Source organism: Saccostrea echinata, unplaced genomic scaffold, assembly GCF_033153115.1.
Source record: "Saccostrea echinata isolate AGI-Se365-2 ecotype Australia unplaced genomic scaffold, CSIRO_AGI_Sech_v1 ptg000033l, whole genome shotgun sequence".
In the NCBI taxonomy this organism is placed as follows: Eukaryota; Metazoa; Mollusca; class Bivalvia; order Ostreida; family Ostreidae; genus Saccostrea; species Saccostrea echinata.
Window position 1 is genome coordinate 20,342,881 of NW_026889782.1, and position 66,539 is coordinate 20,409,419.

Sequence of the window (66,539 nt, forward strand, 5' to 3'; positions counted from 1 at the left end):
AATTTAGAGTTAACAATTAAGTGACGAAACAATTTAAAACGCCTAATTATTTTTATCGGTATCTCAACACATTTGCACTTAGTAGATTTTCAATAAAGATCGACATGTAATTATATCAGTCAAAGAAAACATAGCAATTGTGGCGAAAAGAGGCTAAAGTCAAGATAACAAAGTCCTGAAATGCATTGCTACATAATTGTATATCCGGGAACACAAATTTAAACAGATTCACAGAACTGCTTTATATTGTCATTATGTAGGTTTATGTACCAACGATGTAATTTACATTTATCTATCGATAACGTTCTTTGAACAGTATTCTTATTAAAAATGTTAAAAATGCAGGATTAACTTGAAATTTTGTAAATAATGAAGATCGTGTGAAGGTTTTAATATTTCATAAGATTACTCTCATGAATTGCTTTGTGGTTATTTTATCTTAACTATTCCGAATTAATGTTTTTCCATAAATTTAAAGATATTTACATATGTATTTCTGAGAATTGCCATTTGATGAGAAATTTCGGTCATTTCGTGTATTGACCTTGCTAGTACTCTTTCAGTGTTTACATGATAAATTATTGGATTAGAAGGTAACATATTTAACTAAAAAAATATGTAAAAAATGTTGTACTTGAATCTCATCTGTTCAAAAAATTTTTATATGCTTCAAAGGTGAAAATTTCCGGCTAAATGCTGTAGTCCTTTATTTTTACATTCGCACTATACATCCATATTCATGTATGTATCTCAAGCGCACAAAGATTCAAAGTTGTCACCATGATAAACATAACAGTTTTTTCCTCCAAAACTAAGTCAAAATTTGATAGATAAGAAATGTTGTTTTGTTAACCGTTAGGTTACAGATTTATTTAATGAATTCATTTTTTTTGTTGAAAAATTCAGTATCAAAATTATCAATTATATTATTGATATCTTAAAATCTATTATATGGAAAGAAAGCATTTCTGTTTGGAAACCCTAAAGAAAAAAAATAGGAGTAATGTTACATGTACAATAATTCATTGTCACATACGTAGAAAAATTACAATTTGTCAATATACAGACACATTAATGGTTTAAAGTAAGGAAAAATGTGTCATTCATATTTACGAAATAAAATATCTACATAGTGAACACTATGTTTTATTTGTATTGGTTTTTATAGATGTTTTATAGAAAGAAAAATGTGATTTTTTCTTTACAACTAAGGAATTAAATGTGAAGATGAGGAACAATGACCATGCTTAAAGTGCACTAAAACTCTTAAAAATCCGCTTTACATGTAAATGTATTATTTCAATAATATATCCTTAAAAATTCAGTAATTCATCAATGTTTAATGAAAAAATAGCGAAAGCGCAGCTCTCTGTATTAGTATTCCAGTATAATGAAACAAATAATAGGGCACAAACTATTTTTTGTATATTATTTTATAAATCTTTTGCGCAATAACATTTTAAGATTACCCTACTGCAATGTAAGATCATTGATGTAAGAAACGATCATCAATCGCTCGTCTTAAAACACTGATTTAAGGCTACAAATTAAAAACAAGTAGAATTAAAAATGATGTTGACACTCTGCTTAATTAGAGATCACCCAGCTGGTGTGCACAAAGACAGATCATGTACTGACATACTACTACATCTTAGTTAAATGGAACTTAAATGGAGTTCGATGGTCTAAATTTTTGAGACAACCTATTAGCCCTACTGCCTCATGCAAAGCAGCAAATGCAGGATAGACCAGAGCAGCAGAACTCGGCGCACAAATTGTACTTACATGTTACACCTAAGGGAAAAAAGCCTATAGAGCCAACACTGCTAATGCTGAAACAATCAAACTTGAAGAAAATCCTTTGGAAGCAACGGAGATCTTCACATACTTGGATAGTGAATGGAGGAAAAGAGGTAAAAGAACAGAAGTAGCATTTAAACAGTTTTAAAAAAAGGTGTTGGGAACCAACATTCAAATCCAAAATAAATACTGGCAACGGTTATGTCAAGACAATCTTATATATGGTGCAGAAAATTGGAGTACTACTATGTCCAACGTGAAGAAACATATAAATAACATTTTTCTCCAAATTTAACATAAATATCTGTAACTACATTTGATTTTCATTTAGTAACCGAGGTACCCATCTAACCCATCTAACATACATGTATACTAGAGTTAACGAAAGCTCACAGATTCAACCCTTTCATTGAAAATTCCCAAACCCTGCTTAAATTCCCAACTTCTCGAATAGCTAAAGAACGGTATTTACGTATGACATCCAGTTTCTCTGACTTTCGTTTATCATAATTTCTTTTGGTCCACCGAGCCTTTTTTCGAACGGATAACCAGTCCAGTCATCCCTAAACCATATTTTCAGGGTATAAGCTAGTTTCTGAGAACTATTTCTGACGTTTCATCTCCTGTATACATTCTCTCCTGTATGGCCAAGACTTGTACCCCTCTCAAACAAAATACTGAATAATAATTGGTGTTCCGCAATATTGAACGGCATGAAAATTTAAAGGAAAGGGTTTTTGCAGATAACGGCATATAATTAACATTTATGATATCAAATTACTGCATTTTCACAATATGAACCCCAAATACTATTTTTATTGATGTAATATCTGTCACAGAATATTACCGTATAATCTGGTTATAAACAAAACGTCGCTGATAATGCTATTTAAGAAAAACGTAGCGAAGGAAGTTTGCTGCTAAGCATATGGAAATGAAAGTGGCAGGATTAATATTTTTTCAAATATAGTATAGGTACTTTTTTCCGCGTGGTTTTAATTTACACTATATGAAAGCGATCAAAAGTTTTCGTGAAAATTTGTCTCACCGTACACAAAGTCCATTTAAGGCATATAGAGGCAATCTAAGAAATCCGCTTATAGGCTTTTTAAACCGCAACACATTACAGAAGAAAATGCAGCGAAAACAACCGGTTTTCTCTTTAAACTCCAATATGCTTACAAAGGAATTGACGCGGTTAATATAAGTAATATTCTTAATCACAAAAGGGGTGCAGTCTTGTATTCCACCATATTTCAAGTTGAAGACTACACCTTGTATTTCCTACAAATATACATCGACTATTGCTTCCAAATCTTTTAATTACAAGAAAACTTTACAGGGCCTGGATATCGAATATCTGAAACATAATCCTCCTTCGTGTTCATGTTCTTCTTCACCCTATAACTATAGTCCTGCTGGACACGTTGCTCACTGGTGACGAAAATATAGTTAATTATGTGGACCTAAGATCACTAATTTTAAAAGGTCCTAAATATAAGGAACCCCATCCTTTAACTGGCGTCGTAATTTCATACATTTTTAATTCTACAAGTGACAATCCAACTTATACCCATAGCTCCCCTTCTAAGAAGGAAATTCTTCAAAATCATACGTTAGTTTTGAATATTTTTAATATTTCCAACAACCAAAATGAATTTGAATTACCATATCGATATTGGATTGGATATTGGATTCCGAAACTTCATAAAAATCCTTACAAACAAAGATACATAGAGGGTTCTAGAAAATGCTCTATCAAGCCTCTTTCTTTACTCCTCTTCATCTTAAACTTGCACTGTAGCAGGGAGGCATCTGATAAGACATGTTTTTTTTTTTCTTGATGATGTTTCAAATATTGGTCCCTTCCCATTGCGTATTTTATATTCCTGTATTTTCATCTTTATTTCTTTTCAGTCAAAACAATTGATTTTTTTTAATTTTTTGATTACATTTAGGTATGATATAAAACTGTGATTTAATGAAAATAAGTACTTGTATATCGCCTTGACAAAAATTTGGTTCAAACGTATTTTAATTTTGAAAGAGATACGTAAATTTAGTTTATTAATCTATTTCACCAATCGCATGCCTTCATTTGACATTTTTTTTTACAAAACAAAACAAAACAAAACAAAACAAAACAAAACAAAAACAAAAAAAAAAAAAAAAAATTCCCAACGAGAAACAGATTTGATGTTCCCTTGAAAAGAATGAAAAGATATCTTTAAAAAAATTAAAAATTTGAAATGAAGTTCGAATATATTTACGCATCAAATGTTCTCCCCTTTTATTCAAAAAATAGATTGAAAATAAGATCAAGAAAAAAATGTCCAAATATTAATATAAAAATAAACAGATGGATTGTTATTAAAAATATTTGTGTAAGTTTTCTTTTTCTTTGTAGAATAATGTTTCTGTTAATTGATTTTCTTGCATCTACTTTACATGTCATGCTTTTTTAGTGTTGTTTATTGATGGGAAAGACCATCTTTTTATGTTTAATGGTAGCTTATTTCCAAGTATTCAATTTAACATTAAAAACAGAAAAAAATAAATAGGACACGTTGCATCTTATTTTTTTTTTATTATTATTTTTTTATTTTTGTAATGTAAGAAGAACATTAAGAACAAACAAAGTTACACAATACACGAACATTGACACCCAGTTTGGAATGTCTTACCTTGATATTTACGTTCTTGTAAAAGGAAAAAAAATCGTGATGCTATCAGATTTGGGAATTTAAAAACCATTTAATTTTCAATCTAGTTGTAGATGATTTAGGCGATTTTTTTTTTATATAAAGATGAGTCAATATAAATCGTAAAAAACCGCTTATGTATAGATGGAACTTAAGTGTCATGGTATGCTTGATAAAATAAGCATTCATTTTACAAGGAAACTCTGTAAATGTGTTACATGCAAGTAATCTAAATAGCATCAATTTTTTTTTCTGATTGAGAAATTGTATTGATTTCTTTAAAACCTCAAATAATGTATAGCGTGAAGGACGACACTTATTACGCCCGATAGACGATATACAAAAGGTTGTTTAAGCTCTTGTTTAAAAAGATAAAATTTCTTGAATTTAGTGGAAAGAGACCACTTCTGTAATCATTTAATCGTATATGACCGGAATCAAGTGTTATTCAATATTCTTTTAACCCGAAAGGAACAGCTTTATCCGTTTTAAAAAGCTTAAATAATGCTTATCTAGCAAACATATGAATATTTTGAAATTAAATAGAAAATATGAAAATGGTTTATATGCTTCTATAATTTATCATCTGATAAATATAGGTCAATTCACTGATAAATAAAACCCCAAGTGACATTCTTAATTGTGTGCATTTTAATTCTTAACATGGAAAATCAAGGGCAGATTTACCACATGTTCCGAGAATCTGTGTAAAAAATAGGTCATGTCATGGTTTAAAATCTTAACTGTTATTGTTTGTTTCCATAACTCTTCCAAATCTATGAAATGGTAAATACCCAGCGACAAAATATATTCCCTTTAACTGTGTATTGCAGAACCATGTCGAGGAACTGCAATATGTTGTTTTCTCTTCTTAGGCCATTATATCTAATTTATCTTATTTCGAAGAATACCCTCCGATTTAATTTATTCATGTGTAATGTAAAGATCCCTCGCAAATAGTGCATTACTGCGTTAAAGAATACGCCCTGCAAATCTATTTATACGTGCAAAAAGGGAAATTTTTCACATTCTGTTCCACCGCCTGCGTTTTATTGTTTATAATTCTTAGTAATCGTATATTTGCTAGTTCCAGTAAATATATATTTAGCATATGTATTATTCTCCAAAACCTCGTGTACCAGTACCTTGTAGACTACTGACGAGCCTACTGAGTTTCACAAGTGTATACTTGTTTTGTTTTCTTCACTTTTTTTTATTTATCACACGATGGGTAAGCATTAAGGGAAGTTTCATCTCACAACAACGGTTCAAGATGACGATTCATTTCTCATAAAATTGATATCAGTTGTTTAAAGTGTGTAACAGTTAATTATAGCGAACTTCTAGGGATCTGCCAATTTACTTCGCTCTATCCGTAATTCGCTATATCCGTATAACGATTTTCTTAAACTATATTCATAACGAATTCGCAATGAGGATTTTTTTTTCCATCGAATTCTGACTTCCACAAAGGAATATAGGAAAGTTATAAAATACAAAAGAACGAGTGCACTTATGGGCCAAGATAAAATGTGAAAAAATGAAGAATCAAATTAAGCATAATTTTTCATCTCAAATCATTAATTGATATCTGAACCCTAAGATTCAACAAATTGTATCGCTGAAATTCATGAATATACAAAGAGCAAAGCCATACAACGTGATAGGGGTCAGCCGAAATTCGCGATTTTCTATAGTAAATCGAGGACGGCCATTCATTTCAAAGCTTTTGTTTACTGTCAGCCTAACGTTGTACAAACTTGTGCGAATGACAAAAAACGCATTATACATTTATAAATCTTGTGTGAAAGTAAGGAATTTGTACAAGATTAGGCTTGTACTTAAAATATTAAAAATGCATGAAAAGTTCAATGTTTTTCCAACACTGGCCACAGCAAGCGAGAGCTATTGACCTGCATTGGCCTATGTTGAACTCACCTGTGGAATAAGTTATTTAAAATACCGGTAGTCACGTGAGTTCTCCCCAGGTAAACATTCCTCAAAGGTGCTCACTGTAAAACATAGCCACTTAATTTTTTATCATTATATCAAAGTCGTGCCGCTATAAGAGATGTTTGTACATGTTGTATGTATTTGGTTTTAGGAACACGGGAGGGTAAGGAGAGTGTCGTTAAAATGTCATCATACATAAAAGTGTCAAACATTTGTAACATTCATGCAAGACAATGGTACACTTTTTTCATTCTAAAATTTAAAGGAACTAATGTTAATGCTTATTGTATTATTTCAACTGCAAGCGTGCAAACTTCTTAGTTTGATCACTTTGGCTACAGACATCTATCTATACAACTTCATTCGATTTTTTCACAGGCAAAAAAACCCAAGAAGTATATCATTCGGCAAACGCACCTGTCGATGATCCACCATTAGATTGTTTAAGTGTCGATTTAAATGTCTCCTACCCTTGATTCAAATAAACGAAACTCAAAATAGGTTCGGTACGACTTTTCCGGATTTGGGGTATCTATAGGCATTTAAAAATCTTCATTTGTTTCAAATCCATGCTGATTTAGATGATGTTTAACGTGATTTTAATTAGAAATATCCACTTGTGTTTAACTATTACCAAAAGAGAACGATTTGGTAATATATTCTGAAATAAAACGGCACTGAAAAGGGCTCATTAAGCATTGCTTAAGTGCACTTGTTCTTTCTGATGAAATTCAAATTTTTTCGGTTGATATGAATTTCAGATATAAATACTTACAAAATTATCGTCAGTTCAATATTTCAGAAATTTTGGTCTTTGAAAATTCGCTATGATTGTTTGATTGTATAATGTTTTACGTCCCGTTCGAGAAGTTTTCACTCATATAGAGACGTAAAAGTTGGCATAAAAGATGTAATTTTCGTTAGTTTAAACTTCTAGGGGACACAAAATCAGTTTGCTATAACCGTAAATTCGCTTTGTCTGAGTCTGTTATATCCGTAAGATTTTACAAGGAATTGTTCGTAATTTCGCAAGGGATTGAAAACGACTTCCCAATACCCGTAAATTCACTATATCCGTGTTCGTACTACACGAGTTTTACTGTAATAATTTCAAAATTGAAAATCATATTTGGCCTGTAGTAAATAAAGAAGAATTCATGGATAAAATAATTACATTAACATGAAAATACTCGACCAGTTAAGGAACATCTTTTCCTCTGTATAAATGGGACAAGATTGGAACGTATTCCAAAAAAATTCGTAAAAATATGCCGAAGTAATACAATGCTATTGAAAATTTCTTTACAATTCTAATTCAGTTTCATGCCTTTTCTCAAATCTATCAATTTATGGTCATTATTCTACGACAAAAGATATTGAGTTGGTTATTTATAATGCGAGAAGGACAAAGCTTAATGGTTCGTAGAATTGCAAAAATAACTCTTTGTTATGTTAAAAAAATCCTATTCACATATTTAATCATACAAAAATACCTCTTATGTTATTCATTCGTGAAATTCATGTGCAAATAGTGCACTTTTTAAAACATTATTTACCCCCTTCTTGCAATTTCTGGTAGATATATACTTGCTTATTCTAGGCAATGAATATAAAAGATTTTTTAACTCTAAGTGTACCAGAACTTTATACACTTCTGACCAGAAGGCACCTAACAATATGTTGCATCTTATTTCGTGGATTTAGATGTGTATTCCATGATTTGGCAAAATTGAAGGTGAGTAATTTACAATGCTTCAAGATTAAGTCTTATTTTTCATTATTAAGTTTGTATATTATCAGCTTTTTAAAGTGGGTAAAACATTACAATGTTGAAGTGATATTAACTACCATTTTTTTGTTTTTAATACATGAAAGAACCAGTAGTTATTGTGAGGGAAGTGAAGTACAAAGTTCTTTATGTTTTTCAGTCCCTCCCTAAAACTAATCAAATTATTCAAGTTTCACATTATATGGATATCTTGGTTAAAATTGCTTTTAGGTACATATTATATTTTTATTCGTTTAAATTAAAAAATCATATGACCTTCTAACTTTTCAAATGTTTTTTTTTTTTTTTTTTTTTTTTAACCGAGGCCATCATCCAAAAAAATTGATTTAAATGCTTCATCCTTGTTTTAGTAATTAGAATGCTTCTAAATATAAGCTAAAGCTTAGACTTTTCAATGATATGACATCGTATTTTTTATATGAATATTTTTTTGATAGAAGCGGTTTTAATCAAGAGTTAAATCCCGTTGGTCGTCATATTGGAAGTCAACATGTCAAGATTCTTTCATTATTCAATTAATTTACACCTGTAATATATCTACTAGGCAGGCTATTCACAGATTCCTTGATGTTACAGGGATCTCAACAACCTCGTTTATAGTCAGCATTTCGTAAATTCTATGACCCTGTTAGCAAATATAGCATATCACTGGGTCGTATGTTGGCTGACGTGTTTTAAACCAATAGTTAGTCCTTGTTTTTATACTAATATCCTGTCAACCTGATCAATACATAGAGCTCTTGGCGGGTGTGACCGTGACCGATCAAAAGGGGATACTATACTCCTCCCATGCACTTGATCCCACCTCTGAAATTTCCTGGGTCGGGTTTAAAGACTTATTTCTTAGCTTGTATTGTTTTTGGATCTTTCTTTTTTAGTTCGATCTCTGTTCGTTTTCTTTACCTTTTTTCACTGTTTGTGATGAATATTCGTTTTGTAAAGCATTATATATTTAATTCATAATTTTCATATTCAAGATATTTTTATCGTTTATATTTATATCATAAATGCTTAAAATTGGTTGCTCAGAGAGGAAATTTCACTTGTTTGACCTCCGGGATGGCGGCCAAGGAGAATAAGTCGGAGGGAAAATCGGTCCTAGTTTGCTGTTTGGTGATAAAGAAATCCGTGCAAAAAGAGCGTGTGACTATAACTTCATAAAAATATGAATGTAGAATTTAAGTTTTTTGAAAAAAAAGAAATTAAAAAAAATATCAGTTTAGCCTAATAAATGTTCTGTTAGAACACAATTCTGTATATCAACACTTAAGAAGATCGAAATGGGTCACAAATTTTACAATTTTAGAAGAAATTCATCGCTTTTTATAATCATTAAAGATATTACATTCGAGATCAATAGAATTTTCAATACAAATCGAATACACATCGAATACACCTTATAAACTTCTGCATGTACCATCTGTCATGAATTATTAATAAAAAGGCTTGGTGCTCATATAAACATATGCAAATAGTTTATCTTGATATTTAGAAAGAAATTGCAGAAGTTAAAGGTATTCCTCTGGTTGATCAAACCAAACTTGAATCCATGTACAAAGTGGTCTGGATTTTCACAAATTTGAAAAGAAAAATTATGGTTCATTATTAACAAAACACAATTTGCCGGCTTAATTTCTAGAGTGTCGCCCGCGTGACGCAGTGGTTAAAGAGTTCGCTGTAGACTAGCGGAGTAAGAAGTTGATCTTTAAGTCGCGGGTTCGAATGCCACTTTGGGGCGCTGAGACCGGCCCTTCGGATGAGACCGTATAAACTGAGGTTCCGTGTTGCAGTAGGTGCTGGCACGAAAAAGATCCCTCACTGCTCAAAGGCCCAAAGTGCCGAGTATAGGTCAAAATTTGCAGCTGTCCACCAGCAAGTGAAAAATTCTCGAGAGGGACGTTAAACAATAAACAAACAAACAAACAATATCCAGGGTAAAAAAAAAGATTTCCAAAAATCATTTTATATGCAATATTTTTCATAATTTTTGCTACAACCTGGAGGGGATATAAATTTTAAATTTCTTGCAGGAGATTACATTTAATTGTCAGTAGAATCCTAAAATTGTTTACTAGCTACATTCAGCTGTCTAAGGGCTGAGAGGAAATTAATGCCTGAAGACAAAAACACAGATTTCACCCTTTTGAAGTATTTTTCAAACATCACAATTATACTGTCTTCCTTAGACCAAAAATCCGAAACCAGAATTTATAAAAAAAAAATCTCAATTTTTATTGCTGGGTTTATAAGCTGCACTCTACACTTTTGATCCAAATAATGTAAAATTTTTATAATAATATCAGTTTTTTTTCTAAGTAGTGATAGAGAAAAAATCAAATTACCTATTTTTTTCATGCAATGGCAACAACTTAAGGCCAAAGAACAGCAGATGTGACAGGAATCATAATGGATGTATTTTTTTTTTTTACAAAGGACAAAAACGGAGTAACAGTATGTCGACTGTGTAACTTAAGGGTTTTATTACTTGCTGTTTGCACCATTACACGTACCTTTGACCTACTTATGTTTTGCTTAAACTCAAAAATACATTGTATATCAATCCAATTGATTTTTTATGTCAATGAATCCCTTCATTTCTGTTGTATTGGATGAAAATATATTCTGATAATTTAATGAGATGTGATGCAAACATACAAGATGCCAACTGCATGTTCAAGAGATATGCTACTTTCTAATCTCTTTCAGAAGCCAGGGCTGAACACTAAAGATGGTGAGTGCAAATTTATTTTTTTTTACTTTTGAAAGAAATTCATGCGATGAAAAAGAAGTGTATTATATATGAAATCAAGTTTTGATCAACCATAAAAGGTCCTTACTAATGTTTATTTATATCTAAACAAGATGTCTTTTAAAGATTTTTATCATTGCCCATCGAACATTTTATTCGAAAATTATTAGTCTGTTGAGCAATATGTGTCAAATCTGGATTCATTCATTATGCCTCTCATTTAAAATTAATGTACGCTTGATTGAATCAACATCTTTATCTGTAAAATTTTGAAACTAATGCCGCATTGCAAAATTCATTAGTAAGCAGTTTATGCTAAAAAATTATTGTTTCATGCAATATCTAAAAGAAATGAATGGAACTCTGATTGATGTAGCTTGGGTTTGAAGGGGTAGTAGCAGAAAGTTCTAAAACTTGTGCCTTGCAAAGATGTTAAAATATAACATTAGCTTGATTTCATACAATAAACCAATTTTTATTAGTGTACTAGCAATATTTTCGATATTTAAAAACTTAATTTTTTTTTTACAAATATTTCTATGCCTCCATAATTTATAGAATGATGAATACACGTAGAATTTTTGTAATAGTTACAAGCTGATGTCAAAGTGAGGAATTATAGTATTTTGAGTAGGTATTAGTTCTTTCAAGAATCCTAACACAAAAAGTCACACCATATATTTGACATAATTTAATACACTTAATATCTCATCTTTTGAATGATAATTTCAAAATGATAATATAAGTATTTTACAATTTATTTCTTTAAAGAGTGCAACAGACAACAAATTGCCAAAACCATTTGATAATCTAGCAGTTGAAGGTGAGGTTGCATCAGAAAGATATGGTGGAAAAGGTAAATACATAAAGTACATAAAGTTTAATCTGTATTTCGGTAGTGTTGGATGTCTTCCAATTCCCCCCCCCCCCGTCTTTGTCTCTCCCTCTCCATACATATATTCTTTGAACAAGGTATTCAATTTGAAAATTTTTACTTAGTGGTAAATTATACTTTTAATTTTTTTTTACATAAAAAGAATCCCTTACTCCAGGGACACGAGTCGTCAATTGACCAGGCTATGGCAAGATTAAACTGACTGCAGTGGAGGGCAACTACATAGGTACAATTTTACGTGTAGACTTCGAGGAAAATGCAAAACCAGTGCTTTGTACGTTCAAGAGTGAGAATAACCAAGAAAAGAGAGCTGTCCGTGCTCCAAGTGAAGGCGTTGAAGGTATATGTATTGTATTTTTTTCTTGGTGAATAATAGGTTTGGAATGTGAACTTTCTATAAGTTTTTTCTTACTTTTAAATGTATCAAATTATTATGTCTACGATAAAGAAAAAGATTATTTCTCAACGCTGCTGTTTAGTTTTTTCTATTCTATTTATACTTATTTTTTCAGCATTTAAAACGAGATTCCATATCCAAGAATGCAGAGAAGAAAAGGATGTTAACTTTGTAGAGGTTTATTGGGACAATGGAAAGAAGGAATATTGTATTATAGGACCAAACACTTTTGAACTTCAATTATATGAAGGCAATTATATGTATTCTTGTTTATTTAAGCATAGAAACTTTAAAATAATGTTTATTTAACTATGCGCTACGTGTTTTAATGATATCTACGTCAGAGAAATTATACGAATCTACTTAATACTGAAATAAATGGTGACATCACCAAAATTGAAATACCCTTTACTTATCTAAAGTCGCCTTATCCTAACCCTGGCGCAGTTATTAGAGCTTTTGATTTAGAGTCTTGGATTAAGGAGTTGATTCCTACGTCGCTTGTTCGATTCTCATTACAAGACGTTGAGACCGGTCCTTCGGATGAGACCGGATAAACCGAGGTCCCGTGTAGCAGTAGATGCTGGCAAAAAAGTTCCCTCACTGTTCAATGTCCCTGAGAGTCCAGTAATGGCCATTATAGGTCTAAATTTGCAGTTCTCCACCGGCAAGTGTTGGCGTCTGAATATGAGTGAAAAATTCTCCAAAGGAACGCTGAACAAGCAAACAAAATTATTGAAATGTTCCTGATATCTGCTTTCTTTGGTTATATATGTGTTTAAAAGGCGTATTTGCGATTAAAGAAACAATATTGCTGCAAAAATTACACCTTTTTTATACTCGTGTTGTACATTAAATGTGAGCGACTTGGTATGAACATCATGCTGACTGCTTTATGACCTTTGTTGATCTTAGACTGGAATTGTTTCTCGGAATATACGTATTTGTGTAGATACAATTGATTTCTTTTCCCAAATGCACAACTTATTTATGCAAATATATATAATCCTAGTACCGGTAATCAGAGAAGACGGTATCAAGTGTGATGGCTGTAAAATTATCCCTTGAACGGAATCCGCTGGACTTGTGTCACATGTAACTCCGCAAATTTGTGTACCTCGTGCTATATGGCGGACAAAGAAAACAGAAATCACTTATATAAAAGACTAATTACCAAAGGATTGAACGGGTATGTAGAACTCATTAATCTATCTCTGAAACTGTCTATATTATGTTTTGACTGCTTTGTATATAATTCATATAAAGTATAAAAATATACCTTTTTTCAGTCTCCATATGCCAAGCCGCTCACATAGTGAAAAAAATGGTAAAAGAAAAGAAGTTAGAGGAATCATAATTGGAAGCAAGGTTGATTTACTCAAGGAGAGCGAGCAAGGTAATAATTTTTTTTTGTTTGTTAACATATAGCAAATTTACATGTGAAGTAATTCTCGTTGCTTGATGAAAGCTTGATCATATTAACAGAATCTGTCAGTAACATTATGTTCGGGTTACTTTATTCCAGTATTTCAAGAACTTACGATGTACATGTACCCTGAAAACACCCAATTGTATTTGTTATATATAAATTTAGAATAAGGAGTCATGTATGAAAAATGATGCAGAGATATCTTCTTATCTTTGTCACATATATCTTAAAACGTGACATAACATAATATAAGCATTGGTCATATTTTGGCTTCAAAGGAATCATTTGTTTCTTAACCCTAAATCATTTTGCATACTTTGTTCATTTAGCAGCATGTTCTACATACCTTTTTCAAATCTACTTTTTAAATACTTTTATAAATGAAGATGAAGACCAATCTGATAAATGAATTTCATCATAAGTTAATTGTGTGATGTTTTTATAAAGGCACAGTGGTGGGGTTTGTGAAAGGAAATGTATCTAGTATCTGTATATTTCGAGATGCAAAGAATCACAATAAGGAGATAGATTTTAAGAGTCATTCTCTGTAAGCATCAAAATGGGCTGGAAATAGACTCTCACCGATTTTGTTTAAACTAGGTGACATGATTACACTATAAGCCCATTTAAAAAAAATAGTATTGCAAATGATCAATTGACATGGTTTCCATGGCAACGGGTCACCTAGTTTTGCACATATGTGGGAAATAACAACAAAGGTCATTTCACCCCATTAATATTTATTTGATGAATTTAAATGACTTTTATTAATTTTTATCTTTAAAATTATTTGTGAATTGTATTTTCTAAACAAGAAAACTGCAAAAAAAAGTTTTGGACCTGCCAAGAAATGCAAAGTAATGTCAAAAAATGCTATTAAAAAGGTGGGGAAAACATAACAGTGTACCTAAAAAACGCAGGCACTGGTGGAATATTTTGATGCTCCTTATTTTACCCTAAACAATTATTAAGAACATATCAAAAAATTGGAGTGGTAATATTTGATTTAAGAAAATAAATCAATTGTAAAGTTTGTAAAAATCTCTGAAATTACATACTTTTTCACCAAGAGTTGTTTCCCTTTTCGGAAATCTTCAGCCAAATTTCAAGAAAATGAAAGTGAAAGTAGAGAGCAGAACATGATTCAGGGGAGTTAATTCTGACTGTTTTGGATATTTTCAGTCATTTTAAACCTACTTTGTATAGTATTTCGTATTACTGGAATTCAAATGTTTGGTCAAGCCTTGCTGTGCCTGAGAAATATATGTGTTTGGTCGTGAAAAGCCTGAAATGGATTTCACCTTGTTGAAATTCCAAGTGTGATACGTACCGATGCTCTGCATGAACAATAGAAGCATTGGAAACAAAATATTTATAAGAAAGCAACAGCAGTTACATGGATTCCAGAGCTACAATTATGTTGCGTTTGGTGATAAGGCCGTGAAAGATACCTGGCAGTAATAAAATCGCTAGGCAAGTATCAAAGTACAAAAACCTCTAAAAATTATTTACATTTGTCAATATTTACTCTTAACTCATGCATGTTTGTGAATTATAAGTAAATCAATTAATAACAGTGTATGAATATCTATAAGAAAGAAACATCAAAGTATCCAAAAAACATCAATGACATTTGAATTCAATTATTAAAAAAATAAATTAATAATCGTCAAGTTTTCAAACTGCATATAATAATAAATATCTGTTGTTGAAAATTATGTTATCCATACAGCATATATGACAAAATCTACATTGGTTTTAAAGTTACATCAAATTTCAATGTGTGTTTGCATAAAGGGGGGGGGGGTAACAATATATAGTTACTGTCTTGCATTCATTCAATCATTAACTGTTTTTACATGTTGATCCAGGTAGAATGTAAACACATGTAAAACCAACCATCACATTGTTAAACAAAACACAACATTGCAGGTTTTGTATTTTTCAGTGTGTCCAGGGCTTAATTTTGTTTGTTTGGATTATTTTTGGAGGGATGGGGGTAGTGTCATTTGCTATTTCATTTAAGAACTAATTATATAAAATTAGAAAAACTTTGAAATTTGTTTTATAATCTTTAATTACATTATATAATTGCAACTACGTAAGAAAGTTTAAAATATAGAAAGAAATTTTCATTATTAAAACAGTACTACTTCACACTTAATAGAATTCTGTAATTAATGAGATATCCTTATAAAATTTGATATAAGGAATCAAAATATAAATTTTTGTATCTCAGCAATGCAAAGGCTGAAATGTTCATTTTAACTTCAAATGTTTAAAATATGGAGAAGAAAGGGGGATGATTGAAGCTATATTTTTATGCAATCAAATTGATGCATGCAGTTGGCAATGTTTGCTGCGACTGTTGCCCCTGACTTTGTTTTGGGAGAACAGAAGAGATCTCACTGCATATTATTTTTATATGAGGGGGTGGGGTTGGGGGATTTAATCATATCTCATGCAATATTTGCATTTAATGGCTCTTGTTTTTTTTTTTTTTCTTCTTTTTTTAAAAGTGTTTATGTATGTAAATGCTAATTGATCCATATGTTTTGGGTTTTTTTAGGAAACAGTGCATAAAATTGCTGGAATACTATTTGGAACTGAGAAATGTATGCCTAATATGGTGATTTTACAAAGAAAATAATCAAAACCGAGAAAAAATTTGCAATGACAATGTGATTGCATAAGTGAAATCATCTAAAATGCAGAATCAGGAAAGATGAAAAGAGAGATTTTTTATATTGAAGATTCACAAAATAAATTTTTCATGAAATTATGCATCCATTATTGACAATAAGCATAATAGGGATGCTACTTGATGCCTAATTAGAAGTGAAGGATTGTTTTAGTTTTATTATTTAGTAAACACATATTGGTATTAAGTGGTCAAATAAACAAAATCTTTATTCAGTGAAATTTCATGATTTGTCAACTAGAGCAAAATATGAATTTATAATTTTGTCAGATTTATCAAGTATGTTAATACAGGTTTTTGTTGTTGTTGATCTTATTGAGTATGATAAGTTAAAAAATGTTTGGGTAGACAGAGTACCCTCTAGTTCATGAGAGTAATTTTTCATTAAAGTCAGAATTTCATATTGTTCTGTTTCTTGTTTCTTGGCATGCCAGCAAGATAATGTAGTATTCTTTAACATAACTTTAATAATTTTAACTAAGGCCAAAAAAATAATTAGTCTTGTTTCCTGCTACCCGTCCGACCCTTTTTTTTGCGCCCGACCCTAAAGTTTTAGTTTTGGAAGAAAAAATAGGGAATTTCCGGAATTTCATTATTCTATCGCTGTAATTGGTTTCTGTGTGAACACAAAACAAGCATTTCATGAAATTCTATGTTTCAAAATGGACTTTTTATAAAATACCACTTGAGTTGTGCATCAAAAGACATATAATTTAATTTTAAAAGACAATATTGACCTGTGACATGTTTAATTTGATCTTGTATTAGTTCATATCCAAAAAAAAAGCCGTCGGAAAAAAATAAAATAATTTTCCTACCTACCCTATATTTTTTCAGGCTGGTAGCAGGAGACAGGAGTATTATTTTTTTGGCATAAAATCAAAATACATGTACAAATGTCTCTAACAAGACTACTAGTTTGTTATTATAATAAAAAAAGAGAAAATAAGCTCCTTGACTCAAAATTTTATTCTTATAGATAAAATGATTCTTGATTTAGTTTACTCATGTACCGAGTGATATTGAAGTCTGACTAAACCCGCAGGGAGCATGGTTGAAGTTCTGTCTTCAAGTTGTATGAAATTCAAGGTACATGTAGCAAGGTCAATGCAAAATCAGGTCAAGGTCAATGTCAGAGTCAATGAGTATAAACATTAGGAAATGTAATAGCAATGCAATGAATAGGGAGGGGCATCACAAAATCTTGAAATGTTTGAATTGTGATTATCAAAATTAATTTAATCAGTGTATGACGATAGACAATTATATCTTTGACAGTTTCTTTTTACATGAGCAAAAAAGTAAACTGATGGAGGGCAGAAAGGGAATGGAACAACAAAGATGAACATAACAAATGATATACTGTAAACAAATTTCTATTCACCTGCGAAAAATTTCTGCGATTTTCACGACCTATTTTAAATCCCCAATATTAATCGCCGCAAACCATTTATCTTGCTATATATTTGTAAAGGACATTTCCTCGGTCGCGAAAAATAATCGTCGCGATTTGTTTTCAAACTGAAGAGTCGCGAATAAAAGATGACGCAAACAATAGTTGCTTGACAGTAATTTGTCATGTGAATCTTTGGTTGTTCCATTCTCCTTACTGCCCTCCATCAAAAAAGGAGAATGGAACAACCACAGATGCACATGACAAATTATATAACTTGTCATGTGCATCTTTTGTTGTTCCATTCTCCTTTCTGCCCTCCATCCAAGCATACTTTGTATGGCAAAATATGAGGCATATAATATTGACTTTCAAGGGGGGGGGGTTACTGCAAAAAAGGAAGGGGAAGGGAATTTCCATTGAATTTTATATTGGCAGTTATTGCTTATACATCCATTTATTGTTTGTTTCCATGGAAACAACATAGTGCAAAACCACTCCTGTTGCAGTAATTTTGATATATTTGTATTTTATTAATTCAAGTGTTCTTCTGATTATGTGAGGGTAAGTACATGATTAGAAGTTGATCAAACACTGAGTCTCTAGTTTTGTATATTGATAATATCAATATAATAGGGACTGTTCCTGAACTATCTTAATGTGGTTGCCAAAGCAACTGTTTTTTAAATGAATTTCTATTTTAATGCAAGTGAAATGACAAGGTTCATTAGCATGATTTATTTTATTGAAGAAGAAACATAACATTCAACAATGTGTACATTGATAATATCAATAATAATAGGGATTGTTCCTGAACTATTTGGTTGCCATAGCAACTGGTTTTTTTAATTGTGAATTGAAATGATAAAGTTGATTAATTTGATTTATTCATTGATTCAGAAGAAGAAATATTATAATGCAATGTGGCTATGGTTATTTTATATTGTAAATATCAATAATTATTTGAATATTTCCCGAACTTTGTGGTTGCCATAGCAACGTATATATTTTTTTTTAATTTTAGATTTCAATTTTGTTTAATGTTAAGTGAATTGAAAAGGTAGATTAGTGAGTTATTTTTTCATTAATGATTTAATTAAAGCAGATATGTACAAAAAATCAGTCAAATATAGAATCTACAAATTAATCCAAATTCTCCATGGCAACCATTTTTGTTTTCATTTTATTTTATTTTAAGAAATATTACCACTCTAGAAATTTTATATTTTGTTGAGTATGGAATGAACTTTTACCTGATGGTGGTCATTTGCTATGGAGTGCCTGCATTTTTTTGCTATTATTTGTAGAAAATGCCCAAAATCTGCATTTTTTAAAATTTGTTAAATTTGTAAAAATTGACACTTTTCATTGAATTAATTCACTAATTGCGGTAGTTATTCCTATAAATGATACATCAGAATAGGTAACCGTCAATCCTGTATGAAATGTGTAGAAAATAAAAAAAAAAAAAGATTAAGTGGGTACAATTTTAGTAGAATGCTGCTCATTTATGAGCTAAAAATGGCGGTTTTGGTAACCATGGCAACCAGTACTCAAATTTGTCTGTTGACCCCAAATATGACCTATACATGGTGTTTCTACATTACATGCAAAATATCATCCAAATCTGTGATGTACCATTTCCTTTTTTCTAAATTCTTTGATGCTTACAGAGAATGACTCTTAAGACAATTCAAAGGCAAAATGAGAACTCAACGGATGTAAAAATTCCTCTACTACAAAACGCACCAAAAGATCTATTGCCAAAACTCACCAAAGGTACTTTGAAGTTTTATTCGAGTGAAAAAATCTGGAAAATTTCGCTTAAGAAATGAAAATGGTTATATGTTGTTTTTAATATATCAGAAGCACATTAAAAAAAACACTGTACAGCAAAGAAAAAGATAACATATTTTAAAATTGATATTTTTACCCGTCAATCTACTTATTTTTATAAATAAATTCTTTTAGAAATGGTTGAGAAATTACCAGAAGTAAGAGTCATCATGCTCCTTGACAACAACGACTATAAAGCTTGAACTGTGGTGTCATACAAGGAAACAGACGATGTAAACGATCATTTTGTTTTTACTGGACTTACAGACCCTGAAACGTGCTACTACCCCACACGCACGCTGCACAAACGGTACACGCTCGCTACACGGTTTGCACGAAACGCTGCACGGTTTACACGAAACGCTACACGGTTTGCACGAAACGCTACACGGTTTACACGAAACGCTTTGCACGAAAGGCTGCACGGTTTACACGAAAGCCTGCACGAAACGCTTTGTACACGATTCTCGCACGCTTTGGCCTCGATCTGGATTTTCTATTCGGAATCTCTCGGACTTTATTTAAATTATTACGGATTAATCAAAGATAAGTTAAGAATTGCATTCATTCAGATTAAGTTAAGATTAGAAAAATACTCAATGTTAAGTTGTAATTAATTAATAGTTGTCATTGAGTATGTTACCCGCCCAGTGAAATGCCTATCATCGTTCTATGTAGAAACCTTTTTCACTAGACTCTAAATTACGCTCTGAAAAAAAAATATATATATTTGTAATTCATAATCTTTTACAGCAATCAATGTTTTTTACAATTATAGTTTGATATTAAAAAGTCGTTTTATTACTTTATTTTTTAATTTTATTTTATTTTTATAAACCCAGTTATTGATTTGAAAAAAAAAATATTGATCAAATTGCGTGTGTTTTATGTAAACGGATTGATTTTCTTTTCTTTTTTTAATTATTGATTGATTTATTCATTTTTGGATTAAGTAAATAAATACTTACATTTGATTAAATTAGGTTCTTTTTATAATTTGCAAAGGTAATACGTACACTGCATCAAACAAAAACATTGTGCAGGAAAGGGGGGGGGGGGTTAGATTACCTAAATCTTACTTCTGTACATGGCTAAATATAACGGGCACTTTTTTTCAGTAAGTATAACATTGGTAAAAAAAAATATTATGGAAACAAGTGCCCTTTCTAAGAAATAAAGGATATCCATATCTCCGGCGGGACTAGATACATGTATTTCATTAAATGCACTTTAATCAGAATTGTAAATATATCGTTTCATTACAGAATTAAACTTTGATTTATCATTAAAATTTAATACGGTAGAGAAGCCGGGGGATAGGTTTTGTAACTCTTTAGTTCTATTTTGAGGCATTGTGTTTATCAAATAAAAACAATATACCCACCACCATGTAAAATCCTTGATTTAAAACCCCGTCTAAACAGAAAAAAATGTAATCAATAGTCGCGGCTCTTAACAATACCTTCAATATACATGTATACATGTCCAATGTCCAAAAACTTTAAATTATGCTATAGATCTGCGTGAGTAATAAAACAACTAGTATATAATTATTCAGGATTTATTTCTTTATATTTTTTATTCACGAATTGAATACACTGGCAAATTAATAAAACGTTTACAGACAATCGGATAAATTTTAAGAATTTATTTATTTGTACCCATCAAATACTAATAAAACCATTTAATTTCATGAATTAACAAGATGTGTTTGTGAAACACTGATGCCCCCGTATGGCAGCTTATGGCGAAGTTTAAAGTTTCTCAAATGCAAGTCAAAATCCAGGCCAAAAGATAAAACATGTTGATACCCAAAGAAAGGTCTTGTCTCCAGGAATACACCTGTGAAATTTGAAAGACCTAGATACAACTGTTCAAAAATTATGGCCAAGGTTAAAGTTTTTTAAATAAAAGTCAAACGTCAAGGTCAAGGTCAAAGTGGTTGGTATCCAAAGGAAGATCTTGCCACAAGGATTACTTATGTGAAGTATGAAAGCCCTAGCATCAACCATTCAAAAGTTATGGCCAAGGTTAAAGTTTTCCAAAAGTAGGTCAAACTCCTAGGTCAAGGTCAAGGTCAAAGTGGTTGGTATCCAAAGAAAGGTCTTGTCACATGGATTACTTATGTGAAGTATGAAAGCCCTAGCATCAACCATTCAAAAGTTATGGCCAAGGTTAAAGTTTTTCAAAAGTAGGTCAAACTCCTAGGTCAAGATCAAAAGGTCAAAGTGGTTGGTATCCAAAGGAAGGTCTTGTCACAAGGATAACATATGTGAAGTATGAAAGCCCTAGCATCAACCATTCAAAAGTTATGGCCAAGGTTAAAGTTTTTCAAAAGTAGGTCAAATTCCTAGGTCAAGGTCAAAAGGTCAAAGTGGTTGGTATCCAAAGGAAGGTCTTGTCACAAGGAATACACATGTGAAGTTTAAAACCCTAAGCACCAACTATTCAAAAGTTATGGCCAAGGTTTAAGTTTTTTAAAAGTAGGTCAAACTCCAAGGTCAAGGTCAAAAGGTCAAAGTTGTTGGTATCCAAAGGAAGGCCTTGTCACAAAGAATACACATGTGAAGTTTGAAACCCCAAGCACCAACTGTTCAGAAGTTATGGCCAAGGTTAAAGTCTCATAACATTTTGCAAAAGTGGGTCAAACTTCAAGGTCAAGGTCAAAAGGTCAAATATGATGGTACCCAAAGAAAGGTATTGTCACAAGGAATACACATGTGAAATATGAAAGTCATAGCTCCAACCAATCAAAAGTTATGGGCAAGGTTAAAGTTGACAACAGACAGACAGACAAACAGACAAACGGACAAACAAACAGACAAACGGACAAACAGACAAACAGACAGACAGGACAAAAACAATATTCTCCCGGGATCTTTCGATCCGGGGGCATAAAAATCAATAGTTACTGACGGGTGTCATCTTAGCCATGACTGACAAGAGATAATACATGTCGCAGAACAAGTTTTCAGTTCCCGCACGCGGAGCCCGTGATCGCTGTTGTAAATGACCTTGATCACAGTCGTAAGAAGAATGTCGGAAATGTAAAGAAGATTCCAATATATTTTTAAGGGGTGCATCGGGGGCATCCCGGTAAAAAGCAATAATTTTCTTTAAAAAGAAAATATCTATAAAAACTTGTTAACACAACAAAAACTCAAAGTTTATGTTTTCATTTGAACACCCCCCACCCCCACCCGGAAATATTTAACCCTGTATCTGCTGATGCATGTGAGTTATGTTTCATTTATAAGACAATTATTAATCAACCAATTTTACGCATATAAAAAGTATAAAAGACTCGTTTCAAAATTATTTGTATCACAATCTTGTAATATAAGAAAATTATCTTCGTTTATAAAGAAAAAAAATTAATTGTGCACCCCGGCCTAGAATTCCCATACTTCACATTTATAGCAACGCACTAAACTTTGTATTTTATTTTTCATGCCTGTCTTATTTATCTATTATTTTGTATTAATCGCCCATATGTTCTTGTAATCTGTATATACCATAATTGGAAAATGGTGAAGAGATTCAAATAAATGAATGAAAAGGACAGGACCGGATTCCTGATGAATTTTCTTTTAAAAAATATTCAGTATTGCTCCCTTTAAAAAAATATATTAAATCAGATACCTTAAAATTGATGTGCATATAATTAATTATTTTGAACACATTTTCTTTCCATCTTTATTTAAATAAAAAAAGAAATAAAATCAAACAAATATGTATACATTACCGAGTAGTTTTATTTTGTTGTTTCCGATTTTTTTTCTTAAAATACCACCGTTATGATATATCCGAATAATATTAGTTACAAAGAACGCAGAATGACATGTAGATCCATCAATAGCCATATTTAAAATAAAATGACTTCCGAATGAATCCTACACATTTCTCACACGATTCTTGCACGAACGTCGCACGTTTCTCACACGGTTCTTACACGATTCTTGCACGAAAGTCGCACGTTTCTCACACGCTTCTCGCACGCTCGCTACACGGTTTGCACGAAACGCTTTGGAGCTTACACGAAACGCTACACGGTTTACACGAAACGTTACACGGTTTGCACGAAACGAAAAGTGCACGAAAGTCACACGCCTTTTTGGGGTAGTAGCACGTTTCAGGGTCTGTAATATATACATGTAAATGAAATTTAAATGTATTAGTAAGACTTAAACATTGTTGATTATCACCGATGATCATTTCTATTGTTGATAACTATTTTCTTTGTATAGCAGTGAACTTTATTTCTGTGAAATATTTGTTTTTCTTTCAAAGGAATGCAGTATGTTTCAACGGTAGTTGAATATCAAAGTATGCTTTCAAAGAAAAACTAATGTTCCTTTATTGCATAGAAAAGCAAGTTGAAGATCAGGATTCAGTGGGATGCAAAGAGGGATCTGTCTAAAAGGAGGTTTTACAAAGTACCAAACGCAAAAGACGTCGACAAAAAGTCCAAAGATCATGATACTCTCTATCTGTTTGAACATGGTAATCAATCATATAAGTTTAACTTCAAATTCTTTATTTGAAAAAAAGCACAGGTATTGCATACTTGCTTTATCATCTCTTAAAGTCAAAGACATACAAAGCATAAACCCATTATAAGATTCATTTTGCAACGATCAGTGCCCCAGATGACAATTAATAATAATAATAAATCTTTTCTGCAGGGATTTTGCAAAACAGTACATGTGCAGAGTGCACAGGTGACATAACATAAAATGGAAATGTAAGAAATGCGAAAAATGTGTATGTTCTTTGTGTTACATAACAATGAAGCATAGCTGTAATGGGGAATTTGAATCGTGGTTCGATAATGACAGGTAGGTGGAATTATGTCATTTCTGTAATTTTCTTTCATCCTCGAAGTCGGCTCATTGAATTTTGTTGTACTTGTGTAGAAATAGAATTGTTCAACTGGATTGAAAAACCACAAAAAAGTGACATACGAGGGATGATCAAAAAGTTCGCAAACTATTTGAATTACTTCCATAAAAGAAATAGAATAAGGTTTCGGTGTTCAGTATTATTTAACATTGTCCTCTCCGATTTAAATGCACATCTGCCACCGTTCTGCCCATGCGCGAATCGCTTGATACAGGCGGTCACGTGACATGCTCAGTAGCAGCGTTCTGTTCAAAGAAGCTAAAAGATTTTTCCGAGTCTTAAATTTCTTACCATGCAGGTTATTTTTTTTTTTTAACAAGAACAGCCCATTTGTCAGAAATGGCCAAATCTAGGCAATAAGATGGGAGGATAAGGATATCCTTTCCCAGAATGAGCATGACGACCATCACAACCCAGTCCTCTGTCTTTGGAGCTTCGTTTATCCAATGTGGATAAAGTATGGGCGCCTTCTTTTTATCATATCTGATATTTTAACGACTATAGTAAACAATGGTTCAGTGATTTAATAATTATTTTATTGTTAAGATATTCAACCATTTTTCTAGCTGTAACTTGTTCAACTAAGGACACATCACTTCTTCAGCTTGCTTTCACTAGGCAATAGAACAAACAACATTTTTAACCATCTCCCTTCCTTTACTAAAATTCCGCCGAAATATGGCTGAAAGATTACCGACTCGGTGTTAAACAATAATTAATCATTTTTAATCCATCCTTCTCTAAAAAATCAATACAATTAATGACCGAACTTCTGGCAAGTCTTTTGTCTTCATAAACCTTGCACAAATTATTATATGCTACTGCAAAAGAATTTCCAAGATACATGTTTTCACTTTACAGCCGTTTGTTGCTCGAATTCCACTGAGTCAATCATTTTTTTGTCACAAGTCACCTACATATTGACATCATGTTCACATTGTGACGTCACAAACATGGTGAAAAACATTACAAAACATTTGCTATTTATAGAACATTTGTGTGACTATATGTGTGGCAAATTTCATTGTGATTTGAATTGTGCTTTTGTTAATTTAGAGATATTTTAAAACATTTTTTATTGTGCTTTTGTAAATATAGAGATATTTTTGAACTTTTTAAAATCAAGTTTTGTACGCTACACTTTCAGGACTGTCGGCAACATAACAACCTCTCCAGAGATGCTAATTTGCATACTTTCAAGGAAGGTGAAACGATCAAGGGTACATATGTGCAGGATAGGCGTGGTTTGTGTCTTAGGTCATCAAATCCACCGAGTAAGATTGTGCCGAACATTTTGATAAAGCGTCTCATAAAATACTAACTCAATTTAATAACCTATCAAAAAATTTTCTTTATATAAGCGATGATTTTCTTCCAGACAATTCTGTGGAGGCAGAAATTCTTAACGTTCATACATTCGTCCAGTTCTTGTAAAGAATCAGGATGGCGAGGTATTCCTACGTGACATTACGGAAATGAAACTACAAAATAACGACAAGGCAACATCCTTTTATTATCAAGATCATCTACCAATCTTAGGAGAAGGTTATGATTGACTTATTAACATGTTAAAAAATACTCCTTTTATATATATTAATTTGCATTAGAATTCTTCTTCTGCTAATTTAGCTCAGCACTCCCGAAAATAACGTTATGTCACAATCACCTGCCTTTCAAATCAATCAACAAATTAACATCAAATGATTCAGCTTTCAAAATAGACCTTATTCAAGGAACTTTTAATTGCTATGGTCTCTTTTGAAAATTCGAAATGCAGTATTAGTATTAATTATTGTACCTAAATGTACTGATGAATTGAAATAGGTAGTTTAAAGGAGTAAAACTGAGGTTTACTGCAGAATCTCACATATGCATTCTTATGATCTTGTCTGATCAAGTTTTCTTGTATTAACGCCAAATGACTTTATTAAATAAGAAATATCTAAACTAACCTTCCAATATTTTGTACTACCTATCATTCAATTTAAATTTTGTAGACGAATTAAAGATTAAGGAAGCCAAATTGCAGATGGAACCCGAACCTAAAGTGAGAATACATTTTGAATACATAGATTTTTCTTATTTTCCAAATATTTATTATTTTTTAAAAGGCCTCTCAACATGTTACTGACAAACTTTATATAAAAAAGTCTAAATAAATATATATATTTAATTAATATAATAAATAGATATATATTAGGTCTCAATGCTTAATTGAATTAAAGAATTATATGGAATACTCTTTTTTATTCAAACTGATTTTTTTAAAAATAGGAAATCTTTGAAAAGGTATATTTTTTTTTGATTAATAAAACACTAGCAGAAATACTAAAACAGTTTCTGGCTTTTATTTCATTGTAGGTGGTGTTTAATACACATACACATGGCATAAACACGTTTTAAAAAACTTTACAGAATATTCAACTTCAAATCTGGCAAAGAGGAAGCACTGTGAGTGAAGATACAACGTTCAGACCCTCGCTGTACTATATTTTAGACCATGATATTCAACGATACAAGTTTCAAGGTTTCATTCTGTTTTTTATCTTAAAAGCGATTTGCATGTATTTATTTAAATCATTAACCTGTCTTGGTAACGTAGGTTTGCTTTGTTGATTAAAAGATATAATAAAATATAGAAATAACTGTGAAAATATATTGCTAAAAACACGCAGTGATTAAAATGTTTTTGTACAGTTTCCAAACATCTTAACTATAACATACACCTCTAAGGAAAATGTATGGTCTTTTATTCAAATACAAATAAAATAAAGGGAAAAAAAAACAATATATAATCAATAAAATAGACTAGGAACAAAAGTATTATGCCAACAATACGAAAGTTAACTTCAAGTGTTTGGCTAGAAAAACAAACTGTTGACAAAAGATGTAATTGAGTTAAAAATACAATAAAGATAGTGTCCCTGAGGCGTACTATTTTAAAACTAATTCGCGTGCGAGAAATATCGCGAGTTACGCAATCTTCTTTCGCAAAATAATTATCGCCACAAACCATTACTTTATATTTCGTTTTTGTGTAGAACGTCTTCTTAGCCGCGAAAAATAAATCATTGCGGATGGATAGAAACTCACAAATCAGAATAAAAGATGTTGCGTATAATAATAATTGGTTTACAGTAATTGTGAAATTGTATACATGTGTAACATATCATAAAATTAAAATTATGTACATGTGCATGTTTACAAAAAAATGTCAAAACGAGGCGTCATCTGTCTACCAGAAAAAGTATATATACAATTAAAATATGGAGGGGAGAGTGGTGGTTAGAGAAACACTGCAACCAATATTTAAAATTTCAAAAATAAAAAAGCGCATGGACATTTTACTAAGAATAGCAAGGTGCTTACGAAGAGCAAGCTGACCCAATATTTTACCGTTCGGTAACCTGAAGAGGGGGGATGGTCTTGGTAGTACTTATGTTATTAACCTTGAGAACCCTAATACTCAAGATGTCAGAAATCCATATACACATTGCACAACACAAGAAGTCTGTCTTTGGAAAATTATTTCAAGTACTCAATTTTTAATTATCTTCTCTAAGTTAATCTAGAAATTTAATTATCAACCAATATTAAGGCGATTTGCTTTAATATACCAGAGTTTACATATACAAAGTGACTAAACACGCGGTGCATGAAAGCGTTGACGATTGACGAGGTGTTTTTTCTAAAAACATGCAAACTCAGATTTTCAGGTAACACAGGTAGCTGGCCTGTCAATCAAATCAGTAGCTATTTTTTTTTTTTATAATTGACAGGCGGTATATTATTGTTCTTGTAGATGTATATTTAACGTACAACTGGGTGTTAAAAGAAAGTGCTGCATGAACTGAGTTTAAACACACAGTACAAACACCAAAAAAAAAACCCGTTTATTTCTATCAACGTGAATAAAAATGCACTTTAAAGAAGAATAAAAAAGAAGATATTAATCTTTTTTAGTGGAAATATTTTTTTTTTGTTTAGAGAAACATTCACCTTTTATCCATTTACGCATTTAACTGATCCTTTCTGTAAATTATCGTACGTTTCCCGCTTCTCCTTTCTGCTATAAAATGTAAAAGGCACAGATGACGATCAGTGAGCAATGTCATCAATCCAGTAAGCAAAACGAATCCTGAACAATCAAATACATGGACCCCTGGAAAAATCAGAGAATAGATCTGGGCCTAGGAGGAATGATTATCCCCTGCTGATTGGTAACACCTATCGTGACCCCCCCCCCCCCCCCGTTTATTGATCAGGTACGCCGAAGTTAAATGCAGTATAAAAGCAAAGACCTAACAGAATATAGACAAAATACGACAGAACGATATGTAGTATTTACGAAAAAAGAGTCTTTATAACGACCGTAGAAGTTGAGAAAAACTTACTTTAAACGGGATCATTGACATTCTAGTAAAACAGCTTATTTGGTTTAAAAATTGATCGTACTTGGAACATACTGTTGATTGTAAAAATTAGTTAGGAGACATAAACATCCTATGGCGGTGATTTTAGAATATTACTGCATAAATAAGGGGAGATAACGATGGAAAACCTGAAGTCATCCCGTTTGTCATACAGATTAGTTATTAATTGTCCATTATCTATAGTCTGTAAAATATGGAGCATTATGATTTCCTGAAATGAGAAGCGTTCAAAGCATGAAACAAAATAATCATTCAAGTCAGTTGACATCACAAGATGATTATTTGTGTATCTAACAAAATAATATTTCTTGAATTTATGCGTATAAAGTGTCTTAATAGGTATATACCATTTAAACCTAGATCTAAATATAAATATTATAGAATTTTAAAGGTTTCAGTTCCATACAGTAGCTTTCAACTCAATTTTTGAACTACGGATACTCCCTGACATAAAAAAATATTGTAAAAGCAGGAAATAAGATTTAATTTATTGATAAATGCGGAAAAGGTGAAGTAAACAAACTGTGATCAATCCCCTGAAATCTGTACATTAATTCTCCAGAAAGCCTATTCTGGTGAGCTCTATTTCCTTCTGTATATTTTTTCTTGTTTCTCGAGCAAAATTATGTGCTTTGATACATTTATGTAAGTTTTCAAGCTGCACTCTCTACTGTTTCATGTAGATAACAGCTATCAAACTATTGTTTATTTAAGAATTTCATGGCTTTAGAATTTTTCATCTTTTTATTTTTCCTCAATAGCATGTTAAAATGAGGAAAAATTTTATTTTTCAGTTATTATTCATAATTTGAAGGACAAGCACAATCAATCCCCTAAACAAGGTTTTTGATTCCTTGGTAACATTTCTTCTTCAAGTAATCTTTTGATATTATAGAATTGATAATTTTTACATTGCATTTTTTTTAAAATTTAGATAAGATTTTAAATATATTTGAATACAATGATGCGATGGAAAAAAAAAAGATACACGAATTTATGACTAACATAGATTAAGGACATACGCAACGTAGTTTTGCATTTAATTACTTAATCCCTGTGTAATTTAAAATATCAAATAACTGAAAAAACTTTGTGGGATTTTATGATTTCTGTTAATGCTCTATTCTTCATCTGAATTAAATTTTGAGGAAATACCTGCTTGAAATATGTTATTGTTTTTTTAAAAAAACAAACAAACAAAAAAAAAGAGGATTTGATATCTGCTTTAATCTCCTGGTAATGTATGCTGATATTTTTGTCTAAGAACATCAGATGGTACTAACAATGATTTTAAACTACGAATATCAGAAAAAACTACCATTGGTAAAGAACATTGTAAATTACATGTACATTGTGTATCCGAAAAAATACAACAATTTTCCCATTCTGTTTCACGTTTTTCAACAGAGAAAAGACTGGGTTTCCTTACCTGTGCAGCTACTGAAAGCTGGAAGATGGAATTTTCCTGGATCATACGTGTTGGAAACAGTTGATCAAATATTCAACCAGAAGTCAATAGCGTATATCTTTGAAAAGGCGTGTTTTAATAAAGATTTTTGCTTTCGTCACTAGGACAAAATAACTGATGTTAAGAAGAGATCAAGTGACAAAATTTGTTTTAAAATTTCAATCGTAAAAAAAGTGTTTCATTTTGAGAACACAGATACTGATATCAGAAAATTGGTACACAAGATTTTACTTAAATTCCCCTTTTCACCAAAGATTTAAGATCGATTAATGGGTAGTTATCATCTTGTCGTTTGATTGTTGTCACATTGTCAATTATCTAAGCAAGTAATTTGTAACGTAATATAATTGGAGAGCATGAAATAACAGTTTCTTTCGATACATTTTTTTTGCCATTAACATCGTGTTTCTACCAAACTTTGATTAAAGATCAAGAATGTCTATATTACCAAGTTTAATTTGTAGAATATGGAAGAAGAAGACTTTAAAACTGGATTGTGGAAAGACCTAAAAGAAACGAGAGATTCTGCGTATCAACCTCCAAACTTTACTAGTAATCTATCCCCTTTAACTTATAGTTACTGAAAACACATATCATTATCAAGATACTAGGTAATTATAATTTAATAATTCATGTTCAAGTTTCCGAGTACTTAATTTTACTATACATAATTTAATATATGCATTTATCAAAATGAATAAAGATTGTTCTAAACAGTTTAAGGGATCTTTGTAATTATGTTTCGGGATGCAATTGTAGCTTTTCTTAATTATCTGTCTTTACTGTAAAAGGCCAGGTATCTTTAAACACATGTCTGCATTGACTAAATGGTGGATAGAGTTTTCAGCAAAGATATATAAAAATATGTTTTTTAACTCCTAAGCGCAGCATCTTTTTGACTTTTAAAGAGGATAACAAGTTGGAATTAGGCAAAGACTGCAGTATGTTGGACCATGTGTTTTACGCCCTGCTAAAAACAAAACGACTAGATGGAGCAAGACAAATATTGGAAACAGGATGTGTATGACTCATAACAAATCATAATTTTTCAGAATTTATAAAGGTCACCTATAAATATTTTTCATGGGACATTCATTCTATATCAGTTGAGTGCTGATCACCTTTTCAAAGACAAACGTTTTTGCATCCTGATTACGTTTTAAGTTAATTAACGTCTTTCTTAACAGGTGGGTATACGACCAATTTTAAATGGTTGCAAGATTTTGAAGGACTTTAGCGAAGACTGGAAAGTAGGAATTTTAGAAGAGAAAGAATTAGGTAGATTAAGAAGGTAAACAAAATAAATATATTAGAATAGAATGTTTCTACGCTAATTTCAATGTGTACTTAAAAATATGCATTGTAGTGACACGTATAAGGGATACTTGGAAAGAACTTACAACTTAATGGCATGCTCTTTCAGGATGTTCTTTCGGCATGCGCTTAGCATCATGAACTATATTCACGAGAAAGACGAGAGAGACAAACCAATTGAGTCGACAAGTGTGTCAGACAGAGTGATGACGTTTATTTTTAAGAAGAAAGATGACGTCAATAACGCAGGAAGATTACTTTTAAATCATGGTTACTTAGATGTTGCATACAAGACATAGAATGAGTGGTTTTTAGAAAATTCAAAGCTGATGACAATCATAAAAGAGTTATGGAATGGAAAGGGATATGAGAAAAAGGAGGTCCTTGGGCGGTATATAGTTAACTTTCTTTATTTAATTAATAAGTTGTTGTTTTTTCCCTAAATTTTTGTTTTTTGTTATTTTGTGCATATATTATGCATAAACAAATTATGAAAAGATTATTGTATTTTCGTGGATAAATTTATACAACAAAGAGGAAAAGACTTATACGTTCCTTAAGGTTTTATTGATTTCATCTTGTTATTTTTCTGTTGAAGAAAAATTGCACGAAAATAAAGTGTTTTATATCAGTCTTTGTTCGAAAACTTAATTTTGCAGATGATAACAACTTTCATTCATTTTGTGCTCCATATTTTCATCATGCCCCTTCTGATGGTCAACCTCGACAAACCACCTTTAACATGGTAGGTCTTGATTGCTTTTGGTACTATGTGATTACTGAATGAGCGTAAAAATCACTTGTCATTTTGCTCTCTCCATAATGATTATTTACATTTTTGCATGAAATGAATGTTACTTAATCTCAGTAATGATCATTTTCTGTAATAGATTCTACAAGAAATATCATACTCAAATTCTGAAGTTATGGATAAATATGGTAAGAGCGATGTTTATACTGATCAAAACACTGAATTGCTAGCATTTTTTAATTCCATTGTTCTATTTTACTAGGTTGGAGTTTTCTTTTTCCTTGCTGCGTTTGCATACATGCTGTCGTTTGATTACAGCGAAGAAACAGTTTCAAGTTCTGAGTTAGCTATACTTTTCTGGGTAGCTTGTAAATTTGTTGACGAATTAGAACAGGTTTGTGGATTACATGGCTGAATGGTGGTTCCTGAATCTTTGTAATGTCATGTTATACAAGAAATATATCGATTATATCTCGAAATCTCTAACATAAAATATATTTTAGTAAACATTATCGTAAATTCCAGTTCTCTTAAATGAGTAGAGTTTACTACATAAGCTATTGTAGAATGAAATTCGTGTGAACTGTAATATGAACCTTTATTTTAGCTAAAGGCATCTGAGATTATTATGCCCCCGGATCTAAAGATTCCGGGGGTATATTGTTTTTGCCCTGTCTGTCTGTTTGTCTGTTTGTTTGTCTGTTTGTCTGTCTGTCTGTTGTCAACTTTAACCTTGCCCATAACTTTTGATTGGTTGGAGCTATGACTTTCATATTTCACATGTGTATTCCTTGTGACAAGACCTTTCTTTGGGTACCATCATATTTGACCTTTTGACCTTGACCTTGGAGTTTGACCCACTTTTGCAAAATTTTATGAGACTTTAACCTTGGCCATAACTTCTGAACAGTTGGAGCTTGGGGTTTCAAACTTCACATGTGTATTCTTTGTGACAAGGCCTTCTTTTGGATACCAACCACTTTGACCTTTTGACCTTGACCTTGGACTTTGACCTACTTTTGAAAAACTTTAACCTTGGCCATAACTTTTGAACAGTTGGTACTTAGCGTTTCAAACTTCACACTGGTATTCCCTGTGACAAGACCTTCCTCTGGATATCAACCACTTTGACCCTTTTGACCTTGACCTAGGAGTTTGACCTACTTTTGAAAAACTTTAACCTTGGCCATAACTTTTGAATGGTTGGAGCTAGGGCTTTCATACTTCACATATGTAATCCTTGTGACAAGACCTTCCTTTGAATACCAACGACTTTGACCTTTTGACCTTGACCTAGGAGTTTGACCTACTTTTGAAAAACTTTAACCTTGGCCATAACTTTTGAATGGTTGATGCTAGGGCTTTCATACTTCACATATGTAATCCTTGTTACAAGACCTTCCTTTGTATACCAACCACTTTGACCCTTTGACCTTGACCTAGGAGTTTGACCTACTTTTGAAAAACTTTAACCTTGGCCATAACTTTTGAATGGTTGGTGCTAGGGCCTTCATACTTCACATATGTAATCCTTGTGACGAGATCTTCCTTTGGATACCAACCACTTTGACCTTGACCTTGACGTTTGACTTTTATTTAAAAAACTTTAACCTTCACCATAACTTTTAAACAGTTGTATCTAGGTCTTTCAAATTTCACAGGTGTTTTCCTCGAGACAAGATCTTTCTTTGGGTATCAACATTTTTTTTATCTTTTGGCCTGGATTTTGACTTGCATTTGAGAAACTTTAACCTTCGACATAAGCTACCATACGGGGGCATAGTGTTTCACAAACACATCTTGTTTTAGTTCTGTAAAGAAATATGCCTTTTCAATTTCATTATCCCAAGAGCAATCTGACAACTTAAGACTAAATTCCAATCTTAAAATTTCTGTTCTTTACTCCAAAAAATCAAAATATATAATTTCCGAAAATTATCATCAAAAATGAATGATATTTATGAGTATATCTGGTTAGAAAAACTTCTGAAATCATTCTGATGATTTTCTTGTTCGTGTCGCATTAATTTCTTTTACATATCATTGTTTTAACTTTCAGGTTATTGTGGCCATTAAAAGAAGGAAAAAGATACCTGACGCAGTAAAAATGTATTTGGCAGATACGTGGAACCATTTGGATTGGCTAATCATTATTAGTTGTACGTTAGGTGCCATCTTGAAATTGTTTGACGATGACTTGATGGAGGGTGCTGCAAAATTGCTGTACATATAGGCTTACGTTACGATAAATATTCGAATTCTCAATATGTTTTGGACATCTGAATTTCTCGGAACTCAACTAGTTATCATCCAGAAAATGCTAGGTTTTTCATATTGATTCTTAAAAAATGATTTGCCCTAACATATAAAGTACTATGTGTAGATTTGAGTTTTGTAATTCAGACATGTTCTGGGTTATGCGAATCGGTTTTTTTTTTAATTATTATTATAATTTTTATTTCTTTTTTGGATATATATAGTTATTTTAAAGTTTAATAACGTTTCATTCTATTATTTTCCTGTTCAGAAAAAATATACTTCTTTTACATTAGTTCGGAAATACAGTAGCATTCATGGCCATCGTGCTTGTGATCATGATGTGCTACAATGTGGTGGATTACCCTCTTCCATTTCCAAACACTGAGTGTAGCTGGGCAGAAGTAGAAAGTATTATCAAGAATGGATACTGGACTTTATATGGAGACTTTGTTGACGATGTCGGTGAGAGAGAGAGATAGAGAGAAGAGAGAGGTCTTTAAGAATTTATTTTCCCTATATTTATTCCGTATCAGTTTTCACTTCAGATTTCTTTAAATTATAATGTTATTTCACAGATTTCAAATGAGTTTCCTAATAACCAGAATTCTTTCTTTCTGTGAAGGGAACGAAGTGAAATTAAAGGTTTTATACTAGATTCATAAAAGGGATTTTCGATAAGGGTGTCGTTAACAAAGTTTCCGTATCTACTAATTACGTTCACAAATACTCAAAAGAAAAACTCAAACGAGTATGACTGGCTTGTATCAATCAATGTTTATATGTATTTAAGGTATGTATACAAAGCTGGTTTACAGGAGATATGCCCTACTTCCCTTGGCAGCGCAATATCGCCTTATCTGAGAGCCGTTTACTGCTTGATAGCTGTTGTTATGTTGCTTAACTTACTCATTGCTATATACAGGTTGGATAGCCTCATTCATCTTATTTATCATTTTTATTGAGATTAGGCTATAATCAATTCATTCTTTCAAATGCCTTCTATCATTACCGTAGGGTAATACTAAGTAAACTTTTTATTTATCTAATTAATAATGATCCCTGAAATCATTTTCATCAAAAGTATTCTGTGTAAAATTTAATTTAAAGAAAATTATTTGAAGTATCGAGTTGTATCAAGGTTTGCAATTTTGGTGAAGATGTGTAGCACCTAGCTTTATAAATAGAGAACACTCTACTGAACAATTATAAAAACTCAATTCCTCAATATGTTAATCGTTATTCTTGTATCAAGAATTTCAACATGATATATCAATGATAAATTAAGTAACTTTTCGTCCATTTAGTAAATACATTTACTAACTTTTTTCAGTTACACTGCTGCAATGGTGCATGAAAATTCTCGCATGCATTGGTCACAGTTACAGTCGAACTTCCTTGAGGAATACACCATCAGAAATATCTTCCCAATCCATTTTAAGCTTCTTTCAGCTGCCGCCTTTGTTATCCACCTTGTCATATTCACGTTTTTGAAATGTGTGACGAACATGAAAGGGCAGCCAGCGTATGAGAGAGGTAATTATATGATAAACTGGTTCCAAACATAAGCTATCTGGATATGTAGAAGGTCCTTTATACAAGATTGTTTATTATAATATTCCAATAAAAAGATACCTGCTGACGGTCTATATTTACATCTCTCGTTAAATATATGGCATGATGGAACATTGTTGAGATAATGCTGTCTATGTCAGGCAATGAGTAATACTATTATTTTATTGTTTACATACATCTATTTAGTGCTTCTGTACGATGAGAAATATGATATCATACAGAAAGACACCGAGGAGGCAGAGAAGAACGGGATTCTGGAAATGCAAGGGTATTGGCGTGTGTTTATCGTCAAAAGTAATTCAGATAAAACAAAAGTGTCTTTAAGACTAAAAAAATGATACAAGTACACATAGCATTTAGAATTTTTCTATGAATATGATATAAAGAACAATATTATAGACAAATTAAGTTTCAATTATATATTCACACTAATGCTACAAAGTCTTTGTATATTTCTGTTTCAAAATTTTACTTGGTTTTTGTTGTTTATGTTGTATCAACTATGTAATTTATGGTCTGCTCAATACACAAGGATAAGAATTATTTTGTTAAAACAAAGTAAAAACAAGAAAAATATATTTGTATCAAAGGAAATCAATTCTTACAATAACGAACATACATGCGAAGACAAAAATCTGCAAATGGTGAACATTTGGGCATAACATTTCTACAATAGAGCTTGAAAGAACAGAAGCTTATGTTTGTTTGTTTGTTTTTTTTTTTACTGATATGGAGACGCTGTTTAGTAAACACTCATGATGAAAGTATATTCTGAAGAAGAAAGAAGTCGCTCAAATATTTTTGTGAATACTGTAGAAGATGCCTAACCAAGTAAATGACAACATTTATTAATTTTAATTGATAACAATATGCAAAATTATAATTATATACGAGGGGTTATAAAAAGTTCATGGGCTGACGCAATGAAATTACTACTATATAGTTTGTTCATACACAATTTATAAGGAACATAAAACAACAAACGTTTAAGAAATGTTGAAAATTTTAACTTGATAAGCTGATTATTTGTCAAATTATTCTGAATTAAAAAAGACATTATATGATCATCCGGCGCTGTCGCCGTTTAGCTACATGACGTCCGACAACTTTATTGTTTCTCAATGTCCGCTCTCTCTACCCGAAAAACTTATCTTGATGAGATTATCTGGTGTTAAGTTAGGTTTGAAGCCCGTCTTGATTATATGAATTTACAATGTCATGAACAGCTGCTTTTAATGCATAATATTGTAAATGGATCTATACATAGAGAGAAAAATCCTCACTTGATTATGCCAGAATACTTAGCTTGTTGGAGTTCAATTTCTAGCACAAATGGTCAACGTCACTCGTTGACGTAATTGACTTTTGACACCTTAACTACAAATAGACATTTACTGTGCATCTCTCTGAATCTTTTTTGTGCATATAGAAATAAGTACTCTGGATGCATTTTATTTTTCTGCAGCCCGTTTAAACATTCCCCAATTCTGTACCAGTTTTTCCAGGTGCGAAACTTTACGGAATGGTGGAAGAGACACCCCTCCCGTTTTGACGTCATTTTCAAGCTTTTAATTGTATGGAAACTCCATAAAGAATTTACGATAAATTTTCATAGAACTTACAAAATGGGGTAAATATTGCATTTTATACGGAACAAAAGTGTCATTCCACATAGCAGAATTAACGGAATCTCATGATGAAAAGTGCTCACATCAAAGGAGTTTTTCTCAGTTAGAATCAGGTAGAAAAAAAACGTCATATTTGAGGCTGCGCCACCTGGACAAACCATAGCTTACTAAAACATTAACAATCTAATAAAAAATTCTATAGATAGAAAGGATGATGTTAACTAAATATCAAAAATTCATTGATATAGCTCAAGCGGTTTTAATTTTAAGGCGCTAGTCCACGAACTTTTTTTTGAAAACCCACCGTAATTTTTACTTTGACTCGTCTTAAAAAATATCACAGAAATTTTACTTGGTATATGCTCAGACATTTTTCAATATATTTGGACATGAATCCTACACTTTAAATATCTTTTGAGATCTTTAAAAAATGAAATGTCAGATCTGCATACATCGCGTGTATAACATCATTTTCCCGTGTTTGTCAAAAATTATCATATTTTTTATTTTGGATTATATATTGTAGATGAATACTAGTACTTTATGTTTTATGAAAAGTTATTTCATTATAGTGAGGATTTTATTGAATGATCGATTTCTTTTACTGTATTACGCATAATGACAGTTTTTTTTTTTAGCAATATTCCTGAGGGGTGAGCTTTCGCTTTCTTCTTTTCTTATAATAAAATTCATTTTTGTAGGAAATTAGAGATTGACACTGATCATTTTCCCGAGGTAAAAAAAAATCCTTTCTAAAAATTATAATAAATAAATTTAAAAAGAAAAATATTCCACAGCTTCGATATTATTGAAGTATTAAACTGCATTTGGTTGTGTTGGAGAGGTTTATTACATGCTACATCTTTGAATCAATTTATTTGCAGTTTCGTGAAGATAAATAATTTTTAATTGATAAGTACTTGTTTTTGTTGTTTCAAATATAAATTTAAAGAAAATCATTATTAATCAATTTTAGCAGGTGGAATCTTTGAAAGACGAAATGAAAGAAGTTAAAAGGGAAATGAAGAATATGATTGAGGAACTGAATATTTGCATACTCTCTGTTTTCTCCTACTATGAATCTGCACTTACCAGTTGCATTTATAGCACCATGAACGCAACTTCTGCTATAAGTGCAGTTCGTTTCTTTCACTGGCGCAGTGCAAGCTACTCAACTTATATAACACATTCAGAAGTATATATATGACATTTTGTGCGAAAGGAATAAATTTTTGTTTTTTAAGAAATCCTCCGGGAAAAAAGAAGTCTATAAACGATTAAAATTCCTGATTGGTGTGTATTTTTTTTTTTAATTAATATTAGTCAACGTGTTCAATTGTATAATAAATCTTTCTACAAATTAAATATAGCTCTATATCTTTAATTTATTTGTTCATTTTAACACATATAGGTACAAAGAACGATAACTATTTACGTTTTTTTTACATTCAGACAAAGCGAAATTTCTGTAATACTATATCAATTTCAAGAATGATTTTAACTCTCACAAAGAATTTTAAAAACTTACGAAACATAAAAAAAAAGATTCTTTAAAGAACACAATATTAATCAACACTCTCTTTTTTCACAATATTGTCATTAATAATTTTCCAAGAGAGTTCAAACGACAATGACGTCATGAGCGTCAAAGCACCATCAAAATAAAAATTTACGAGAATTTTAAGACGGAGCGTTTTTGTATCCAGATAACCGTGAAAATAATAAGCAAATACCATATATACTTTATGTGATCTATTGGACATCAAGTGGATTAATTATCAATCAGGTTTACTGATTTTATTATCAAGTTTTTCTTCACCGGAGACAAGCACCTGTGCACTAATTTACTTGATTTATTCGATATTCTTGACATCACAGAATATAAGTAATAAACAACGATTATTAAGTGAACATGGCGTTATGAATAGCAATTGCTCTGTTGGCATATATATATCCCATGATGCGCTAGCGCGCATCATTGACAGAGCAATTGCTATTCATAACGCCATGTTCACTGGATAACGTTGTTTATTTCTTAAATAAAGAACCATGGAATCTTTAATTATAAGCACGAGATATGGAAATAAAGCCTTTTCAAAGCGATTAAATAAAAAAAAAGAGAAAAAGTCGATGACTTATAACGAATTAAAACAAATCATAAAAACAATTTACAATTTAAAAAAATTGTAAATCATGATCCCTTTTTGACTTAATACATAGATGGTCGACACTACTGTTATTGAGAGTTTTAATTTTTTTTTTTCAGAATCTTCTGAGTTCAAAGGTAAGCATATAGCTTATCATTGTAAGTGGATCACTAATACGCGTAATGAATTTTTATGTTTTCTAACAGTATGAACCTGCAAACTATTCTAATGGCGCAATGAAAAAAGTTCCAGATGATATACAGTAAATCTTCAAGATTAAGCCCCTTACAGTTTCTTCCTCATTTAATGATTAATGTAATCATTGATAAGCTCACACTGAGCGAAAAAAATTGCATGTTTTTTTATTTAAAAGTTTTGCGTGTCCTTGAATAACTGGACAATGCTTGTAGCGAAAGGTTAATATATGATGACCGCTAAAATATGTAAGTCTACTATGCATATAATTCTACAGAAAGATCTTCATCAGCATCATTTACTTTCAGGAAACGACATCAAAATAGCTGTAGAGGAATTCCAATAATGTTAACTTTTGTGCAAGGAAAATAAAGTTTAAATAAGGACGTCTTATCTAAACAATATACTTTTGCATGAGATATAAATACAAGAAAAAAATATTACATTAATAAGAATATATTTCTGTATTAACCTTTTTTTGTATTAAAACATCAATGTATTTGAGATATATATTTTGATATATATGATTTGTTAATTGATACATATATAAGTCTTTATGAAGGTTTTATGTACATTCCCCTGCCATTCTATATAAAACAAAACTATCTCATTATTTAAGTACTGCTGAAAATTATCTAACACTATCTCGAATCCAAATTCTGTAGCATTTTTTTTTGGGGGGGGGGGGGGGAAGAGAACAAAAATGTAAAAGATAGCCTTACGTTATTTGGATATCGATCCAATTTCTAAAACATTGAAGAAAGAAAGTTGTGACAAAAAAAATCGGATATGTGTGCTAAATAAACTAGTTTTGCTTTATGCTGCAACTGACGTCTACCATACTTGTGAGATAGCTTAACGTGTAAATGAACATAAAACGCTATCATTTTCTCCTATGATTTCATTTACGTGGTTTGACATTTTTAATATGTTATTTTTTACGTTCAAGTACATTTTTAATGCAAATGAACCATGTGAAAATTGTATTCATTCCAAAATAATATATATATAAATTTGGACTGTCCGTTTATATCGTAGACAACGAGTTTTTACCAATGAATTGAGACATTCAGTAGAAATTGCTAGAAATTGCTCTATATATTTAAGTATATTTTAATTTTGTAAACAATATTCATACCCAATTTTATTTATTAAGGTACTATATCAAAAAAAAAAAAAAAAAAAAAAAAAAAAAAAAAAATTCAGGGCTTCATCTGGACTGTCTTCAAGATCGTAGCTGCTTTCCTAGTAGCAATGTCGTATAAAGAAATAGATATACTGACATTATCATCTGTCGCAGTGAGGTGTTACCACACATTACAAAAAAATCCAATTATTTGCCTATTTGATCCTAAAGCCATGAGAAATTTGCTCTGTATTATGATGAGAAATGTACTAAAATGTTTTGAAAATTTTATAAAGCATTGTTGATTATTTTTTATTCTAGACAAGCTTTCCACGTTTTTAACGGACAATCCTAGTACATGTAACATATTAACAATTTGTAACTTTGTTGATCTTGAGAGATTTTTTTTTTCAATAAAGGTTTGTAATATATATTGATTCTTCCTTGACGGAATATCATTATATCAAGAAAATAATAGTCAGTACAAAGGTATATTGCTTATCGAAGATTCTGGGGCATATAGTTTTTGCCTTGTCCGTCTGTTTGTCTTTTTAGCTGTCTGTTTGTCCGTCCGCAAAAACTTTAACGTTGCCCATAACTTTTGATTGGTTGAAGCTATGGCTTTCATATTTCATACGTGTATTCTTTGTGACAAGACCTTTCTTTGAAAAACCGTCACATGAGACCATTTGACCTTGAAGTTTGACCCAGTTTTACAAAAATTTACCCAAACTTTAACCTTTGGCATAACTTTTGAACAATTGGAGCTATAGCTTTCATACTTCACATGTTTAATCCTTGTGACACAAATTCATTTGGATACCAACAACTTTGACACTTTGACCCTGACCTAGGAGTTTGATCTACTTTTGAAAAACTTTAACCTTGACGATAACTTTTGAACGGTTTGTGCTAAGGCTTTCTTACTTCACATATGCAATTCTTGTGAAAAGTTCTTTCTTTGGATACCAACAATTTTGATCCTTTGTCCTTGTTCTTTGAATTTGACCTACCTTTGAAAAACTATAACCTTGGCCATGTCTTGTGTACAGTTGGTGCTAAGGATTTCATACTTTACATGCTTATTCCTTATGACAAAACCTTACTTCGGATTCCAACAATTATAGCCTATTTACCTTGATTTTGGAGATTGACCTACTTTTGGAAAACATTAACCTTGGTCATTTCTTTTGCATAGTTGGTGCCAGGGCTTTCATACTTCACATGTATAATTCTTGTGACACGATCTTACTTGGATACCAACATCGTTGACCCTTTGATCTTGACCTTGGAGTTTGGCCAACAATTGAAAACCTTTAACCTTGAACATAACTTTTGAACGGTTGGTGCTAGGGCTTTCATATTTCACATCTGTATTTCCTGTGAGAAGGCCTTTCTTTGGGCACCATTATTTTTTACCATTAGAGCTAGATCTTGTCGTTTAACTTACTTTTGTACAAAAAATTTTAAGCTTTTCCATATTTTTTCAATGGTTGCTGCCAGGGCTTTCATATTTCACATGTCTATTCCTCGAGACAAGAACTTACTTTTGATATCAAAATATTTGATTTGCATTTGAGAAAGTTTAACCTTCGCTATCAGTTGCCATACGGGGGTATCAGTATTTCACAAACATGTTTTGTTTCATATGAGTTTGTCATAAATATATTTATTAAAATTGAAGCATTTAAAATCATGGGATTTGGGGAAAAGGATCAGACCACAGTATGTGATATTTAGATTATTGGAATATATATTAGATAAAATCTTTAAAATACTATTTTTCTAAGAACAGCAAAGCTATGATCACGCAGGTAGGTTAAGGCTTCCCGTAGAATATGACAGTGCACACTGTGCCTTCACATCTCTGAACTACCAAAATATGACGTCATAATGGATAATGACGTCAGGTCACTGCAAACTTGAGGTGTTATGACGGGGAGAGTGTCATGAACTTTACACTTTATTTCAAACTGCATGTAAAATGCTAGATAGCTATTGCAAAATTCACGGGTCGTTAAAGGTTTTTTAAGTCTTATATGTCCGAATATTTTAAAAATACACCGCTTACCTACCCTTGATTGAAATTCAGCATGTTCAAAATGCTTATGAAAAATATACTTTTGAAATGTACTCTGTTTTATACCCGTGGTTGGAGGTAGAATTTATTTTGTGTGTATAAAAGAGTCTGGCGCAGGTGATTAATGAGGATTAATCTGAGAATTTTTGTGGAAATATGTAAGAAGAGGTTGTTCTCTAACTGAATCTTGCTTGGGAAAAATGTGTGTTGGCTTTGTTTTAATACAGATTACGATATTGTGTGGAAAATACCCTCAAATTTGTAGGTAAGTTGAATTTCTCAGGAAATATTTTGTACCCAAGTAATACCATGACTTTTCCCAAGCACATTTCGGATACACAAGGATACGATGAGTTTATTTATATAACAAAATGTTAATAATTATTGAGTTAATCAGCTGCGCCGAAGCGATTTATAAGAAACACTTCAAAAAATTATAAATGACCGTCACGTGATCAACAAAGTCATGTGATATCATAACAAATATGCTAATATATAGCCGAGGAAACCCTTTATATAAATTGGAAGTACTAAAGTTCAATACTTATAAATTAAAACCAAAACCGGCCTCGCAATGACATATTATGTTTTGAGCGCATTTTAAAGCTTCGGGAAGCCTTAACATAGCTGCGCAGGCATATATGTATTGAGGCATGGTGTTTGATCAAGGGTTTACAGAAGGAATAAAGAAATATATTTTTTCAGAATTGGAAGACCACAAATAATCATACTCACAATAAGTAAACTTTTCTAAAAATTAAATGAAATTATTTTTAAAATTCAATGGAGTAAAAGTGTCGCCAAAACCTGACATAATATATGTGTTATGAAAATTTAATAGAAGTGACCAAGTTAAAGTCAAGCAGACATACTTCAAATGTATTCTTGTTCTTCTCAGCGCATTTTTGTATGAAGTTGGGTAAATTTTATTTCATGCTAGAAGATTAACACATAAAAATAAAGCCATGTTCAAATAAGGAAATTTACACGATAATCTATCTGTGATATGCTTTGTTTATTCGTTCTTTCAACGCTTACTGTTATTTTTCAATAAAAAAATTCTTCGACCTATAATAAGTAAATTATTTTTTTTTCCTGCTGGTAATAGAGATTGTTCTATCTGACGTATCCGTATACGTATCGAGTTATAAAAGGTATCTTTATCCCGATGCTTAAACTAATTAATAAAATTTTTGTCGTTATTTGGTTTTAAAGCAGTCCCATGCATTAGGAAAAAGCATATAGTATTTTTTCTAATAATAAAAAAAAATATTTAGCTGCTTTTAACCCCTAACATAGAAAAAAAGAAAATGAAATTAAATTATATTTGTTTTCGTTTACTCTGAAGTTGACATTAAAAAGATGCTTGAGTTTCTGATTGAAAATATCTATGTAGTTTTTGGAGACCAGGTGTTCCAACAATCTACTGGAATTCCCATGGGTACCAATTGAGCCCCGTTATTAGCAGACCTTTTTTTGTATTCATATGAAGCAGAAATAGTCCAAAATCTTATACATGAGAAGAAGAAAACGCATGCTGTGGTCTTCAACTCGACATTTAGATATATCAACGACGTATTGTCAATTAACAATGGTTATTTCTATTCTTATGTCGATATGATATATCCCGGTGAGCTTGAGATAAAAGATACCACAGAGTCTGACACATCTGTTTTATGTTTGGATATTTTACTTGAAAGACACGTTAATTGTAATCTAACAACCAAGCTTTATGATAAATCGATGGTTTGTGAGAGGTTATTTCTATCCATTTATGTATCTAAACACAAGCGATGGATATGATACTATACTGATACATGTAGAATGTTCTGTCGTTAAAATGAGGGCAAACAAATATTATTTTAAAGTTTGCCTGATGAAAATGAGTATTATAATGTTATAAATATACCTCAAGAAAATCGTTTTCAAGTATCTGCACGTTTTCCTTTTTCAGTGTAGAATAATGGGGAAAAAATGATTTGGCTTTCCTGTAACCTAAGATTACATGGCATTCTTTATGTTAATTAGCGGTGGAAAAAATGGCGTCTTCTCGAGTTATATTTAAAAGGTCTACTTCGACGTATTATTTAACATGTAAACATGGGGACAAGGAATATAGGACACCTGCTGCATCTAACAACCTGTTATGATGTAATGTCATAGGTAATTTATCAAATGTACAGTCTTGAAATAAAGAATCAAAATGAATGTTGAGAAACATGATTTTGAAAAGAAACAGACAAAATAAAATCTATATCGTAGAGAAAAAAAATTTCAATATCTAAAGAAAAAAGGTTTTTATGTAAATGTAAATTGAGTGCTATATTATGATGAAATACACGTTCGAGTTATAAAAAACTCGGTAAATGTGTCAAATCGGGTATCAAAAAAGACATTTAAATTTGTTTATAGAAAAAGTGCACAGTGGTTTTTAAAATCATTAAATTTTGCATAGCGTGAAGGACAAAATTTAGAAGATAGAAAAACGATTCATAAAAGATTATTAAATTCTTCCCAAAAGGTTAAAATATCTGGAATGTCTTGGAGAGATTCTATTTCTTTATTCATTTTAGTCATTTAGGACGAGAATCAAATCGTAGTTAAACTTCATTGAAAAAAACCAATCATTCTTTTGAAAGCTAGAAATAATGCTCATCATCTAGCAAACATATATGTGTACATGTATTTTTATTGAATGTAAGAAATGCATATGTCTATACTGGGTAGTTTTTTTCGTGTTTTAATAATATCTCAAGTACATGTAACAATACACCCACCTATGTGTCATATTTTCGGCACATTTAAAAAGAGGTCTTTGAAGAAAATAGCATACATGTATGTCTAAAATATATAACATGTGTGCATACATTGAATCAAAGAACTGACAGTACCGAAAAGCACTGAGCTAAGATAGTTAATAGAATTCTGATTAAAACAATCTTTATAAGTAGGCCCTTTTTAAAAAAAAAAAAAATATCATAGTTCTACTTACATAAACTTTCTGGAAATTCAATGCCGATCTAAGGTGTCTCAAAATGTTAATTTTGTTAATGGTTGACATGAGCGTAATTTAATAACCTAAGGAACACGTTCGACTGCTGAGTAATTATTTTCATGCTAAGACTTTGATCAGATTGATTAGGATCCTTGGAACATGAATATACAAATAACTCAAGTAATTTTTTTTCTAACGTGCTAAATCAAATTTCTATGTGGCCGATCATCGAATACGGTACGTAAAAGTGATGACAAAATTAAATACTAGTACAGTGGTACATTCAAACTAGCGTATTGCATTGTCATACCAATATTCATGTATGCCCATTCATTTCATGATGGCATTCATGTACACTGATGAACAAGGTAATAAGTATACTTTTTAAGTTATTTTACGTCATGAGAAGTGACCTTTATGTCACACGAACAGCCATCCAAATATTTGCTGAATATTGTTCCCGAAAATTCACTTCTTGATTTCCTGTGTGTTCTTGAAAAGTCTCTTCAATCGCGTTTCAAAGCGAATAGACAGCCAGAAAAATAAATGTCAACGCCAAAACAAACAAACAAAATTTAAACTGACAGTACGGCGCATCTCATAAAAAAGACTTGATAGCATGTTCCGATTGGATTTGGAATTTATTTACTACTCGTAAACGTATATACCTTCGGAGAATTACAAGTTTCATAATTAGATAATTTTGATTATTTCATTAAAATTAATAATTATTTAGGGACCATAAATATATTAAAAAAACAAGTGTTCGGAGTTCCACATTCCATGCTATACACGCATGCATAGCTTTCATAAACAAAACAGCATGGTAAGAGGATTAGCCCGGAAGACCTGCTACATTGTCAAAGTCGACCAAAAAGAAAAAGAAACTGAAAGTAGAGCTTGAAAAAGCAACTTTTCTGACTAAAATTTTAATGGGGGATTAATATATTCGTTGGATGAAGAAGAAACGGGATCTCGCGACACTCACGCAGAGCTCGCGAAGGTTCTACTTTACAGGTTTGCTGATACGTGTTATCATTTCTCATTTTCCCATCATTTACACAAAAAAGTAAGTGTAAACCCAACATAAAAATACACTTATGACATAAACATTGTTGACATTTGAAGTGCAAATTTTAGTGGAACTGTGCAGAAAAATATTTGTTTGAAGTTTTGCGTATGTTTTAGTGGGTTTTTTCTTTTCTCGGACACCAATACACGAAATGTCAACATTTGTACTTTCAATTCCCTTAAATTCGTCTGAAAGTAAACTAAAATGTTCAGGAGTATGAATTTATCTGAAAGTTGTGCTATTTTGCTTTTCAGAATTGTTCTTACTTCATATTCCATTGTAACTGTAAACTCTTCAGTGTAGGTACGAGCCATTTTAGAATTGGCGTGGTACAAATAAACAGACTAAAGATTGCTCCAGTTTGTACGACCTATGATTTTCCGGCAGACTCTAATTACATAAATTTTGTGTGAGGAAAGAATATTTATATTTCTCAAATTGCAGACTTTAACTTTATACCCTATTTCTTAATGATAATTTGGGTAAATTTGAATGAAAAAGCACACGTTTTGTAGTCGTACTGTCACTTTGAAAAATCGGAAAGCCCATTTCATGGTAGGATTCTTCCTGTAGACAAGAAATAAAAGTTTGGGCAACCAGCCATACACATTTTTTTTTATTACATATATAAAATCGTCAATTTATGAGCCTTAACATGGGTGCGTGCATATTTTTTTGTTTATCTTAATCAAGTATTGAGTCAAGATTGAAGGGGTGCGAATTTCTTATTTGTACATGTAGAGATACAAAAGTCAAACAAGATTTTAACTCTTTGTTTAACAACTTCTATTAGATCATGTTTTTATAAGTACTATATGTTGAGTACAGTTAACATGCAGCAGGCAACAGTAGTCCCAACAATTTATCGTGACTATTAGAAAAGAAGTCGGGAACATATTCTGAATATTAGTCTGTCAACTTATAATCTATTACATCTTTGCTAGCCAAGGGTTTGTGATCTGCTCCTCTCCTCACAAACCCTTGGCAAGTAAAGATGAATTTATTAATAAATGAACATAAAAAAATAACCGACCAGATAAGAACCCCTCTTTTCCTCTGTATTAGTGAGACAAGTTTAGAACATATTCCAAATATTCTTATAAAATAGACCGAAATACTAAAGCGCTTTTGAAAATTTTCTTAGGGCTGTAATTCATTTTTATACCTATTCCGGAATTCTGTTCCATATCTCCATATATTTCATGCATCAATTGAATGGTATTACCCAACGAAATATTAAGTTGTTTGTTCATAATCCGAGAAGGGCAAAGCTGAATGGTTTCGAAAAAATGCAAAAAAAAATATGTATATAAAGCGAATATTAGTTAAACACGTTGTGTACCACACCTTTATATACTACGGAGCAGAAGGCCACTAACAATTCGTTGCATCTTATTTTATGCATTTATGCAAGTATCCCGTGATGAGGCAAAATTGAAGGTGAGTAACCTACAATGCTTCCAAGATTATGTCTTATTTTTTCATTAAATTTGTACATTTTTAGCTTTTTTTAAGTAACATATTATAAAGGTGAAGTAATATCAACTACAATTTTATATTTAGTATTAATAACAGCTCTCCTTCCTGTACAATCCATAATGAATTATTAATAAAAAGGATTATTGCTTATATATTACACAATTATGCAAATAATTAATCTGCTATAGTAATCTTTGTGTAAGAAATTTAAGATGTTTAAGGCATTCCTCTGGTTGAACAAACAAAATTTAAATCTGAAATGCTTGACGACAAAAACATCGCATTGCATTAGCAACAACGTAAGGCCAAAGAATAATAGATATGTTATTAAGCATGATAAGTGGTCCTTTTTACAAATGACAAAATCAAAGTAACAGTACTAGTGTGTCAGCTAAAGATTTTTTATTTTTTGTGTTGCTCCAGTGCACTTACCTTTGACCTATAAACTCAAAAAAATATATCAATTCATTTTATTGTGTACCATTTTTGTCAATGAATCCCTTCATTTCCAATATACTGGAAGAAAATTAATGTTATCTGGTGCAAACATACAAGATGTCAGCTGCGGGTTCAAGAGATATGATACCTTCTAGTCTCTTTCAGAAACCAAGGTGGAACATTAAAGATGGTGAGTGCCTTTTTTATTCAAATAGAAATCCATACGGTGAATAAGAAATGTATCATAATAAAATCATGTTCTGATCAATCATAAAAATATTTCCTTACTAAGATTTATTTATATCTATACAAGATGTCTTTGAAATATATTTAACCATAGTCCATTGAATCATATTATTCCAGATGTAATATAGTCTGTTGAGCTACATTTATCAAATCTGGATTCATTCATTACGCCCTTCATTTAAAATTTATGTCCTGTTGATTTAATTATCATCTTCCTCAGTAAAATTTTGATTCTTATGCTGAATTTGCAAATTCATTATCAAGCATTTTGTGTTAAAAAATAATTAATGTTTGTTTCATGTAAATATCTAAATCTGATTAAAATACTGATTTCTACGTTGTCACAAATAGTAAATGAAATCATTTAAGGTGTTTGGAATAAATATTTATTTTTTTTTTTATAATAATCCTTACTTTTAAAAACACCACACTATATTTTTGACAGGATTTAATGCTCTTAAGCATATTATCTTTAAATGATATTTTTTTTTCTTGAAATTATAACAGCAATTTATAATACACTTCTTTAAAGAGTGATAGAGACAACAAATTGCCGGAACCGTTTGATAATCTTGCAGTGGATGGCGAGGTTACATCAGAAAGATATGGGGGAAAAGGTAAAAAGAAAGTACATAAGGTTTAACCTGTCAGAAGTAAGAAAGTGTTTCGGTAAAATTCGATTTTAATCAAAATAATGTTTTAATGTGTATATATTTCGATAAATCTTACTATGATAATTCAAACATCGCTGGTACGAATTTTAATTATCATTTTCACCTTGCATAAAAATCTCCGTTTCTTTTGTATGGCCGTGTATATATATCTAATACATATACAATGTACCTATTATTTTTTTAAAATAAATAAATAATAAATATATAACCACCATGTTACCCAGTCGAATTTAATCAAGATAATTTTCTTACTATTTCTTGTCCCTTGTTTTTCCTCTATACGTATATTTATTTTTTGAACAGGGTATTATTTACATTTAATATTTTTACTTAGTGGTAAAATAATATATTTTTCTTTATCACAAAAAAGAATCCTTGACTCCAGGGACACGGGTCGTCAAAGGACCAGGCTATGACCAGGGTAAACTGACTGCAGTGGAAGGCAACTACATAGGTACAATTTTACGTGTAGACTTCGAGGAGAATGCAAAACCAGTGCTTTGTGCGTTTACAACCAAAAGTGAGAAAAAGAAAGAAAAGAGAGCTGTCCGTGCTCCAAGTGAAGGCGCTGAAGGTATATGTATTGTATTTTCTTTCTTAGTGAATAAAAGGCTTGGATGTGAATTTTTCGTTAGTTCTTTTCTTGCCTTTAAATGATTCAAATTCTTATGTCTACGATAAAGAAAAAGATTGTTTCTCAATGCTGCTTTTCGTTTTTTCTATTTTATTTATACTTATTTTTTCAGCATTTAAAACAAGATTCCATATCCAAGAATACAGAGAAGAAAAGGGTATTAACTTTGTGGAGGTTTATTGGGACAATGGAAAGAAGGAATATTGTGTTATAGGACCAGACACATTTGAACTTCAATTATATGAATGCAATTGTACGTATTATGGTGTCATTTAGCATATTACCTATGAAATAACGTATCTTAATTTACTAGGCACGATTTTATTCAATTATAACTACGTTAGAGATATAGTTATCCACTTTATTCTAAAAGTATAGGCGACTATATATGTTTTCATGCAGTACATATTTATGTTTTATAGGCAGATCTTTTGATAAAAGTAACAATATTGCTACAAGAATTTCCTATGAAATTAAATTCTCGTGTTTTCATTGATTTTACATGATGAATAATGTAATTTCATTGTTGTTATTAAAACGGATGCAACACAAAATCTACATGAATGGACATGTTGCTTGCTGCAAAGTGACATTGGTTGTATTTTATTTCAAGACAGGAATGTATGTTTTGCAATTATTCTTCTTATCCTATAGTTTTGTTTGTATAATTGCAGTTATCAGAGAGGACGATATGCAGTGTGATGGCTGTAAAGAGTATCCCCTGCACGGAATCCGCTGGTCGTGTATCACGTGCAATGCCACAAATCTGTGTACCTCGTGCTACATGACGGACAAGGAAATCAGTAATCACATATATAAAAGGCTGATCACCAAGGGCTTGAACGGGTATTTAAAGCTCAGGGTTTTATTTGTGAAAGTATTTAATATTATTCTATTATATACGTTGGTTATAAATATTGCTTAACCTCGTTTAAATTGCCTTTTCGTTAATTCAATGGTCTTTATAACAGGGTTCACCGTCATTTCAAAATTAACTGTGGCACAAGACTTACGCTAAGTCCCGCTCATTTCGTGACCAAAGAACTACGCACGCTATAATTCTACATTTTATCCCTAACTTATTTGAAATAAATGGCATCTTGGCCATTAAAGCTTTTTGGAATGAAAATAATAGGTCATTAGTAATTGATTAATAATGTTAAAACCAGCGTCAAAAAAATTAATTCCCTTTTATTACAACTCTTTTCATGAGGGGTGGTTGGGTGGGAGTAGAATATTTTATCCGTTGAAATCAGGTTTTAAAGCGTAACCAAGAATTCAAATTAAAATATTTTTTGTTTTCCGCTGATTTCTATAGTGAACAAGATGTGTCTGTGAAGCACTGATGACCCCGTTTGGCAGCTTTTGAAGAAGGTTAGAGTTTTTCAGATGCAAGTCAAACTCCAAGGTCAAGACCAAGAGATGAAAAATATTGTTACTTAAAATAGGACTTGTTTCAATAATTATACCTGTAAAATAGCCTAAGCAACAACCATTCAATAGTTACGGCCAAAATTAAACTTTTTAATATGTGGGTCAAACTTCAAGGTCAAGGTCAAAGGATCAACTTAATGGTACCCAGACGAAGACCTTGTCATTAGATATATATACATATAAAAACCGTAGCACCAACTGTTCAAAAGTTATTGCAAAGGTTAGGTTTTTAAGAAGGTCAATCTCCAAGGTCAAAGTCAGAGGTCTAAATTGTTGGTATCCAAACAAAGGTCTTGACAAAAGGAATTCATCTGTGAAATTTGAAGATCCTAGTGCAAACTGTTCAAAGGTTAATGCCAAGTTTTTTTAAAAGTAGGTCAAACTCAAAGGTCAAGGTCAAATTGTCAAGAATATTTATATCCTTAGAAAGATCTTGTAACAAGAAATATACCCATGTGAAGTATGAATACCCTAGCACCAACTGTTCAAAAGTTATGGCCAAGGTTAAAGTTTGAAATTTTATTGTTAAAGTGGGTCAAACTCCAAGGTCTAGGTCAAAAGGTCAAATATGTTGGTACCCAAAAAGGATTTGCCACAAGAAATACACATGTGAAATATGAAAGCCGTAACTCCAACCAATCAAAAGTTATGGGCAAGGTTAAAGTTTTTGCGGACAAACAGACAAACAGATTAACAGCTAGAAAGACAGTCAGACGGGCAGACAGGGCATAAAATATTTACCCCGAATCTTCGAATACAGGGGCATAAAATCACAAGTTTTACTAAAATTATGGAGTTATCTATCTTAATTTTCCTAAATAAGTAATGTTGTATGAAAAATCATAAAAATATCTATATAAATATAAAAAAATCATTTAATGTAATTATTTCTGAAAATCGACTTGGAGGTAGGCGGGAAAAAACACTTTTGTTCGCAGTTCTTTGAGAGACGTGTTCATATGTAGAACTATTAAAGCATAAATTGATTGATGTTTAAAACTTCATTTGTAAATAAGTGTGCAAAAATGGCTTGTCTCTTTTATCCATGTGTCCAGCGAGGTCTAAAAGTGGATATAAAATTTAGCAAGCCAAACAATGAACCCCTAAAAGAGTAAATTAACAGTTTAGCATTAGAAACTGAAAAAAGATACATAATTAACAGGTTCATTTAATTTATACTTTTATTCATTTATCGTACGACGACAATCTAAATGTGGTGCTAATATCTTAACTATGACGGCTCACGGAGAACCCTGGTATAATGACCTTGTTGGCAAATATAACCTTCCTGTTTTAATGGGTCGTATTTTGGCTGACCCATACCCATTGTTAGGCCTTTGTTTTTATATTGAAATTGACAAAGGAAAGTTGACCTGATTAATACATATGACACGCCTTTCACCGGCTAACAGGGGATCCTTACTATACCTGACACCTGATCCCACGTCTTGAATTTCCAGAGGTCAGAGTTTAATGCCCTCTTCGTATATTTTGCATTTTTTTTATAGATTGATCGGTGCTCGTTATTTTCACCTTTTACATTAATTATGTGCATATGATTTTTTTCAAGTCTTGATATGCCAAGTCGGTCTCAGAGTGCGAAAAATGGCAAACGGAAAGAAGTCCGAGGTATTATAGTTGGAAGCAAGGTTGATTTACACAAGGAAAACACGCAAGGTAAATAAGCTCATACTCTCGCGTTTTAGTATACTGTAGAAGCATAAATTTTTGTAAGAATAAAATTTCTTTCTTTTGTCATCTTAGAAGGTTTTATGTGCATTTAATTTCGTTGTTTCGATAGTAACCATATTCTATATATAGTCATCAAAAAGTTTGTAGTGTATTTAATTTCGTTCATAATTGTTAACAACGAAATAAACAAAACTAAATCCCTAACGAATAATTCTGCTTTTACACGTACTTTAGAATTACATTTTTCCTGCGTTGTATTAATTAAAGCTATATAAGCCGTCGCAAATGTTTTGCGGAACTTTGTGCCAGCCTACATTGAAAACGTATAGACAATCTTAGATAAAGTAGTCTTTTTTCTACCAGTGGTTTAAACAGAATTATGACTACGTGTATATTTACAGTATTAATTTTATCATTCTACGAAACTACATGTAAATAAAACTTGGATCAAAACCTGACCAGGGAATAGATAGGCAGATATGGAGAGAAGTAAAGAGACAATTATGTAATATAAACACTTATACCTCTTTTTCCATCGTGGATGTGTTGTTTTTTTCCAGCAGCAATGTGCGTGGCGGATCTTATTAATATTCAACACACGTCGATTTCAAAATCGGTGAAAATCTTAATTTGAACTTAGATAACGTGGACAAGCAATATCGTATTATTATTTTTCAACTCAGATATGCTATATATGGCTTGAAATGGAATTTTAGACAGACAGTGCACTTAATCTTGCCAAGAATCGAAAATTAATCTATGACGATTGTCTATTGTATGATTTGAAGAAATAAAAAAAGAAATTTATGAAGCGCTGTTTTAAAGCATTCATACATTTACTAGATTATACGTATGTATAATTTGTGAAAATGTGTACAATTGGCTAAACTTTTCAACAAATACATGATTTTTTAAGTTTATTTAGTAATTACATGTATTTCCTAAAAGAGCCAGTAAATACAAGTATTTTATGAACGTGAAATTCCTCATTCACATATTTTCCGTATCAAAAAGCAAATAATTACTTAACCAATTGCGGTGTAAGCTTTTCAAGAATTATTTCATGCCAAGCTATCATGGTTCTCGAGTGCATCCAAGTTATATAAGTATAATTAATAAAGTAAAAATCGGGGGGTTGGGGGTGGGGGATGGGGTATTATATTGTTAATGAAAGCAGAATTAATTTAAAGTATTGGAATAATTATGATCATTATTTTTTTTTATTTGTGTGTTCATTTTTTTGAGAAAATTATAATGACCATTAAAATTTATTTAATTATAAAGAATACTTGTCTCACTTAGCATGTAAACAATTATAATTATAATTTAATTGAAATATAAAATAATGATTTTAAAAAACACGTGCATGTACCTTTTTGAAAACAAATAGAATAAAACTGAAAATTGCAAACAAAATATGCAGCATTTCATAGCACTACATTTTAAATATATTTTGTTTTATTTGTCAATGATAAAGGCACAGTGGTGGGATTTGTGAAAGGAAATGTGTATAGATACATATTTCAAGATGCAGAAAATCCCGACAATGAGATAGATTCTAAGACCATTATGAAAAATTACAAGGATTCCAAGGCAATTAAAATTCGTCTACCTGAGAGAATGCCAAACGACATCCTTCCTCCGCTCACCAGAGGTAAAATCAGGGGTTTTAAGAATTAAAAAAAAAAGACCCTTTCTAGGTATAAAGATACATCAAGTGCTGATTAAATCGAGTGCACATGTAATGCACATTAAAATAAAAATTACATTGATGACATCTCAATCTAGTTATGTTTTCACATTTTGTTGTAGACATGATAGAGAAATTACCTGAAATAAGAGTCATCATGCAGCTTGAAGGCAAGGAGTATGTAGCTGGAACCGTGGTGTCATACAAAGAAATAGACGATGATGTAATTATACTTTTCACCAAACCTTGATGTAAAATACACCAACCCATCAGAATTCTAACCTGTAACCCTTACGAAATTTAAAATCTTCAAGATTAATACTATGGCATGATATATCAAGACGCATTTAACATTTTTCTTTACAATAATTTTTTGCATGAAAAAACTACATTTTATATGCATAATAAATTTGAAATATGTCTCACATTATGTCATTGGGGAAATTAGTTTATTTTTTTTTTAAAATATTAAACAGAAAAGCAATTTGAAGATCAGAATTCACTGGGACGCAAAGAGAGATTTGTGCAAAAGGAAATTTTACAACGTTTCAACATATTCAAAGGATACTAAAGAACACAATACTCTTTATCTTTTTGAGTATGGTAATGAATTATTTCATTTGTTTTATAAATGCTTAAGATGGTACAGGAACTTGATCAGAAAAATTATCTAGTCGAACAATTTTTTTTAATATCTTCAAAGCTCAGTTCTGTCATTAGATTTCTTGACATTTTAAGAGATGAGGGAGCTCAAATATTGCTGTGTTCAGTTTCTATATGAGGTTCTGATTCTGCATGTTTACATGGATTAATGTTTTATTTGCAGGATTTTTGGGAAACGATGAATGTACAGAATGCAGTAAGCCATCGACCTCTCAGAATAATGAGGCAGATAGAAAATCTGATTCACGCTTCAAAGGGTTACTATGGAAATGTAATAAATGCAAATACCATATATGTTCTCTGTGTTACATCGGAGGAAAGCATGACTGTGATGGGAAGCTTGAGTGGGTGTCCAAAAATTTCAAGTTAGTCATTTTCCCTTTTTGTGTTTTTGTACCTCAAATTAAAAAAAATTAGACTAAGTATTAAGGACGTCAAATAGCATACTGCACACCACGTTTCATACACGTTTGATGTAATGGTTGTTTTCAACTTTTAGATTTACAGTTAACCCCAGTAACCTTTCTGAAGAGACTACTTATTTACATGTCTTTGAAGAATGGGATAGAATCAAAGGCTCAGAATCGCAGGATAACCGTCTCCTGTGTGCAGCTTCTTCAAACCCTGCAAGTAAGATTTAGCAGCAGCTTTACATTAAGGGACATATACACAAAATTCACTAGTCTAAAAGTAATATATCTTCTTTTTCATCAAGACAAATCAATCAAAAGCTTCAATGTTAAAACAAACGGCAAATTCTTTTTAGAGGATCTTGCGGATGTGGAAGTTCATAGATGTTTATACCATTACGCCGTTCGTCTGAAAAACCAGGACGGGGAAATTTTCCTGCGTGACATTTCTGAAATGACACTTCAAAAGAGTCAGACCAACGTTACATCAGCAACATTCTTTTATCAGGATCATCTTCCCATCATAGGAGAAGGTTATAATTATGTTCCCCAAACGAAGTTTGGGAACATATTGTTTTTACTCTGTTTCTTCTTCTTATTATTATTATTATGTTCCCCAAACGAAGTTTGGGAACATATTGTTTTTACTCTGTTTCTTATTATTATGTTCCCCAAACGAAGTTTGGGAACATATTGTTTTTACTCTGTTTCTTATTATTATTATTATTATTATTATGTTCCCCAAACGGAGTTTGGGAACATATTGTTTTTACTCTGTTTCTTATTATTATTATTATTATTATTATGTTCCCCAAACGAAGTTTGGGAACATATTGTTTTTACTCTGTTTCTTATTATTATTATTATTATTATTATTATTCTTTTTTTCTACTTTCTTCTCCGGTACTTTTTTGTCCGGGAGTGTTCTCATAGAACCACTCATCCGATTGACATGAAACCTTTTTAGGGTTAATAGGCATGTTGTGTAGGTGTTCGGAACGAAGGTCATTTTGCGCGCACATGCATGCACGTGCGCGCGCGTGCAATGAGTGAAATGACTGATATACTTGATGAAGCCATAACTTTTGTATTTCTTGATGAATTGCTTTGAAACTCAAAATATAAAGATATATTAGTAGTCTAGACAAGATAATATGGTCAAATTAGCGTGAACTCACGCGCATGCACGTGCGCTCTTCTCTGATTGGCTGATACAAAAATCTCAATAATTTCCTTGTTTTTTCACAAAATACTTTGAAATTTAGAATATAAGTATATACTATAAGGTGCTAAAACATGTTATATAGGAAATTTCTTGAAAACACGCGCATGCAGGTGTGCTGCAATCTGATTGGTTGAAACTTTAAATGTCTATAACTCCCTTGGTTTTCAACAAAACAGGATGAAATTTACGACATGGATAGGCACACAGAGCTCATACAATAAGATACTATCAAAATTAAAAGCAAGGCCATGCATGCGCGTATGCTGATTTCTGATTGGCTAATACTTAAAGGGTTACATCTCTCTTATTTTTCAATGAAATTCTTTAATATTTAATACAAATGTATGTATTGTGAGACACTATAAGAAAATTAATGTGAAAAATGTAGAAAACATGTGCAAGCACATGCGCTGAAATTTGATTGGCTAATACCCATATGGCTATATCGGAGTAGTTTTCCAATGAAATACCCTTAAAAATAAAGTATCCATTTATATTACAAAAGTATTGTCTAATTTATTGAAGCTTGTAGGTAATGGGGCATCATAAGGGATTGGGGAGCCGTTTGGGGAACATCTGTAACGGTTCCCGTTACAATTAGCACTAGTTAGCTACTTGTGATTACAAAAATCTTTCATGCTCAAAGCACTTAAAATCAATTGACGTTTTTGATGGAATAGATTCATCTTGTTCAACCGTCATTACCATACACCTGTCTGAACCGAATACCCCGCTATATATTCAATTTAGTTATGAAAAAAACCCTTAACTATTTAATTTCACTGTTGTCTCTTCTGATTGTTCAAAATGCAATAAACGTGTTAAAGTTAACTTTTTAAAAATGTTAAAAAATAAATAACTTAACTTTAAAATTTCTTCTAATAATTTAATTAACAGATGAATTAGAACATATAGTGGCAAATATAGAGACAGAAGCCTTTCACCAGGTAAAAAAAATTCAGCTTTTTCTATAGTTAAGTTGATAATTTTTTTTATGGTACATATAGAGACAGAAGCCTTTCACCAGGTAAAAAAAATTCAGCTTTTTCTATAGTTAAGTTGATAATTTTTTTTATGGTACATGTATCTGATATTTCAAAACTTTCTTCTCCTCGTTTTCCTTTGCTTGATGCTTACCTATATATATATATATATATATATATATATATATATATATATATATATATATATATATATATATATATATATATATATATATATATATATATATATATTACTTCTTAAAGTACAGGTTTACTAATGTATTCTACATCTATACCTTTATATTATAATAAAATGTATACATGTATATCGATGGTGTAATAACTATGCTTTATTCTTTTTAAATTCGAACTTGTTACCTACAATGCTCATCCTTTAATATAGAAAATTCAGGTTCAAATTCGGAAAAATGGAAGCTCTGTGGAAAATATAGAGACAGAAGCCAAACATCAGGTTAGAAAAATTTCAGCTTTTTCGATAGTTGAGTAGATAAGTTTTTAACGTATCTGATTTTTCAAAACGTTTTTCTCCCCATTCCCTTTTGCTGACTGCTTATATATATATATATATATATATATATATATATATATATATATATATATATATATATATATATATATATATATATATATATATATATATATATATATATTACTTCTTATAGTACATGTATACATGTACATATTTTTGTACGATGTCATTATGATAAAATGTATACATCGATGGTGATAGACTATTCCTATTCTTAGCATTGATTTTTAGGCTAATTTCAATTCATGGTTTTTAAAATACTAAAAACATAAAGTTCCCTTATTTAAAAAAAATGTTACTTTATTTAATATCGAATATGTACCTACAATGCCTATCCTTTAATATAGAAAATTCAGGTTCAAATTTGGAAAAATGGAAACTCTGTGAAGAAAGAAACAACATTCAGGCCATCCCTGCATTATATTTTGGAGGATATTAATTTGCGACACAGATTTGAAGGTTCAGGATTTATTTTATAAAAGTTTAAAAGTGTCATGTTAAATAATTGTCATTAGCATCTCAGTTTTGCTGATATAAAAAAAAAAACAAAAAAAAAACCTTTGAATTGAAGGTGTAAAGCAATATAGGCACCAACTAAGTTAGAAAAGTGTAAAATACAGACACAATCTTTTATGTAAATAACAAAGAAAATGTGTGTTTTTAATTCCTTCTTTCTTCATTCTTGAATGAAAGTGTTTCCTTTTTTTTAATGACAAAAAATTTAAGAATTAACCAGCTGTCCGTGTCATTTTGTCCACGACAAGATTCTCATCGGTAAAAAACTGGATGTTGAAAACGAAGCATGTGGTGTTCACGAATCAACAACTGCAGGAGTAATCAAGGTTTGAAATTAGATTATAATGTTTGAGTATATGCATGATGTTTTATGAGACTCTCCTTGTATATATATTTTTTCAATTTAGGAATCATTAATATTCTTCTTCTTCTTTTTTTTTTTTACTTTTTCAATAGAGTTTAATAGAGGAGGGAATTGTAGTTTTTAAACAGATAGAAAAACAGTGTAAAGAAGATGATTTATTAGTTAAATACTTCCTTGGATTGGCAGAGCGTAAGTCTTAGATCAGACATCATAAAAATATTTGAAAATATTAGCTTTTTCCAATGCTAAAATAATCATTTGATTACCCAGTATGAAATTCTTCCAGCTAATTTTAAAGAAAGCTTGCAGTATGGTGTTTTTTGCAGATATCATGGGAGAAGAAATGATGCCAGTTATCATTACAACAAAACCACCAACTGAAAAGTTGGTGAAAGAGGCAGAACAACTGACAATCCCAGTTATATACCTCAGGGTAATGAAAATATAAAATATCATGAAAAGGAATGAAATATATGGAGAGTAGAACAGTATTCAAGCCCAAAATTTCATTAAACAATACAAATTATGGAGCAGAGCAAACACTGACCTCTAAAATATCAGTGGAGGAATCAGGTGCCATGGAGGAGTAAGAATCCCAATATTTCTTTGTTAGCATGACAAAAAACAGAAAATTGTGATTTAGAAAGAACAAAAAATTATGAATATACACACTTTTTGTACAAAAGTTTAAGGCCTGCTACATATCTCAAATGTATGATAGCAATGATATAGAGGTTACATAAGAATGGAGGAAAATGAAATTGCGTTGGGATTGATATATTTCATTAGAAAAAGACGTAAATGGTATCTAACAACAAAATTTTATGATAAACGTGATGATTTTAACTTCCCTTACTTGTGCAGCAATATACCCTATGAACATATGAACGTATGAACAATTTCTAAAACGAGGAAAGTAATTGGCAAACAAGTTGATGAAACAAGAATATCAGCAGTCTCGTTTAAAGTCATCGTTTTGTAAGTTCTATTTTCGATACAATGACCTTGTCAGCAAATGCAATCTTTTGCTAAGTCAATTGCTGACTGACTTTTTTCATACTAATTGTTAGGCCATTATTTACACACTGAATTCTCGACGGATTTTTCCGTTATTTCCCGATCATGACAAGGAGCACACTACGAGTGTGACCGTTCGGTAGAGGATGCTCAGTCCTCCATGGCACCTGATCCTACCGCTGATGTATTAGAGGTCTAGAGGTCTGTGTTGCTCTGCTCCTATTTTGTAATGTTTACAGGACTGTTGAGCTCGAATACTGTGCGTCATCTCCACATATTTCATATGATATATTAGGATATTAACTTTAAGACACAGTATATAAATGAATAAATGTTATGTTTGGAAAATATCTTTAAAATTTAATCTTTGTACACTAAATAAAGAACTAAAGCCAAAATTTGCATAATTCGGCCCTGTCAATTCCTGAAAATCAAACTTCATTATCATGCAGCGAAATTTTGGTCAAATCTTTATTATATGTGGGACTTATAAATTCCGTTTCGACTTTTGGAAAGGAAATGGCACGTGCGTTATAATAAATGTCAAAACCGGATATGGTATTGCAAAAAATACCGATTCTCACAGAAATTCTGGACTTTTTTAAATGAATTTTTGTAGGCGCCAACCTTGAACCATGATGAAATTTTAAACACAGTTAAACTGATACTTGTTGATTCATAATCTGTTGTTTTGTGATGGTTCACGGGTGGCGCCATACTTTAATTGAGTACTTTGATAAATGCCTTGTGTAAAGCTAATTTCCCGGAATACTTCTTCAGTAGTAGAATCTTTGAATCAACTTAAATATATTTAGTTATATTAAAATGAGATATTAGAAAAGAAATCATTATTATAATGTCAACGAATTTTAAAAGTTTTGAATTCGACTCGATTTACGATTAATTTGCTTCCTGCTATATAAATTCTGTATGCACTTGTTTTAAAATAAGTAGATCTACGTATGTAGCGTGTAGATCAGCATAGGCCTTAATTAAGTTGTATAATTTTTTATATAAAATTAAGTAGGTACGTTAATTTTATCCCACCCAATATGATAAGCAATACTAACTGTAAGTCGGAACCCTTTATTCAAGAAAAATATATCATTTTATGATGTCCTTCAACATGTTCAAAATAAAACATGATAAAGTCGGTGTTCACATAAAGACAGCATGAATGTAAAAATAGCAAGATACGCATATATTACATAAACAAAAAGTTTTAGTTTGCATAAAATTGACACATTAAACACAAATAATTATATCTGTAGAATTAATAGTCGCTATTTTTTCTTTTTTCATGAGTTACCTCTCTTTGAAAAATGTACGTTCTATTGCACTAATTTTTGTTAAATTCTCGTTTATACTTATGACTAAAAATATCTATAAAATCAACAATGTAAAACAAAGCATTTTAAACTAGGGACAATTAATAAAATCTTATATTTAAACATTTTAAAAGAAAAACAGGCACAATAGGACTTTATATTTTAATTCTGCAGCTTTTTTTAATCTTTATTCATCGGTTAAATATAAATAGTAATGGGGTGGATCTAAAGGTGCGTACACTCATATTATTTTTCTATGACCGTAGTACAAGTTATTAAGGACATTGGCAAGTCAGGGCTTTCCGGAGAAAAAAGGTTTAATACATGGGTTTTTTCACTTGTAAAATAGTGATTGAGAGTGATCTCCCGTGTAGAATTCTCCAAGCGGTGAAAACCAGTAAAGCGTGTTATAGAGGTAAACAAAAGCACGTGTACTTCCTTCAGCGGGTAGAATCTTCTATACACTAACAGCAAGAAAGAAAAGTTGTAATGGCTTTGTTGTACATTGTATTCAGGGACAAAGAGCAAACAGGTCGTCATTTACCATAGTTATGCTCAGTATGCTGGGAAGGGCAAAGATGCGACATATGCTGAAAGGTAGGTCGACCATGCCGACTGAGAACAGTTCTTAGGTCGTGTGAAGGAATCAGCATTTAGTAATTACGAATAAAAGTTAAAAATAAATCCATGTCAATATTTTTATGACAATGTATTTCAATCAATTCAGTCAATTACATGATAAAAACAATCAACCAGTCACTTGACCAATTTTAGCTGTTAAGGGACGCAACTCAAAAATGATGATCGGTGCCGGTATATCCATGTCTTTTTTCTATATATACATTTTCAACCAAAATATCTAGAAGTCATAGGAAATGAAGTTACAATAATGTATACAATACAAAAACTGTATGAAATAAATGGGTTTTGAAGAAATATTATGGTGAAAATTTATGTAGGTCCCTTTTATCAACATTTTACATAGGAAATGCATTAAGAATTGTAAAAGCACTAATTTGACAAAATCAAAAAAAAAGAATGCTGGATTAGTAGGTAAAACAATCCAGAATATAGCCTATTTAGTACATTTAAACCTACTCAAAAGTTCTTGATAAATTCTATACAATAACCAGGAACCTTGCCAATGTCCTTAATTGTTAAATTTCTATGCCAGTTTGCCTTTTAGCAAATAAAAACTGCATTTCATATCAATAAACAATTCTCGGACCCCGAATGAGGTAAGAAGTATCATTTAAACTGATACATTTATCAAAAATGTTTAAACAGTGAGGTTACATGATGCATAAATATTCACAGTATTTTGATTCATGTAAATGAGTTCATATTCATTTATTTGATATTTCTGTTTGTTTGTTTAACTTTTTCCTCCCTCCCTCGTATGGTTTGAAGTTTATGACCGTGACGTTAAAAGTAGAATTCATTTCAGCCAGGCTAAATGGGTTTATTAAAAGAAATAAAGCTATTATGGTGGGATACAGGCGCAGATCCAGGAATTTTTTCCGTGGGGGGAGGGGGGTCCACTTTAGTCACAAGCAAAAAAAAAAACAAAAAAAAAAACTAGACCTTACAACAACAAACAATGGAAGGGGGGAGGTCATCCAGCATCTAAAGGAAAATTTACTATAGCAAAATACTATACTCAGAAAAAAATGGGTATACACTTGATCAGTGTCGATCCTTTTATCATATAGATAAATACGAACGTGCATGTGTACACATATATGTATATATACAAGTATATGCGTACATGCATGTTAAGCAATGATATACAGGTATGTCATACTTGATAATCGTGATATTCAAGGATGAGTTGGTTGAATTCCTTTTCATACACACGTCGATTTCAAAATCGGTGAAAATCTTAATTTGAACTTAGATAACGTGGACAAGCAATATCGTATTATTATTTTTCAACTCAGATATGCTATATATGGCTTGAAATGGAATTTTAGACAGACAGTGCACTTAATCTTGCCAAGAATCGAAAATTAATCTATGACGATTGTCTATTGTATGATTTGAAGAAATAAAAAAAGAAATTTATGAAGCGCTGTTTTAAAGCATTCATACATTTACTAGATTATACGTATGTATAATTTGTGAAAATGTGTACAATTGGCTAAACTTTTCAACAAATACATGATTTTTTAAGTTTATTTAGTAATTACATGTATTTCCTAAAAGAGCCAGTAAATACAAGTATTTTATGAACGTGAAATTCCTCATTCACATATTTTCCGTATCAAAAAGCAAATAATTACTTAACCAATTGCGGTGTAAGCTTTTCAAGAATTATTTCATGCCAAGCTATCATGGTTCTCGAGTGCATCCAAGTTATATAAGTATAATTAATAAAGTAAAAATCGGGGGGTTGGGGGTGGGGGATGGGGTATTATATTGTTAATGAAAGCAGAATTAATTTAAAGTATTGGAATAATTATGATCATTATTTTTTTTTATTTGTGTGTTCATTTTTTTGAGAAAATTATAATGACCATTAAAATTTATTTAATTATAAAGAATACTTGTCTCACTTAGCATGTAAACAATTATAATTATAATTTAATTGAAATATAAAATAATGATTTTAAAAAACACGTGCATGTACCTTTTTGAAAACAAATAGAATAAAACTGAAAATTGCAAACAAAATATGCAGCATTTCATAGCACTACATTTTAAATATATTTTGTTTTATTTGTCAATGATAAAGGCACAGTGGTGGGATTTGTGAAAGGAAATGTGTATAGATACATATTTCAAGATGCAGAAAATCCCGACAATGAGATAGATTCTAAGACCATTATGAAAAATTACAAGGATTCCAAGGCAATTAAAATTCGTCTACCTGAGAGAATGCCAAACGACATCCTTCCTCCGCTCACCAGAGGTAAAATCAGGGGTTTTAAGAATTAAAAAAAAAAGACCCTTTCTAGGTATAAAGATACATCAAGTGCTGATTAAATCGAGTGCACATGTAATGCACATTAAAATAAAAATTACATTGATGACATCTCAATCTAGTTATGTTTTCACATTTTGTTGTAGACATGATAGAGAAATTACCTGAAATAAGAGTCATCATGCAGCTTGAAGGCAAGGAGTATGTAGCTGGAACCGTGGTGTCATACAAAGAAATAGACGATGATGTAATTATACTTTTCACCAAACCTTGATGTAAAATACACCAACCCATCAGAATTCTAACCTGTAACCCTTACGAAATTTAAAATCTTCAAGATTAATACTATGGCATGATATATCAAGACGCATTTAACATTTTTCTTTACAATAATTTTTTGCATGAAAAAACTACATTTTATATGCATAATAAATTTGAAATATGTCTCACATTATGTCATTGGGGAAATTAGTTTATTTTTTTTTTAAAATATTAAACAGAAAAGCAATTTGAAGATCAGAATTCACTGGGACGCAAAGAGAGATTTGTGCAAAAGGAAATTTTACAACGTTTCAACATATTCAAAGGATACTAAAGAACACAATACTCTTTATCTTTTTGAGTATGGTAATGAATTATTTCATTTGTTTTATAAATGCTTAAGATGGTACAGGAACTTGATCAGAA

The 66,539-nt window shown here is 31.3% G+C and overlaps 2 protein-coding genes and 2 long non-coding RNA genes across 4 annotated transcripts; all 4 read left to right on the plus strand.

The window, feature by feature from the left end:
• Nucleotides 1–32,420: 32,420 nt before the first annotated feature.
• Nucleotides 32,421–34,831, plus strand: LOC133199040 (uncharacterized). The gene is made up of 4 exons (XR_009722728.1): nt 32,421–32,506; nt 32,652–32,700; nt 32,775–32,906; nt 34,572–34,831. It is a non-coding gene; the product is annotated as an uncharacterized LOC133199040 (long non-coding RNA).
• A 1,751-nt stretch (nt 34,832–36,582) lies between these two features.
• On the plus strand, nt 36,583–38,983 carry LOC133198030 (uncharacterized). The gene is made up of 3 exons (XR_009722490.1): nt 36,583–36,611; nt 38,673–38,706; nt 38,948–38,983. It is a non-coding gene; the product is annotated as an uncharacterized LOC133198030 (long non-coding RNA).
• A 9,930-nt stretch (nt 38,984–48,913) lies between these two features.
• Nucleotides 48,914–56,123, plus strand: LOC133198250 (uncharacterized). The gene is made up of 9 exons (XM_061334373.1): nt 48,914–49,026; nt 49,669–49,693; nt 50,282–50,366; nt 50,794–50,997; nt 51,170–51,310; nt 51,732–51,903; nt 54,062–54,168; nt 55,661–55,837; nt 55,996–56,123. The coding sequence occupies exons 2-9, from the start codon at nt 49,691–49,693 to the stop codon at nt 56,121–56,123; spliced, it is 1,017 nt and encodes a 338-aa protein (XP_061190357.1). The 5' UTR covers nt 48,914–49,026; nt 49,669–49,690.
• Nucleotides 56,124–57,100: 977 nt separating this feature from the next.
• LOC133198739 (uncharacterized) lies at nt 57,101–61,156 on the plus strand. The gene is made up of 8 exons (XM_061334748.1): nt 57,101–57,166; nt 57,303–57,479; nt 59,069–59,118; nt 59,558–59,626; nt 60,052–60,163; nt 60,431–60,546; nt 60,677–60,773; nt 60,911–61,156. Exons 2-8 carry the CDS (start codon nt 57,401–57,403, stop codon nt 61,030–61,032), a joined length of 645 nt encoding a protein of 214 aa, XP_061190732.1. The 5' UTR covers nt 57,101–57,166; nt 57,303–57,400; the 3' UTR covers nt 61,033–61,156.
• The last annotated feature ends 5,383 nt before the right edge of the window (nt 61,157–66,539 follow it).

Bases quoted from the DNA above. Each gene is read 5' to 3' on its own strand.
- LOC133198250 (XM_061334373.1), top strand. The intron at 50,367-50,793 runs GTAAAAAGAAAG...ATCACAAAAAAG, and splicing joins AGAAAGATATGGGGGAAAAG to AATCCTTGACTCCAGGGACA. The intron at 50,998-51,169 runs GTATATGTATTG...TTATTTTTTCAG, and splicing joins TCCAAGTGAAGGCGCTGAAG to CATTTAAAACAAGATTCCAT.
- LOC133198739 (XM_061334748.1), top strand. From the start codon at position 57,401: ATGACACTTCAAAAGAGTCAGACCAACGTTACATCAGCAACATTCTTT. The intron at 60,164-60,430 runs GTTCAGGATTTA...AAAAAATTTAAG, and splicing joins TTTGCGACACAGATTTGAAG to AATTAACCAGCTGTCCGTGT. The intron at 60,774-60,910 runs GTAAGTCTTAGA...TGTTTTTTGCAG, and splicing joins CTTCCTTGGATTGGCAGAGC to ATATCATGGGAGAAGAAATG.